The following is a 60,948-nucleotide window of genomic DNA, read 5'->3' as shown; positions in this document are numbered from 1 at the left end:
CCGACGGGGTCGGAATTTCGTCGGGAAGCTTTTCGGATTTCGGCTCCACAATTCTCCCAAACCGTCGTGAATTGGCGGAAACGGATGCCGGATTCGGGTTCAGGAGGTCAAACACAGGGGACTGGAGCCGGCCGGAAAACTAGGTACTCGCCGGAACAGTACTTTCCGGCGAGCCGCCGCGGTCATCGGCAACAGGACTTGAAATTTTGCAGACTTGTAGATCGTGAGGAGAGCAATCCAACGGGACCGGCGGTGACCAAAACGGAGGTCGGACGGCGGAGAAATCACCGTTTGAAGATTTCCGGCCCCTCGCCGGAAAATGCTCCGATCCCGGCGCGTCGGTGGTCCGATGGCCGTAATTTATGGTGGGTCGGCCGGACTTGAGGAGAGGATCAAGGGTGTACGGTGCGTGTGGCCGCAAAATGGCCAGAAGTGGGTCGATTTGCGGTGGCCGGCGGTGGAGGGGAAAAAGTCGCCGCCGATCTTCGGAGGTCCGATCCGGGCGCGTCCGGCGGCCGTTCGCCGTGAAATTTGGAGGTTTTGCCGAAAATGGGGAGGGGAAACTTTCTGGCCGGTGCGTGCACAGTAACTCGGCCGGAATAGTGGAAAATTTCCGGTGGCCGGCGGTCTCTCTTTCTCTCTTTCTCTCTCCTCTCTCTCTTTCTCTCTCTTCCCCGAGAATTTTATCAAATAAAAACCCCTGTGTGACACTTTTCATGCCACATGGACCAATCAGAAGCTGACACGTGGCATTTCACTGTTCACCGACCCAAAAACATTAAAATGTTACGGTATGTCAACTCAAAATTACATCACAAGAAAAAGTCAACTCCCGGCACCTTTTGGACTGTTTGCACTTCGACTTGTTTCACCCATAACTTTCAAACCGTAGCTCCGTTTTCAACGTGCTACCAGTCTACGAACTCGTGCCAACGTGTACTTCGTAACGGTGCCTCAGTCAACCTAGAATTCAGATCGGATCAAAAAGTCAACTTTTGACCCCTTTGGTCAACGGTCAAAGTCAAAGTCAACAGTCACCTCGGTCAACGTGCAAAAATTCCGATATGGTTCGGGACGGGGTGTTACATTTAAGCTCGAATCTGACCTCTGTTTATTCAAATTCCTTACTACTTAAGGGACCCATCAACATCAACTATAACCGAATCTTTGAGGGGGTTTTCCAACCACCGAACAGGTTTTTGGATCAATGTGAGTACACCAAGTATTCCTTATCTCATGGGCTTTTCGTTGATATAATGTTTGAAAATTTTGGATATCGTTTAATAATTTTTTCATTTTTAGGTCAATTAATTTAATATTAAATAAAATTGAACTATGTTAGGACACAATTAGATAAAATAAAATAAAAAAATTTGAAGCTCGATTAATGTAATTAGGATCCAATGGAATGTTTAACTTCATTAAATTGGTTTTCTGGATGAAAAGCTCCAATTTTAGATATCGGGTAATTAGGGCCTACAGTAAAATTAAACTGTTTGATGTCCAATTTAAAAAATTTTAAAGGTTAAAGTTATTTTAAAAAATTAGCAAACACAATATCTTTGGTTTGATTTTTGGATTCTAAAAGATGTTTTATTATTATTTTAAGCACCAAAACTAATACTGGAGTCAATTCAACAGAAGAGCTACTTTGAATTGTAATCTATAAATAAACTTTATTTTCTGAAATGATTTTAAGAATTATGTATTTAATTTTATATAATATATAAATAAAATTATTATTATTATTATTATTATTATTATTATTATTATTATTGAAATTATTTAAGTTACATAATTTATTTCACGCTATGAAAGAATTCTTTTATTTATCATATTATAATATATTAAAAGGTATTGATTTAACATAAATAAAGCTAAGGCATATGGCTATAAGAGCATATATGTATATTTATATTGGTATTTATGAGAATACTTTGATGCGATTATTATAAGTATTATTAATAAATTTTAGGGTAAATATCAACTTTGGCCCCTAGGTTTGGCAAATATCAAATTTAATCCCTTACCTTTTCGACGTTTAACTTTAGTATTTGCCATTAGTTAAAGATTGTTAAAATTAACGCTTAAAAGGTTAAAAAAAAGTAACTGTATGTCTTAAAAATTAAAATAAAAATGAAATATATATTGGAATAATGTATAAATATGATAAAATTACTAAAAAATAAGCATTCTCGACCAAAAAAAAAAAACAGTAAAAAAATTTTGTTATATTCATTTAATAAGTAATAAATGATTTCTATAATTTTTTAAAACAATGCCACTAAATCAATTTTAAAATAATATAACAAAATGGTCTTTCTATCATATATTAACCTTTAAATATAATTTAATATATATATATATATATATATTAGAAAAATTTTCGAAATTGACCCTAGGTATAAAAAATTACTGAAAACCAAATATTTTCAAAAACAAAGTTAAATATAGTAAAAATAAATAAAAAATAAAAAATTTAATAAAAAAAGCTCATGATATATTTTTTTTTTCTTCTTCCCATTTCCTACTTACTCTCTACTTTCCTTCTCTTCGTCTTCTTCCTCCAGCTCGCCCTTCAATTAAATTTGTTTACTGTCAAACCAAAACTGTAAAAATGGATACCAAAAATTTATATATATATATATATATATATCTTGAATTTTTTTCTGGAAAAATATTTTTCCAAAAATATTTTTCCAAAAATCTTTTGGTGGGATGATGATTGAGTATGACGATTGGATGGGTCGTTTGCATTCCTAGAATTAATCTAATAAAACATAAAATTAAAAAAAATTAAAAATTGTCTGTTTCTGGACAGTGATAGTGTGGTAGACTGGTAGTGCTGAAGATGAAGAAGAAAGAGTAGTTTCGTTAACGGGCTGTATAGAATCAGCAGTCTAAACTAACAAAAATAAATAACAATAATTAATTAAGCATGATTTAAAGAGTATTTATTACTTATTTTCAATTTGATTGTCGCAGAGAGAGACCAAACCCCAGCCAAACCCTCCATTTCAACTACTCCGTATCTGCATGTCCCCGATACAAGCTCAAGCTCTTCCTCTCACAAATGGCTCACACTCCATTGCCACAGCTTCTCCATTTCCTCCATTATTCTCCAGCTCCAGCTCCGGCTCCATCTCTGGCACTGGCCTCACATTCTTTACTTTTGCTTTTTTTATTTTTATTTTTATTTTTTGTGTTTAAATCCTGGTGTCGAATTGGAAAATGTAGGGTTGCAGAAAGGGAAAAAGAAGAAGAAAGGGAAAGGGAAGGGGGCGCACGCATCTGGGGAAGATAAGGGAAGGGGAAATGCAGTCACCTTTACTCTTTAATTTTATTTATGATTATTATTTTCCTTCATCCCAAAAATTATTTTAGTTATTTTATTATTATTATTTTGTTTTATCCATTTATAATATATTGTTTAGTATTTAAAAAAAAAATGGTTTAGGTAATCATAAGGGGTAAAAAGTAAATCACAATTGCTATGTAGTAGAAAAATAACCAACCTTAAACAGTGTTAAAAATAAGGGTTGTAGTTGATATATCATATAAGTCAGGTGTTAAATTTGATACTAGCGAAATCTTAGGAGCTATATTGATATTAATCCTAAATTTCATAAACATTTTAAGTTATAAGTTGGATACTAGATTGTAGATTATTCTATACCATATTATGCCATAGATATTGATTTATTGGAATACAAATATGCGTGCTTATTTGACCACCTTCTATTTAACTTTCCATCTGATCTCAAATATTATTTGATCAAATAATATTTGAGATCGGATGGAAAGTTCTAGTCTGTGACTTTTTTAGGACGTCAAGGGTTATTTTTCCCTCTGTAATTGACAACACTAGGACATTAGTTGTGTTCGTGCGATATGTTATGGTAATGGTTATGATACACAGGAATATAGTTAGTACATAACAAATACAGCATATGCTTATTTGTTTATATATATATATATATTTGATTATCGATATTTAAAAAGTGTGATTCGTAAAAGCATTAATTATTTACAAGGTAATGGATATAATTTGATTTTTAATCTCCTTATATGATTTATGAAACTGCTATATTTTAGGGATAACCATGGATTTTGTGAAAAATGTTTTTTAAAATAAGAAAACTTTCAAAAAGTGAAAGTGAGGTCTTAAGAGAAAGCATTTTTAATAATATTATTTATCTTCATAATATCTTACTTGTTCAGTGAGTTCATCTCATAATTTTGTATTTTAAATTGTTTCTCTAAGTTTCGCCTAACAATTAGTGCATATTATGTTATTGATATAGAGGGTTTCCCTATACGGGACCATTTTGAGTGCCCAAAAAAGGTCCTAAAAGTGGTCCTGTAATCGATGCTTCAAAATATAGTAACATCTATGGAAATATTTAGAAATATCGAAAATTAATAAAAATTTATAAAAAATTACAAAAATTTATTTAAATAAATGGAAATTTTTTATTAAAACTTCAATATTAGCTTATTTATAATAAAATTGCAAAAAAAAAAAAAACATATTTGATAAAAAAATTTGTTACTTAAATCATATAAAATAATTTTATAGTTACATTATAGACTTTATAAATGTTATCTCAATATCATATAAAACTTGTGGATGGTTAAAAATTATTGGTTTCTTTCCCATTCTCATTGTGAGATGTAAAATATGATAAGTAATTATTAAAATATATATCTTTTTGATAATTTTACATGTAATTATTAATATACTAATTATATGAATCTTCTATTAAATATGGTTATCATTGATGATAATCATTATATGATATTAAATATCAAAACAAATTCTTCATAATATTATATTTCTATGTTACAGTTTTATATTATTATTTTTTTATTTTTGTTTAGTCAACTTTTAATATGTAATTGCAGGGTTCTAGTGAATCCTCTTTGTACAAAATATATAACAGAGTATATACATATATATACATTTTATCGATGAATAAAACTTATTAAGGTTATTCATTCATTTAATTCTGTTAGCGTATATCACTAAATATTTGAAAGGCAATTAAAACATAAAAAAAAAAAATCAATAAAGTTAATTTGGCAAAAACAATTTCTAATCATCAATAGTATTTATAAATAATTTTGATAACAAATTAAAAAATAAATTTAATAGGTATTTTCAAATTTTCAATGGAAAATTTTTGTGGAAATTATGGATTTTTTAACCAAATTGGTAAGCATTTGATGTTAATATTTTAATAGAAATTTCCATAGACAAAATTTAGAAATATCGAAAATTTTAGTTCATATTGTAAAAAATTATACTTGTTTCCATATAGAGTCTAGATTTCCTTTCTATATGCTGAAAAACAGAAATTTTGCAAAAATATCATAGAAATTTTCTATTTTTGAAACCATGGTTACAACTCTATTGCCTTATTCAGACAAATTTCAAAAGAGGAAGAATGGTGATGCATTGTTGCACTAGTTATGGACATACGACATTTTTGGAAGTGGTTATGGTACATGGATTTTTTGAGATTTATATTTATGTATATATATACATATGGGTTTGGATGTAATTATGGATTTGGTTCTCAATGAATTTTGATAATATACTATGGCATTTAAAACTTTTCTATGATTTCTGAATGTTTTCACTGAGTTTTGAAATTCCTTATATTTTGTGGACATACTTTATGGGTTTTATGAAAATACTGTTACAAAACAGAAGAACCTTTAAAAAGAGTGAAAATAAGGCTTTGAGATAATGGATTTTTGAAAGTGTACATGTATATATATACTTTTCAATATATTGTTGTCCACACACTGATCTTGTTTGATGTTTACTTTGTTTTCAATTGTCATCCTAAGCTATTGCTATCAGGTCCTCGCCACACATCTAGGCATCTTCATCACGCCCATCCCTCTACTTTAGATGTATATATTTTTGTTTCTTTTGCTACTCTAATGGATTTGTACTTGTATATATTCCTCTTCCCATATACCCAAAATTTGTACTTTTAGAAATGCTCTGGTGGACTAATCATGATGTGTTTAACTCTAAAATCTCTTATCGTTCATTTCTTTGAGATGATCGAGTCATAGACTCATTGCTTTTGATATTCGAAAAAAAAAATATATATATATATATATTTGGAGATTGTGGTAGCCATTATGATTATTGTTGTTGTTGAATATTGTTAGAGGTTTTCTTATCCACAGGTACAATTAGAGATATGTTCATTTTTACAAAGAAGGTTCTGCCAGATTTTTGGTGGAAAGTCCGATGGAGTTGTCCCTAGGGAGGATCCCTTTAAGTGCTCGGGGAAGGGCCACGAGGGCAGTCCTGCCATCAAGGCTTTGGGTTTAGTTGGAAGAGCCATTACCAATTAAGAATCTTTTAATCTATTCATCTATTCTCTAATTTTAGTTCTTTTTTATTAAATTTTTGTATTTGGCTTGGATAATGGTCTAATTATTTGTATTTTCCTTGGTTTAATTGAAGAACATATGCATCTAGATTGAGAAATTGATTAGGTATTGCCTAAATTGAAGAATCAATGCTTGAGTATGCCTAATTTGGTAGATTGAGATGATGGAATACAAACTAAGAGCTATTATGAGATTAATAAAGCCTATTTAGGTCTTGGGCAACTTTAGACTTAGCCTTATTTAAGCTTTTATTAACCAATTTGGCTTGGGTGATTAAAAGGGGAATTAAATGCATGGTTAATTGGTAAAATTGAGAAGAAATTATAATTAGAGTGAATTTTTTTTATATATTTTTCTTACCTTGAGAAACAAAGTGAACAAATTTAAAAGCTCTTTATTGAAAATTGAATGGGAAATTAATTATTAATAGCTAAATTAAGAAATCATATGTTTAGTCTAAATGAAATTACAGTCATAAAATTTTGATTCATAGAATTTTGTTAGTGGTCAAATTTTTGTTAATTATGGACCAATAGGCCTTTTAGTTATTGTGGATAAATTTTAACTTAATTAATGAAATGAGGGTAGATCCAAGCTACTTTTGGGGCCCATGAATGGAGAATGGATTGATTGGCACAAGTCCATGTCATAGACTCATCAAATTTGTTTGCAAAAGTCTAGACCACTAAGGGGGGTTGTAAGTCCACATTATGAATAAATTGATTAAAGCCTAGTAATAGCAAAGCCCATAACATGTTTCCATTACATCTTTTACATTAGATTTAATATAGATATTGCATTGTTCAAGAAGCTTTTGTTTTCCTAGGAATTTATCATCGGTCTCATTTCACATGGCTCATGCATGCCATACCTTTGAATTCAATATATTGCCTTTGGGTTTCTTTGATTCTTTGGTTTGGTAAGTACACATGCATAAATGAAAGGATTTGTCACAAGTTTTGTTATTCTTTGTGTGATAACATTTTCTTCACATTTCAAGCAACTTTTGACTCCATGGAAGCCTGCTCGATTATACTTGGGTGTCATAAAGAATAAGTTCATCCCTGTGTCTACTTTATTTTTACAAAAGTTTGAATTATGTTCTCTGGTTAAGAGGAGAGGGGGGGGGGGGGGGGGGGAGAAAGAAATGGAAAGCATAATTTGTTTTTTTTTTTTTTTAATATATATTGAACTTTTATATTTCATCTCTAAAAGAGTTTTCTATATTCTTCAAGAAAATTTCATGGTTTTACAACTCGTCTATCAAGATCCATCCAGGATAATTTACCAAAACTTTAGATAAGCCCTGATCTTAGGAGAAACTCTACCGAACCATCTTATGAAAAATCTGGTAACATCTCACCTAAGGGTTGAACATACCCAAAAAATTCTCTGCACAAAAACACACTTCTATATCATACCACCTTATTTTTCTCATCTTACTACAAAATTTTTCACAATAGGCAGTGCTTCAATAACAAAATATAAAACTATATATACTAAAAATAATTTAATAAATAAAGAATACTTTTAAATATTCACGTCCGGCCACACTACTCACTAAGTACCGTCCTATATTTCTATATCGCTTATGAACACACCAATGCATAATGTAGATAGGAGGGTAGTAAAACGAAAATAACAATAGTAATATTAATAACAATAATAGTACTATTCGCCCGAAGGCTATCTGCATTACTTGCCCAAGAGCTATCATACAATAATAATAATAATAATAATAATAATAATAATAATAAATGTTAATAACAATAACAATAAAATAATCATAATAATAATAATAAATACAATAATAATTACAAGAAAAATAACGACAATTAATAACTACAAATAATAATAACAATAATAATAATAATAATAACAACAACAACAACAATTATGATAATAATTAACAGCAATATCAATGATAAATAATAATAATAATAATAATAGTAATAACAAAAATAATAATGATAACAATAACAATTAAATATTAATAACAATAATAATCATCACAATAATTAATGATAACCAGATAATAATTAACGATAATAGCAATGATAAATAATAGTAATAATAAAAAAATAGTGACAATAGTAATAATAATAATAATAAATCATTAACCACAAAAAAATAATAATCCGAAAAAAATAGTAACTTTAATAATAATAATAATAATAACAAATAAGGGTAAGAATAGAAAATCATAATCATGAATAGATAAGATAAAATAAAATAAAGTAAAATAAAATTTTAAAATTTATAAGTAATCTAAAAAATATGCTACTACGTAACCCCATGATATCAATTATAGCAGGTACACTACTACCAATACGGTCTAGGATGGTTATCTATAATGGCCGTCTGACCCCCTAGACTCGTAGGTAAGAAAGTTATGAAGCTAAGTCATTCATGGGCCGAATCGAATCGTTGTCCCTATATGGTGTAGTACATACAAACATATTATAATATATATATATATACATATCTATGAAAAAGATATTTAATACACCACATGATATACCAATGGTGTCAGATAATACTTAGCGTCTCGAGCACTATCTGACGTGGAGTTTAAAGAGAGAAGCATGTAATTGGTCACTTTGGCATCCTGCGGCATCGATTGCTAATAATTTATCATGGCTAAATTGTCGTCTTTTGAACGAGGGGAGGGTGGCTGATGTCACCATGCACTATACTTACCATATCTTGGACCCATAACTCCCATAGGATAGCCATAAATATATGCACAACCCGTAATGACAGTAATCCTGCAGCCAAAAGAGAGACGGCTGGTGCTCACTCTGCATTATACCTGTCTATCATTTCTCACCACAACTCACAAAGGACAACCATGAATATAATTTGCACGCTGGTCCATAACATAGTAAACAACCATCCTGCAGCCAAGGAGGGGGACGACTGATGCTCACGGTGCCAATATACTTGCCAACCCTTAGGTCCATGGCTTCCACAGGATAGCCGTAATAAACAACCATCCACCGGATGGCCATACATAATTACGCACTAATCAACAATACAATACAAAACACTAGTACTGTATGATCCATCTAAAAGCTAAAAAAAAAAAAAAAAATTATAACATTACAAATACTAAAATTTGATTAAATATAACCAAGCTTATATACTTTTACTAAACCCATAAAATTTTATATTTTATATTTTCTTTTAAACAACCATATAAATCCAACAATTTTCTAAAATTAATTATCACCAAAATAATTTCAATTCCACAATTATCCAAATGCACAAATATATTTTATACACTAAAAATTATTATTCTTCTTAAATCATTAAAATTTATTTATGCAAAGATTATACTAAATCACATAAAATTCACATGTAATTTAATTTCACATAAATACATTTTACCATATGAAATGAATACAACAATAAATAAACACAATTAATTTCTCCAAACCATATAATAAATATTATATAACAAATATATATTTAATTACATAAATATACACAAATAAGTATATATGTCAGGACCCATTCAAGATCCTTCATCTGAACCGTAGACAAACCCTAATCCTAAAGAAACACCATTGAACATTCCAATGGAAAATTCGATAGTATCTCCTCTAAGAATTGGACTTACCACAAAATTTCTGCACAGAAAACATACTTCTAACAATATCTCCGTATTCCTTCCACCATACGATAATTTATTACCACAAGTTTATAGCACTCAAAAATAAACAGGGAACCAGTACAATATTAATTAAATAGTTAACCAATATAGTACACAAAGCATTTTAAAGTTACAACTAAGTATGGAATCTAATACAACAAAAGATAAAAAGAAATATTACAAGATAGGAAATAAAGAAAGGAAGACTTCTTGGACTATCAGCAACAAATATAAGACGTCGAGCTTGCCCCGAATCAATCAATGTTTGCTAGCATGAGCCTAGAGGAACGAATTTAAAAATATGCGATGCTAATCATCTCAGTGAGTGACCCAATCTACTATATAATAATTATAATAATAATAATCATAATAATATAATAAACTTGATTAATTAATAATAAATAAGTAAATAAATAATAAGCATATGAAAATAATATTTTCTCTCAAAATCCTCACTATTCACTTAATTGAAAAGGTTCCCCTTTTAAAATATTTTCACAAAATCCAATATTTGTATATTACAAAAAATCAAGGAAATCCATAAATAACAAAATGTAAATAGAATACAAATAATGTGGAATTTAAAATTTAAGGTTGGAAATACTTTAAGAACAATTTATTAAATTTATAACAAAATATCATAAGGTAAAATAAAATCATAAATAAACTTGTACTAGAGAAATTTGGCGTAAAAACAAAAATAAACTCCATATATAAATTATAAAATTTATTAATTAAATCAATGAATAAATCAAAGAAATAGTTTAATAAATTTTAAATCTCATTTTGAAATAGATAATGAAATATGATAAAATTCATGTTAAAATCTCAAATTAAAATAAATAATACAAACATGATAAAATGCATTTAAATAATCAATATAAAATAAGTAGAATAAATCAATTAATTAATAAAAGAAATATTTAAATTGATTTAAACATCTATTTGAAATAAATAGTAAAAATATAATAAAACTTATTTTAAAACACCAAATCAATTTAAATAGTAAAATTATGGTAAAATGCATTTTTAACACATCAATTGAAATAAATGATAAAAACACCATTAAATACATTTTAGTATTAAATACTCTTTTAAAACAACATTTTAATTTTAAGTACTCTTTTTAAACATTGATATTTTGGAAATCGTATCGAGAAAATCACTTGATACACTAAACTATATACTAGTGATGCCTGACGGTACCCAGCGTTCCGAGCACCGTCCGATGGGGAGGTTAAAGAGAAAAACCGGCATATGGTCGCTTGGCGTCCCACAGCGCCGCTGCTCTCAGTCATCCTGGCCATGAAGGAGAGTGGATGATGCTTACTGTGCATTATACCCTGTCAGCCTTAGGGTCCAATAGCATCCACAGGACAACCCTATAACCTGCGCTCTAATCATATCCACATATACAGTACAGAACACCAATACTATATGGTGCATCTAAGAACCTGTAAAACCATATATTTTCTAAATCTCGAAATTTCATAGATACCACTTTTCAAATCTATCAATCTACATCACTTTTAAACCTGTAAAATTCCATATTTCTTTTTAAATCATCATCATAAATCCATCACTTAAAATCCATGAATGAAAATCTATCAATTTCACCATAGCCAGATCAAATCCATGAATAATCAAATGCATAAATATATTTTTGAAGCATAATAATTTAAAACAATATTTTTCTCAAAATCCTCAAAATCAATTTAAATCAAATATATCATTAAAACCATGTAAAATTCATACATAATTAAATTTCACAATCCATCAATATCGTAAAATAAATCCCAAAATTATTTCATTGCATAATACATTTAAATAAATATTTTCCTTCAAATCTGTAAAATCAATCCATATAAGAAATAATATAAAAACCACATGAAATTCATATATTCTTAATTTATTATGCAACATAAAATCAACATTAAACTTAATAATAATTTATTAAAAACTTTAAACCATAATTTCTTAAAAATCAAGATATGATTTTAGGCAACATATATTTTTTATTTCTCCCAAATTGGCATCATAAATTCAATAGAAGCTTTTGTTGAAAGTCCAACACATAAAACATACTTTTCCAAATAAGCAATTAACACAAAATATATATAATTTAACATCCTCAAGCACACAAATCAATCCAGATCCTCAACAGGATCGGTTCCAATATTCACATGTGCACCTAAACTATCAACGTCACACAAAACCAATTAAATTAATATTTTAATTGGAAAAATTATATACGGTTATCCGGGGAAGCTAACACAAATGTTAACCAAAATTTACGAATAATATACTGAAATGAAGCTCACGATGCGAGGATTACAAATCAAGTCTTACCTTCTGGAGATCAGATCTGTGATGGCTGGAATCTCACCAGAAAGATTCCGGACTTAATGTCCCAAATTCTCACAATCCATCAAGAATTCAGGGAAAAGAACCTTGGATATGGACTCAAGGGGGTTAAAATAGTGGGGAAAGATAGGTGGGGTGATCGGAAACTCATCGGAAAAGCTCACCGCCGATGGCCAATGGCTGTAATTTTTAGTGGGGAGGTAGATTACGGAATAGGTAACTCAACGGGACCAGCAGTATCGAAAATGGGTGGCTGGTTTGGGAGAAATTGGTGGTGGAAGGAAACGGGCAGTTACCAAAAAAAGCCCATATCTGGGCGCATTGGCGATTGGTTGGTCGTGAAATTTGGGTAGCCAGCCAGTTTTCAAGTGGGCCTTCTGAGGGCATGGTGCGTGTAAGGCTTGGGTGGCTAGAAGGTGGTCAACCGGCAATGGCCGGTTCTCCCTATCTCTCCTAATCAAAACAACACCTGTGGGTTGGTCCAGTCCTTGACACATGGCATAGTGTCATTGGACATCGTGCACACACATCAATTGAGGCCTGTAATGATATCTCAGAAAAATTGTACAGATCTATAACTTTCTAACCAAATATCCAAATTAGACGTACTGCTAGTCTATAAACTCATATCGACGAGTGCTTTAAAACCATAAATGAGTCAAAGCAAAATTTGACAAAAATAAAAAGTCAAACCTAGCACCCTCAGATAGTTCGGACCACATCTTGTTTTGCTCATATCTTTCAAACCGGACGTGCTACTAGCCTACAAACTTGTGTCGACACATACTTTGCAACGGTGCCTCGGTCAACATAAAATAATATCCAGATCAAAAAGTCAAAATGGGACCCACTTGGTCAATGGTAGTCAAACTCGATCAACGTGGAAAACTTTCAGTGTACTTCGGGACGAGATTTTACAATGTATATATGTATATAATACTTATATATTCATGAATATATATATATATATATATTCATGAATATATATATATATATATTCACACACATATATTCATATACATATACACATTCTTTCAACAGATATATAAATGTATACACATATTCATATATTCACAAAACATATATATATACTATATCAATCTAACACATATCCACACACACTTATACATATATATATATACAAAATGTATGTACGTACAAACATACACATACATATATGCACATAAACATGTATATATATACAATCTAATTCAAATTTTCAATTTTTCACATTTAATATAATAATTTATTCAAAAATGGCAACTTTTCAAATACACCACTATAATTTGCAAGTAAGGTACCAATGGAAAGTTAAAGAAATGAGGAACACGTTACTAACCTCCGTTGTGCTCAACTAGATCGGCGGTGCCGAAAAATAGATGGAAAGTTTTGACCAAACTACCCTCCATTGTATCTCCCAAAAGGTTTGGAACTTGGACAAATGGAGGCCATTTTTGAGGTCAGAGGATCAAAAGCTAGGGGGAGGGCCAAATTCAAGGTCAAAAACCAGCAAATGGGAGGTGATCGGCTGCTAGTTTTGGACAGCCGATTCCGACATGTCCGTTGGCCAAACGGCCTGAAACTCGGCCATCAGCGTCACTGTCTATGGGCTTTCACGCCAACCAATTGGTGTCACTGCCCCGTGACTGGAACACGGCCAAATGGCTGGTCAATAGAGAGATAGAGGGAGGAGAAAGAATTGGGGGGGGGGGGGGGGGAAGAAAAGAAAAAAGAAAACTATAATATAATAGAATAGAATAGTTTATTAAGGATGAGTCTTATTTAAATGTTCAAACTCATTCTAAATGAGTCTTATTTAAGCATGCCAATAGCTTTCATGCCTGAAATAGTTTCTTGAAACATATTCTTTTGGAAGTTTTTTCTATTGGATAAAGTTACATGAATGTTATTTTTTTGAGTTTTAGTCTGAATACTTATTTATGTTATGAAACTTGCTCCCTTAGTCCTACCAATTTTGGATTCTCTTTCATTTCTTTTGTTGGATTATTATAATTTGTTTGTTGTGCTATTGTTGTATTTATGACCAAGTACATTTGTACAACTTTACATGGTCTATGGCATCCTATCTCAGCACTCAAACAAAATAAATCTAGAGGGAATCCAAACCTAGGCTAAAGAAGAGATCCAAGTTCTTGTCGTATTAAGAACCATGATCAGTCTCATTTAAAAGATATCCCCTAACATTTTGTCAACTCCACTGGAAAGCTGAGGAGCAAATCCAACAATACTTTCAAAATCAAGGGATATATTTTATACTCTATATCGTTCAATGTTCATAGGGTATTTTTGCTTAAAACAATTGGGGGCGGTTTTTATTCTTGTCAACTATCTTTCTTGAACATTTTAATCTAAAAAAATTTATTTCTTTAAGCAAGTCACTTCTGGGCTGTTCACATTTTTTATCATACTCGTTATGTCAACAGTTGAAAGCGACAAATTTTATAAACAAATGACATTTTCTGTTGTTTGGAATTTACAAAGAAGGCTTTATTGATTTAAAAAAAAAAAAAAAAGTTACTATCTTCAACACATGGGGGGCAACATTATCCTTTTACCATGTTTTGTAAGTTAAGATATACATAAGTACATTTCCCATAATGTACATGCATATGCTCATATATATGTTATTTTCATTTCCCATAATGTACATGCATATGCTCATATGTTATTTACCTTATCTGCTACTTATATGTTATTAACTTTATGCACCAATCTATTATACTTATAATTGGATTGTGTTTTCTGCTGGACATTTAAGACACAAAAGGTATTTTTTTCAAAATAAATCACTGTGTCACACCATTATTAGTTGGGTTGTTACTATCATATTTCTGAGATAGTGAGTTAGAATCATGACCAATTCCCTTCAAATTAGAAAATTAGTGTAATGTTATCCCAAAACCACACAATGCGAAAAATTCTTGTGTACAATCATATTGTAATGCATTTAATAAATATAGTTTAGTTGACTTTTTGTTTTTTTGGATTTTTGTGCCACCTACTTTTTCTAGTCTTGACTTTATTAGTTTTCTGAGTTGTTAGTTTTGACGGAAGAAAGATAATATACAAATCGCAACCAATAAATTCAAAGTATAAATGCAGCCCATTTATTTGTTTGAAAAAGAAATTAAATAAAACAAAAAGCTACATTTTGCCTCCCCACGGTTCAACAAATCTTTATAATATAGCGAGGCTTTATTAAATGCTTACAAATATTAAATAGACTTGGTCTTTTGTTTTTGTTTTTATTTTTGTGGATGGATGTAGAGAGTTGATCTTGACGAAGAAAAGAAAAGCAAAATCATGAGGAGAAGTTCCAACATCAACTGTCTGAGTCTGCAGAAAGTCTCACGCTGGTTTCTATTTCTGCTGCTTTCCCACACAGCTTCTTCCCAATCAATCATAAAGAAGCTACCGGGCTTTTCTGGTGACCTTCCTTTCAATCTTGAAACTGGGTTAGCACTCATCCCTACTTATTTATTGTTATTATTTTCTTTTTTCTGTCTTGCGAGGGGATTTAAACTCGGATTCTCTATTTGGAAAATAATAATTATTGTCAATTTTTTCTTTTTTTTGGATCAATTGAGTAGAGAGATTTTAGCAACAGGTTTGACCTGCAGGGTTTCTCAAAATTGAACTTTGTCATTGGACCATTTATGAAAAGATGTAAATTTGTCTAACTAGACCATAAATTTCAACTTATGATATATAATGGGGTTTTTAATTAATCAGTTTATATGTTAAGAGAAAGTAGGACTAGAATGACTGACTGCTGGATTAATTTTCTATGCAAGGTACGTTGGGGTGGGCGATTTGGATGATTTCCAGCTCTATTATTACTTCATAGAGTCCGAAAGGAGTCCAGAAAATGATCCTCTCTTGCTTTGGCTCACTGGTGGCCCATGTTGTTCTTCGTTTTCGGGACTCGTTTATGAAATTGGTATTTTTTGAACACAATTTCCAACTATTTTTTAAAGATAATAATTTATCATAAATTTAGTGTGAACATCTATGCTCGACTTGTTTCAGAAATAATTATTAAGAATCTAAAAGAATTCTTAGTTTGATCTACGAAAGTGAATTTGATTTTCACTTCAAATATTTATGTGGGAAAGTTTGGAAAATTTTGAAGAATTAAGTGCTGTTTGGGATCATATTTGTTTTTGCTTCTTCGAAAGAGCTTCATGAGAAGCTACACTCTATTGATCATTTTGGTTTTTAATTGAGCATTAAGCCATATGCAGCAATACCTTAGAATCTATGGCGAACATGGCCTTAATCTTACAGGAAAATGTGAGATATTGTTGTTAGCCAGAACTGCTTTAACCTATAAAAGAATTCGGGTAATGAATTGTTTAGAAAATTTACTATTTTCTTTTTCCTTTTAATAACCAATAAATTTTCTATTGAAATAAACAATTATTTTATTTTATTTTTTTTGAAGCATAATAGTTCTGAAATTACTATATGTTAATATATAGGCCCACTATTTTTCAATTATGCGAATTCAACAGAGAATTCAATAACGCTGGAACTGAATCCTTATTCGTGGACAAAGGTGCGAGATTTAACTGTGCATTTGCTTTCTAGTTTATTGTAAAGCATTTATTTATATATTTAATAATTAAAATGTTTCAGCCAAGTAAAATCTAAAAAACTGATAAATAAATTGTTTTATCAGGTAGCAAACATAATATTCATAGATGCACCAGTTGGCACAGGATTCTCTTACTCTAAAAGTTCCCAAGGCTATCAGAGCAATGATATCTTATATGCATCACAAGCCTACGAGTTTCTCCAAAAGGTTAGTCTCTAGAAGTGGTTGGAAATTATTTGAATTACAATGCACATAATAAAGCTTAATAAACCTTTCCGAAATTATATGTTTAGTGGCTTATGGCTCATCCCAAGTTTATGAAAAATTCACTCTATATTGGTGGAGATTCGTATTCTGGCAAGATTGTTCCCCTTATAGTTCAAAAAGTATCTCATGGTAATTTTCTTTTCTTTGCTCTTTTTACTACATCAGTTCTCATATTGTCTCCAAAGTGAAACATTAACTTTTTCCCTTTTTATTTTTTTATTTTTTTATTTTTTTGGCTAAGAAGATGGATAATTACTAATTAGTTATGTCAACCGAAAATAGTCTTCCCCAAGTATCTCCAAATTGGTGGCGTTATTGTGACGAGATTAACGGTTTTTGTCACGCTGTGTAATTGCATTTTTCTGATTTTATCCCTTTGACCAGAAAAGTGAAATTACTTTAATAACTGAGGCCTAGAGCGTTAAAAGAACAGTTCACATCATTTACCATAGCTTAAGCTTATCAGTTGCATGTGTTATACTAAATATGAGTTTTTTACTGCTAAATACATAAACACTAGATACACATATAAGAAGAAGATGATAGAAAAACCCATTAGTCGAGGCAAGAATTTGATTTTTTAGCCTTTAAACAATTTTCATCCCACACTAGTACTCAACAGTCTAATAGATGGCGAATGTCTCTCAGGATATAATGACTACTTTATGAGAATAGTAGCATTTCAAATTCCCAAAAACAATGAATAATTTTTGTGTTTCTTTCTTTGTTTTATATGAATGAATGATGAAATAAAATAATAAATTTTTATATTTGTTCTTCTATTTCAGTCGTAGAAAATAATTATTATTATACGAAAGATTGCACCTATATAAAAAAACTCAATGCTTCAGAATATACAAAGCGTTAAAAGTTGTTTCGTTTCCCATAAAAGACACATTTTCACTCTGAAGTCACACAAACATGGTTTTTCTTATTATTTTATTTATTTATTCATTTATTTTTAAAATAAAATTCTAGCATTTTAAGTATTATGGCAACTAAATAAATAAATAATATTTATAATTTCTATTCACAAAATTCCTATGACACCCACATGAATAGAAATTAATGCAAGATGACTATGCAGACACTGGAGAGAGTTTAAGGAAAAGGAATTGCATAAGGATAGATAGCTTTCGGCTTTGAATCTTCCATAGTGAATAGTTATCGAGCTTACTAGTCGATCAATATGCATAATGCTTTGAATTGTCAACTTTTAATGTAAACTAAGACAATAACCAATACACAATTTATGTTCTGTATAAAATTTGTTCTCATTGTTGTGTTCATTTTGGCCTTGAAAACATAGTTTTCACTAGTGGTGTAGAGAATTATGCCTTTTATACTTCTCATAGAAGCGGCTCCACTTCTACACTTATATAAATGACTATCTATAAGAAATATCCTGCCATATTTCACTTGGATTTCCAAGATATAGACATCATTAAAAGCAGAGTTTATCCTAATAACACACTGTAGGCAATACTGTTTCACTTTAGAAATTGGAAGAAGTATTTTCTTCTTTAATACTTCACAATATTACATATGAATCATACATACTTATGTTGTCTCATTGAACCTAGACCCTCGGATCTCCATTCAGCCAGGTTGGGTTTCCATTTATGATGATTCATTAGATTTAGGCTTTAGTCCCATTCCCCTCAATGACTTATAAACTTGCTCTCTAGACAAACTTTTAGTAAAAGGATCCGCTAGGTTGTCTTTTGATTTTACATATTCAATAATTTATGATTCCATTAAAGAGAAGTTGTCAAACGGTATTATATCTTGGATGTATATGTCGAGATTTACCATTATACATATTATTTTGTGCCCTACCAATTGTTGATTGACTATCATAGTGAATACATATAGCAGGCACAAGCTTTGACCAATTTGGAATATCTTTTAAAAAATTTCTAAGCCATTTAGCTTCTTCTCCAGCTTTATCTAAAGCTATAAACTCAGATTACATAATTGATATTGCAATACAAGTTTGTTTTGAAGACTTCAATGATACAGCAGCACCTCCAAGTGTAAACACATATCCACTTGTAGACTTTGAATCTTTTATGTCTAATATCCAATTAACATCACAATAACCTTCTAACACATTAGGATATCTTGTATAGTGTAACACATATGTCATTGTATATCTTAAGTATTTCAGAACTCTAATTAACGCTTTCCAATGATTTTTATTTGGGTTACTAGTAAATCTACTTAACTTATCAACAGCATATGCTATAGTCATGTACAATTTGAGATATACATTAGGCTTCCTATAATCTTGGAGTATCTCAATTGATAAACAATTTGACCATGATTTTTAGCTAGGTGTAAAGTTATGTCAATAGGAGTCTTTGCTAGACCTCCATCATACTTATCAAATTTCTCATTAATGAGATTATGACAGAACTATTCCATCTGATGTCTTAGTAATTTTAATGCCTAAAATCACATCAGCTTCACTTAGATCTTTCATATCAAACTTATTAGTCAACATCTTTTTAGTAGCTTTAATAATTTCCATATTGCTACCCATTATTAGCATGTTATCTATGTATAAGCAAATCATGACCTACCCCTTTTGAGTGCTTTTATAATATACACATTTATCACACTCATTAATTTTGAAGCCATTTGTCATCATTACATTATCAAATTTCTCATGCCATTGTTTTGGTGCTTGTTTTAATCCATACAATGACTTAACTAGTTTGCACATTTTCTTTTCTTGTCCTAGAACTATAAACCCCTCTGGTTGTTCCATATAGATCTCTTCTTTTATATCTCCATTTGATATATTTCAAGATTATACAAAGCTGCTATTGCAATCAAAATTTGAATTGATGTAATTTTAGTTATTGGTGAATAAGTATCAAAATAGTTCAAGCTTTTCTTTTGCTTATGACCTTTAGCCACCAACCTAGCTTTGTATTTCTCAATGGTACCATGTGGTTTTACTTTCCTTTTAAAAATCCATTCATAATCCAACAGTTTAGTACCAGGTGGAAAATCTACCAACTCCCATGTATGATTTTGCATTATGGAATCAATTTCATTATCAATTCAATTGCTACCTTCCAAAATGGAGCTTCAGGAGTTGACATTGCTTCTTTGAAGGTTTGAGGTTCATTTTCTAACAAATAAGTCATAAAATCAAGACCAAATGACTTAAATGTTTTAGTTCTCTTACTATGTCTTGGTTCATCCTCTTTTCCTTCATTTGTGTCTCTTTAAGTTTGATTACTAGTAATCATATCCTTATGAGACATTTTTAGTGAGCTATCGATTTTTCCTATTTTGTAAGGAAAAATATCTTCAAAGAAAAAGATACAGTTCTCGATTTTATAATGGTGTTGACATGTATGTCAAGAATGTCATATTTATACATAAAAACCGATATGTACTACTATTTTGTGCATATCCAATGAAAATACAATCAATAGTTTTAGGTCCTATTTTGACCTTTTCGAAAAAAAGTACTACAATTTTAGCAAGACATCCCCACATTTTCATGTATTTATATGCAGGTTTTTGACATTTCCATAACTCATATGATGTTTTATCTAACTTTCTATGAGGTAGCTTATTTAGAATTTGATTAGAAGTCAATAAAGTTTCTCCCCACAAATTTTGTAGTAAACCAGACATAAGCAATAAGGAATTCATCATTTCTTTTAAAGTGCAATTTTTCCATTCAGCTACACCATTTTGTTATGGTGAATAAGGAGAGGTTGTTTGGTGTATAATACCATGTTCTAAATAGAATTCCTCAAAAGGTGATTTATACTCACCTCTCTATCACTCCTCAAAGTTTTTATTTTCTCCCTCAGTTGGTTTTCTACGTCATTTTTATAATGTTTAAACATTTCAGTTGCGTAATTTTCGCTTCACAATAAATAAACATAACAATATCTTGTACAATCATCTATAAAAATAATAAAATACTGTTTTTCCACCTCTAGTTTGTATATATTTTAAATCACATGTATTAGTCTGGATTAATTCTAGAGGTTCTGTACTCCTTTGTACATTTTGAAATGGGGTTCTAGTTAATTTGGCTTCTATGCATGTTTCACATTTATGATTAGAGTGAATCTCAAATTTAGGTAATAAGTCCATGTTCATTAGTTTGCATAGTGCATCATAATTTACATGTCCTACCCTACCAAGCCATAAATTAAATGATTCCACAATATAAGTACAAGAGTTAACTTTATTATTATTAATATGAGGTACAATGGGCATTAAATTCATTTTAAATAGATCATCGGTCAAATAACCATTTCCCACATACATCCCGTGTTTAATGAGTACAAATTTTTCAGCCACAAAGACTAACTTAAATCCATTTTTGCTAAGTAAAGACCCAAAAATTAGATTCTTTCTTATTTCATGTACATGAACATTGTTGAGAGTAAGTTCCTTGCCGAATGTTATCTTCAAAACTATTTTTCCTTGGCCTTCAACCTTAAATGTTGAGGAATTTCCTATATAAAGACGTTCTCCTATTTCCACACCATGATAAGTAGTAAACATGTTCCTATTGGAACATATGTGTCTAGTAGTACCTATTTCTATCCACCATTCTTTGTTATTACAAACCAAATTCACTTCAGAAATCATAACAGTAAAGTTTATTTCTTCTATGTTAATTTTTAAGTTATCTTCCTTTGTCATGTGTGCTTGAGATTTATCCTTCTTGTTGTTACTTTGTGCTTTCTGATTTCTACATTCATTTGCACGATGACCTTGCTTGTTGCACACAAAGCATTTTCTTTTCAATTTCTTTGCATTTCCTTGGCCATTATTTTGCCTAGAATACTTTTTCTTTTTCCCATTTTTCTGTCCATTCTCAATCACATTGACTTTGACTTCCAGGTAATGATTTTTAATCTTCTTTTTAGAGCTTCGATTGTATTCTTCAATTCTAAGATGAACAATTAGACCTTCAAGACTCATTCATTTACGTTTATGCTTAAAATAGTTCTTGAAATCTTTCCAAAAAGGTGGCAACTTTTCTATAATAGCAGCAACTTGAAAAGATTCCTTCAAAGTCATCTTTTTAGCATGTATTTCATGATGAATCAATTAGAGTTCTTGTACTTGCTTCATAATAGTTTTAGAATCCACCATTTGGAAATCTGGAAACCTTCCAACCATAAATTTCTTCATGCTAGCATCCTCAATTTTATACTTCTTATCCAAGCATTTCCAAAGTTTTTTGGAAGTTTTCATGGACTATACACATTATAAAGTGTGTTGTCCAAATGATTGAGGAAGTAGTTCTTGCATAGAAAATCTCCATGTTTCCATGCATCCACGGCTACTACAGTGGTCCTATCTGTTTCATTCTCATTAAGGATGGGAACCTTCTCATTCAAAATTTTTGCCAAATTTAGGGTTGTGAGATAAAAGAGCATTTTTTGTTGCCGTCTTTTAAAATCTGCACCATTGAACTTTTCAGGCTTCTCTCCATGATTCACATGAGCAGTGATAAGATTTTGGCTTGTATTCGTCCTTTGTCTATTAACAAAAGTTATAGACCAACTTACTTTAAAAAGTATACTTCAAAAATTTTGCACAAAATAAAGTATCCAAAGTATATTAAGCAAAAGTAAAGATTCAATAATCAAAATTTATATATATAATTTTGTCAAAGAAAATCAATTAATATCTAAATCTGAAACCAACAAGAAAACCATTGAGGTAATATATTTACTACACTAGTTGATGCCAAATCACACTAATATATATATATATATATATTTATAATATATATATATATATGTATATTTATGTATGCATATAAGAAAAAGAAACAGAAAATATTCAAACTATGAGGAAATTCAATGACAAAGAATCAAAGTTTACCTACACCGATAAATGTATAACAAGCAATATATATATATAATTGTTTATGGAAAGTAAATCGAATTAGATGAAATAGAAGCAAGATATTTAAGTATATATATATATATGTGTGTGTGTGTGTGTGTGCCAATTAGAAGAAAACAGAGAGTAACACGTTTCAATTGGCAATTAAAAGAAAAAGAGAGAATAAAACATAAGACTTGATTTAAAGGAAGAAAGCATAAATCCTTAAATCAGTTTATTAATCTAATTAAAACCGTATATGTAAAAGCAAATAATGCATAAGGTATGAATAATATATATATATATATATATATAACTAACGATGCATATAAAATAAAGAACCCAAATATTGAATATATGCAGAGAATTCCAAATCAACAGACGGTAAAAATGTATATATATATATATATTAAGGATAAAAACAATATATACTATAAAATTCAAGATTTACAAAGCCAAAAGAACTAAACTATAAAAGACGATCAACCAACATTCAGATATATATATATATATATATATATAGTTATAATGTGATTCCTAAACGAGTGTAAACAACATAAAGCAATGCATTAAATAAACCACAAATAATATATATATATATATATATATGGTATGAGTATGTGTGTGTGGGTGTATATATATATACATTGTCAAAGAAAACAAAAACTATGGAAGAAATATGGAAGGCGTTAACTGGTAGAAGAAGTATTAAAAAATTAATAAATAGATTGACTAACAGATTTCGAATTAATAATTACCTATGCTGCAAAGACCTTATTGGTTAGTGATACGAACCTAGGATGACCTGCTCCTAAATCCGTATTATATTAGCCCGGATCTCAATTAAGTTCAAGTTCTAATGGAATTGACCTCAACCCCTAACCAACCTGTGGTTAGAAACCTTGGTATAATGTAGACGCCACAATAGGGGATGGAAAACCTATTGATAAGTCAAGCTAAAATAACCAATTCTCTAATGGTGTTTTAGGTGTTCTCAAAGAACAAAGAGATAATTAATCTCACAAGTATTTTCTTAATCAAATCAAAGTTTTTTTCTTATTGATAACTAAGCCTTTAAATAGGCTACAAAGCCACGAAATAAAACCCTGGAACATAAAGAAAACCAGCCACCACACATAAAGAAACCTAGTTGGCTGAAACTATACTTCCTTTCCTAATCTAAGTTTGATTAATTAATTCCTTTATATTAAATCAGGAATTAATTAATTTACAATGGAAAGAATAAAATAAAAACCTTCCTAAAGTTATTTTTCCAGAAAATAAATAAAGAAAAGCCAAAAAGTAATGGTAGTTTCCTAAAAAAAAAAGTAAAAACAAATTAGGAAACTAAAAATGCTAGCCTTTTTGATCAAGTTGACTTTGATCAATCTTTGACCTCTTTGAGCTTCAAATCAGCTTCTAGATGCTTTTTAGGATGCCAAATAAGTTGAATATGAAGTCCCACACGTTGCCCATGCTTGGAAAAATAAGAAAAGGCTAAAACAGTAAAATACAGTAAAGCCAGCAAGCAATACAGCAAATTCGGCCAAATTGTTGATGCTGTCCGTACAAGCCCTTTTTGATTGCATTTGAGGCTGCTTTAACTTGATTCCATTACCTCTTAGGCATATGTATTGAACCCATAAAGCATTGGAACCATTTCATGCTTCCCGGACTCCAAAAATGTACCAAAACCGTCACCCGGGTCCGTATCGGCTTCCACCACTTGGATGCTTCGAATAGGCTTTGTATCTTCAAGTATGGACAAGCTCTGTTGAGATTGATTACCCTCTGTATAAATACTCCCAGTTTGCCCTTAAATCTCTTAATTTGAGCTCTTGTGATTGGCCTAGTCTTCATCCGTGTCGAGTCAGCACCCCAGCGGGTTATCGGTGGAGTGGGCTCGGGCGGAATCACATCATTCCCCTCCTCTTGAAAAGGATTTGTCCTCAAATCAAGATCATCACCTGCAGCAAAAGGAGTTAAATCAGCAACATTAAATGCAGCACTCATGTTATACTCACCTAGTAAATCAAGCTTGTAGGTATTCTTGTTATTGGGCTCCAAAACTTGAAAAGGTCCATCCATAGGCGGCATGAGCTTTGACTTTCTTTGATTAGGAAACCTTTCCTTTTGTAAGTGCAACCAAAACAATTCTCCTAGGTCAAATACTATTACAACAAAATCTAGAAATACATGCTCATTATGGTAAAAATTACAGTTTTTAAAGTTAGCGAACAATATTTTCCAAATTTTCAAATTGCCACTAAGTAAAGCTCTCAACAATGCAGATAAAGTTCTATGCAATAAAGACATCTTTAAATAAGTATCTTTAAAATTCATGGTCAGCAATGATTTCTTATTCATAATTACTTTATTAACATCACCAAAGCTAAGATAAAAATTTGTATTTTTCCTTTCTTGTCTTCCTTTTCCTTTCTCACTCACGGCCATCTCACCTTCCTCACTCTCGGCTTTTACACCAAAATTCTCACTCTTGGTTTTATTAAAATTTTTCCACACAACCTGAGTATTAGAAGACTTACCTTGGACAGCAAGCTCACCTTGTCCCTCTTGATTGGATGGTAGTCCACTTGGAATTTCATTTGGGAAGACATCTCCAAATTCCTTCAAAAGAGAAATCATTGAACTTCGCAATTCAAGTTCTTCAAAGTTAGTTTGATCATTAAAATAATTTTCTTTATAAATCATGACCAGCAAAGGTTTCTTACACTCAATAACCTTATTAATATCCCCTAAACTCAAATAAAAGTTGCTACTTGACCTTTCTTTTCTTTCTTTTTCTTTTTCCCCCTTGGATTAGTGCAAACCTTCGGATTTCCCTTCCTTCTCCAAGCTCTCGGGTTTGCCACTTTCTTTCCCCTCTCTTTCGGCTTTTCCTTGATCTTTCCACTCAATATGAGCCTTAGAAACCTTACCTTGACCAGCAACCTCATTCTTACCTTCTTGAAAGGATGGTGAAGCCGTTGGTGCCATACTTGCTTTTTCTTTGAGCTTTTCGGCTTCTCTCCTTTGTTGCATTTGTAATTGGTCTTTGTAAACCTCTTTAGGAGATAATGGTTCCAGCTTGACCTTCTTCCCTTTAAACCTGAAAATAATACTATTTTCTCGACCAAAATAAGTAGCATCTTTATCAAATTGCCATGGTCTACCTAATAGTATATGTCCAGCAATCATGGGTACAATATCACATAAAACTACATCCTCATATCTACCTATATTAAATTTTACTTTGGCTTGTTTGTTTACTTTCATCTCACCACTATCATTAAGCCATTGTAATCTATAAGGTTCTCGATGTTTAATTGTTTTCAAGCCTAATTTATCAACTACAAGATTACTTATCACATTAGTACAACTCCCACTATCTATAATCATGCTACAAATTTTACCTTGTATTTCGCAGCGAGTGTGGAAGATGTTTTCTCTTTGTATCTGCTCTTCATCTTTGTAGACAGTAAGTACTCTCCTTGAAACCAAGCTCAACTCGGCATTAGATGTATCTACAGGTTCGGCTTCATCTTCATTGCAATCCTCCTCTTGCTCGGTTTCAGCCCCACTTTCTTCAGTCGCAGATTCCAGCTCACCATCACCCTTTAATACCATGATTCTTCTATTTGGGCATTGGCTAGCTATGTGTCCTCTTCCTTGGCACTTAAAACAAATTATTTCTCTGGATTTTTGAGGTTTAGGATTAGATTTTATCTCACCTCTAAGTGCTTGGACAGATTCGGTCTTGACCTCCCTTCTTGGCCGGTTGGTAGTTTCTTCTCCTAATTTCGGCTTCAACTTGTTTTCATAAGTGGAATTGTTTTTCCAGCCACTTGAACTTGTCCTTCCACTGCTAGAAACTCCTCCAAACCGTGTACTAACACCCCTCCTGTTGAATTGGTTCTCAAGCTTAATGGCTACATGCAACATCTCCTCCAATTCCAAGTATTGTTGTAATTCAAGTTAGTTGGCAATGTCTCGGTTTAACCCTCCAAGAAATCTTGCCATGGTTGCCTCCCTATCCTCATTCATATTCAGCCTCATCATTAACATCTCCATCTCTTTGTAATAATCCTCCACGGACCTACTTCCTTGAGACAAAGATTGAAGCCTTTGATGCAGCAACCTATGGTAATGGGATGGCACAAACCGCTTCCTCATGGCTCCTTTCATTTGTCGCCATGTTGTAATTAAGTCATCACCAACTCTCCTTCGGGTGCTTTGCTCATTTGTCCACCATTGGAGTGCATAATGGTCAAACTTCATTGCTGCCAACTTCACCTTCTTACCTTCTGAATAGTTGTGGCAGTCAAAGATCATCTCCATTTTTTCTTCCCACTCCAAATAAGCTTCGGGATCACTTTTAACCATAAAAGGTGGGATATTAACCTTGATATTTCCCAAATCATCATCTGTATCTTCCCTCCTATATCTCCCATGGCCAGCTCTATCTTGGACAGCAAAGGTTTCGTCCATACCTTCCTCAAAGTCTCCACCGAATGGCTCCTCATCAAATTCCTCTCTCGGCCTCTCGCGACCTCCTCGTCCTCGGCCTCGTCCTCCATGGAATTCTTGCCTATTTCTTGTATTCGGCCTTCCTTGTGAGGCTTCTAGTCTTCCCACTCTTTGATTTACATGCTCAACTTGAGCACTAACCCGCTGTATTGATTCCAAAACAGCTCTCATGTCCATTTGGTCTCCACTCCCGGTAGCTCGGTCATCGCCATGGAATGCTACGGACTCTTCCTCATTGATCCTCAAAGGTGGATCCCCTCTTCTTATTCTAGAATCTTCCATGTTAGTAAAATACTGCAAAAATAAAATAAATCCTCACAATATTCACTCCCTCACGTGTTTCACTCAAACAAGGTCTCGACACTCGTGTTTGCACACTAGTTTCGGCTTTTACCCTCTTTTAAGCTCACACACTCTTGCTTTTTTTCACTCAATGAATTATCTCAAAGTTCTAATTAAAACACCCACAAAACAGAAATTAGATCACTAGTATGTGTTAATTAAACTTATCAACAAAACAGTAGCAAAAAGTAGGCAATATCGAAAGAATCCAACAAATCCTAATTTTTCGGCTTTCTAGACAAAAAAACACAAAATAATGGGAAAACGTTGGAATTTTTGAAAACTGCACCAGATGGTAGTAGATTATGAGTTCAAGAATAAAAGTCCAGAAAACGAAATTCAAATACGAACAAGAATCAAAGAGAACAAAAATATAGAAAAGTGTTGGTTGTTGTTCTTGTAATTCAAGTTTTGTATCAATTCCTTTAACTAATATTAATCCAAAAAAATTTAAACACCCAAAATCCAAATATCCAGCAGCAAAAATAATTTCCCAGCAACTCAAATATTGAATAAATAATCAAAAACCAGCAGCTCCAACAAATTTCCAGCAAACAAATCAAACTCCAACAAACCGAAATATTCTTCTGTTTTTTTTTTCTTTTTTTATTCGGATTTACCTCTTCTTTTTTTTTTTTTTTTTTTTCACTCACAGAACATAAACAACTGCAGTAGCAAGAATAATTACCAAAATTGCAATTCCAACTCCAAAACAAACACCAAACCCGTGACCTCCAAATAAACACAAATGTACAGTTTTTTTTTTTTAATGTTGCCGCAAACTCTTTTTTTTTTTTTTTGAATATAGGAATGCAAATTTCTAAGACTAAAACAGCAAAGGAAAATCAACAAAAACCAAAATTATCAAGAACAATGATAAAAGACAACCAACAAGTTAGGAAACAAAAATACGATAAAACTAGGAAACCTAATTCAACTAGGAATGAAATTTTTTTTTTTTTTTAAAGATCCAGAACGTGTATGGGATGGATGCAACCTTAACCTAATGCTAAAATTTCAGAATAACACAAAAACAAATAAAGCAAATAAAGATAGATCAAACCTGAACAAAATTTAGCTCTGATACCAAATGATACGAACCTAGGACGACCTGCTCCTAAACCCGTATTATATTAGCCCGAATCTCAATTAAGTTCAAGTTCTAATGGAATGGACCTCAACCCCTAACCAACCTGTGGTTAGAAACCTTGGTATAATGTAGACGCCACAATAGGGGATGGAAAACCTATTGATAAGTCAAGCTAAAACAACCAATTCTCTAATGGTGTTTTAGGTGTTCTCAAAGAACAAAGAGATAATTAATCTCACAAGTAGTTTCTTAATCAAATCAAAGTTTTTTTTCTTATTGATAACTAAGCCTTTAAATAGGCTACAAAGCCACGAAATAAAACCCTAGAACATAAAGAAAACCAGCCACCACACATAAAGAAACCTAGTTGGCTGAAACTATACTTCCTTTCCTAATCTAAGTTTGATTAATTAATTCATTTATATTAAATCAGGAATTAATTAATTTACAATGGAAAGAATAAAATAAAAACCTTCCTAAAGTTATTTTTCCAGAAAATAAATAAAGAAAAGCCAAAAAGTAATGGTAGTTTCCTAAAAAAAAAAAGTAAAAACAAATTAGGAAACTAAAAATGCTAGCCTTTTTGATCAAGTTGACTTTGATCAATCTTTGACCTCTTTGAGCTTCAAATCAGCTTCTAGATGCTTTTTAGGATGCCAAATAAGTTGAATATGAAGTCCCACACGTTGCCCATGCTTGGAAAAATAAGAAAAGGCTAAAACAGTAAAATACAGTAAAGCCAGCAAGCAATACAGCAAATTCGGCCAAATTGTTGATGCTGTCCGTACAAGCCCTTTTTGATTGCATTTGAGGCTGCTTTAACTTGATTCCATGACCTCTTAGGCATATGTATTGAACCCATAAAGCATTGGAACCATTTCATGCTTCCCGGACTCCAAAAATGTACCAAAACCGTCACCCGGGTCCGTATCGGCTTCCACCAGTTGGATGCTTCGAATAGGCTTTGTATCTTCAAGTATGGACAAGCTCTATTGAGATTGATTACCCTCTGTATAAATACTCCCAGGTTGCCCTTAAATCTCTTAATTTGAGCTCTTGTGATTGGCCTAGTCTTCATCCGTGTCGAGTCAGCACCCCAGCGGGTTATCGGTGGAGCGGGCTCGGGCGGAATCACATCACTTAGTGTAATCAATTAAACAATTGAAAAGACCTGACTATTATATAAACTAAGCAATATACGTGAAAAAGCGTTTGTGTATACGAAAACAGAGTACAAAAAGCAAGAAACCATCAATGGCCAAAACTAGGGTACAAAAAACTAGAAACCATCAATGGCCAATTTAATTAATACATATACTAGATGCTAGTATTAACGCAATTCAATTTATGATGGTAATCAATTATATCAGTAAAACTGCAACAATGAATGCACATACAATTTAATCAAATAGAGTAAAACTGCAACAATGAATACACATACAATTTAATCAAATAGAGCAATAATTTCAAAAAATAGTATACATGAAAATTACTAGTAGAATAATAACGAAATAAATATAAAACTAATTAGATAGATTTCAAACACGTAAATTAATAGTAGAATATATGTGAAATTGTCTTAAGATTGTTATACTAAATATGAGTTTTCTACTGTTAAATACATAAACACCATATATACATATAAGAAGAAGATGATAGAAAAACTTGTTAGTCGAGGTAAGAATTTGATTCTTTGGCCTTAAGACAACTTTTGCCCTGCATTGGTGCTTAATAGTCTAATAGATGGCAAATGTCTTCCAGGATATAATGACTACTTTCTAAGAATAGTAGCACTCCAAATTCCCAGAAACAACGAACAATTTTTGTGTTTTTCTCTCTCTATTTTATATGAATGAATGATGAAATAAAATAATGAATATTTCTTTTTGTTCTTCTGTTTCATTCGTAGAAAATAATTTTTATTATAGGAAAGATTGCATGCTTTAGAATATATGAAGCATTAAAAGTTACTTCGTTTCCAATAAAAGGTACTTTTCCACTCTGAAGTCGTATTCTTTCACTAGAACACTATTTTTTTTTTTAAATAAAAATTTTAGTATTTTAACTATTATGGCAACTAAATAAATAAATAATATTTATAATTTCTATTCACAAAATTCCCACAGCATGACTATCAGAAAACCCTTTTCCCTAATATCTTTCATTCCTTGTCATGATCATCATAAATAGCATTTTTGGGAGAGCTACCTGAAACCTATTGAGGTAATTGATCATTCGAGTAATGAAATTTGGAATACATTTTATAGTAAAAAATAAGTGGTCATTAACTTAGGGAAATGGTATCGGCTTCTGCATTGACAATACTTGTATGAAATTGAGTCGGAGTATTTTTGAGAGAAAATTTGCCAAAGGCATCGGCAGCTTTTGTCCAAAAGGTTGCTTTCATATTTGCAGTGGCAAGGACTATTGAAGGTGCAGCGATATCCCTTGGATTAATTAAATTTGCAAAGTTAGCAATTAAGTAGCAATCAACTGTCGAAGATTCAAGGGAATGTTGAGATGATTAGTCCCTCGCATGTAAGTAATTGAATGCAATATCCATCTGGAGAACTTTCATCTTTAAATGGGTATTATAGAAGTTCTTTATTCTGTTAATGGTTTGTTCTGAAAGATAGCATGCTACGAATATTATCCAAGTGTTGATGCAAAATTTCACCCGTGACCAAAACTTCATCATCAACAGCTAAGAGCATGTGAATATAATAGAATCAGACCCTGAAACCCTATAGTACTCTGCTGATAAAGTCAGTAGTTGTATTTAGAGTTTAATCTTAGGGATAATAAAAAATATTTTTTACCATACTAGTGGTATTGTGTTGTAGAGTAATTATAGGGAGTGACTATCTGCCATCGATTGGATCTTCATATCATAGTCTATCCCTACGAGTAGATCATGAAATTTATTAGATATCCATAGATATTGTGTAATATATAACTTATCCTACAGGAGATCATATAAATATCTTGTAATTTAATTTGTAGATTGTCAATTTCATGTAGATCAATTATGGTATCACTTGAATAATATTAAGTTTGAAGGTATCGACAAAATGATATCCCAAACTAATATTTGATCATTAACCAAATATTAGTTTAAAAGCTTCTAGTTATCTCCTCTATATGTTGTTGAACTTATCCTTTTACTTTAATTATGCTATTGCTAGAAGTAAAATCCACATAAATAATGCCATGTGTTCTTGAGTTAATATTACCCTCGATATCAAGATTACCCAAATGTTAAAGCTCTTTATCTATCAAATAATCATTTGATTACCAAAATATATGGTTAGATTGTCAAAATCATCACTCCATGAAGGCTTAAATTAAGTAGAATTGTCTTTTTCCTCCCTCAATCTCTGATTTTTTTCTTTAAAATTTGAAAATGATTAAAAATGCAATTTTAACATGGCAAAAACCAATCACCCCATGGCAATAACACCACCCTCAAACCATTTGCATTTACACTTTAAATTATAAATATACATGCAGAGTCAAACTTACATCAGGTCAACCTCATAGTTTTATCACGAGGACATCCATTACAAGTCATTGGATAACTTCAATGGTAAAAATTTAAAAAGAAAAAAATTAATCTAACATAAAATTTAATGACATACTAAAAGGATCCAAGAGAGTGAACTATAGATGAAATTTTAAATCTTAGTCATTAGAAGGATCCAATTATTTACTACTAAGGACCTAATGATAAAACTATTAGATCAAGCTAATAGGAGCTTTGTAGTGTATATATATATATATATATTAATTAGTTTAGTTTTCAACCTAGCATTTTGATAAGATGCCTTTAATAAAATTATTTTATACACAGCACAAGATGTAACATTAATTAGAAACTATTTATCCCACAAACTAATTTTATGAATTTCATTATAGAAAATTGTAAAATTAAACTGAATTGAGAAGGAAATAATAACTCTATGTTATTTATAATTTGAAGAATAAATTGCAAAACGTGTGATATACTATTAAGAAAGACAAAGTGTTGTTTATCCTAATTAGAACAATGTGTTATGTTTGATTAAGAGAACACAAACATAATAATAATCCAACTTCTAATAGTTTAAGTTTTTGGAAGAATGGTAATTAAGTCTATGTCAACAATCCATGAGATTTTTTGTAACACATCTACCCTATAAAATGCCCTAAATTTGAATTTTTGACTAAGGTTAATTAGGGTTGACCAAATGGATCCCATGGTTGACTTTTACTGCAAGAGAAATTTTTCATTGATCATAGTATTATGGCGAAGTACTCATAGACATGAGCTTGTAGAGTAGTAGTACATAAGAATTGGAGCTGAGATTAAAAAGTTATAGAGTAGACATGACTTTCCCTCCCTCTCTTTTTCTCTCCCCCTCCCTCTCTCTCTCTCTCTCTCTCTCTCTCTCTTAGGGCTCTGCTGGATTTTGGCTTTTTGGCCTTCCATGCATCGCACATGCCGGACAAGGGTGGAGCCTATGAGGTTTTTGACTGGTAGCCAAAAAAGCACCGCGAGCCATCGCTAAATGCTTCCCGATAGAGCGTCCATTGCCGGCCATGGAAAAGCCAATTTTTTGATGATCCGGCCACATTCCAGCCAAATCAATTCTCCCTCTTATCATTTTTGGACCTCCTAAGCTCGATTTTGAGCTCCATTCAGCTTAATTCCCTATCGTCTTGGAGATATAACAAGTTAAAATTTGTCTGAATTTTCACGGCCATTTTCTGACCACGACCAACGGTATCAAGACCAATTTAGGTTAGTGGCATATTCTTCATCTCTTTAGCTTTCCATTAGCATCTTATTTGTGAGTTATGGTAGTGTGTTTGAAAATTTACCATTTTTAAGTAAATTTTATATTTAATGTAATAATTGCGTTAAATTGCATATATATGTACATGTTCATGTATATATATGTGTATGTATGTTTGCACATGCATATTTTTGTATATATATATATATATATAAGTATATGCATGTACTCCTTTGGCATGTATGTAGATGCATATATATATTGAGTATATGAATATAGAGTAATTTTAAGGTGTGGACAGCACCAAAAGTCGATACTTTTTGGAAAAAAGCGTCGGCTTTGCTGTGTACAATGTGTGCACATACACAGCCAAGCTGACGCTTTATTCCAAAAAGTATCGGCTTTTAGTGCAGTCCACATGTGGACCACCCACATCATAGAATATCACTATGAATATATATATATATATGCTTGTTAAAAAAATTGTATATATATGAATATACATATGTGTGTGAACATATGTGATTATATATATGAGTGGGTACAAATATATATATATATATATATATATATATATATATATATATATATATTTGTATAAATGTGTATATGAGTACGTATATACTTCTTAAGAAGATTGTGTTATGTATATACATGAACATATATACTTGTGTACATATAGATGTGTATATACACGTATTTTTTATGTTATTTAAAATTTTGAAAAATATTGTGTATGTTTTAAAATTTAGGAAAAATGCTATTTAATTTTATTGTGTAAAATTTATGTGATTTAAATATATTTATTATATAAAATTTATATTTATGATATTAAATAAATTATTGTGGTAATAATTAATTTTATAAAATTGTTGAATTTATGTGGTTATTTAAGATGAAATATGGAATTTTATGAGTTTACTAAAAGTGTAATAAACCTGATCGTATTTTATTCAGTTTTAGTATTTATGATATTATAAATTTTTATAGTTTTTAGATGCATCATATAATATTGGTATTCATGATTAGTGCGCAAGTATATATGGTCATCCTGTGGGAGCTATGGCCTGAGGGTTGACAAGTATTTTATATAATGAGCATTAGCCGTTCCCCTTGGCCGCAGGATTACTAGTTATTATATTATGGTTTAGCACGTAGGATATATATATATATATATATATATATGTGGTCATCCTTTGTGAATTGTGGTAAGAAACAGTAGGCAAGTATTTGATGGTAACAGCATCAGCCACCCTCCTCTCGACCAAAGAATGACTAGTTTAGCCATGACAAGTTATTAGAATTGGTGCCTCAGGATGCTAAGGTGACCAATTGCATATTTTTCTCTGTAACCTCCCCATTAGATTAGTGGTTAGGATACTGAACACTATTTGACACCACTATGGTGCATCAAATGTTTTTTTTTTTTTTCATATATACGTAATACACATATATATATATATATATATATATATATTATGTTATGTCCACATGTACCATACCGTATGGGGGCAACGTTCTTATTTTGGCACATAGATAGTTTAGTCTCATAATTTTACTGCCCATGAGACCAATGCGTAAGACAGCCATTATTGGCAACCACCCTAGATCATATTGGTAACAACATACTTATTACAACTAATATCATAAGACCATGCATTAGTATATTATACGATATATTAGATTTACCTCCACTATAAGTGTGCGAGTTATGTAGTATATTTATAAATGTCAAATTTTTTTCTTTTTATCTATTCATGATCATGATTTTCTATTATTGTCAGTATATGTTGTTGTAATTATTATTATTATTATTATTATTATTATTAATTGTTATTGGTATTATTATTATTATAATGATAATAATAATTATTGTTATTATTATTACTTGCAAATTGTTTATTGTTAGTATTATCATCATCACTACTATTGTTATTGTTACTAACAATATTAATATTAGTATTTGTTATTGTTATTATTATCATCATTAGTGTCAACTGCATACTAACCATATTCATAATAATAATTATTATTAATTTGTTATTATTATTACTTGCAAATTGTTTATTGTTAGTATTATCATCATCACTGTTATTGTTATTTTTACTAACAATATTAATATTATTATTTGTTGTTATTATTATTATCATCATTAGTGTCAACTGCACACTAACCATATTCGTCCAAATGGGTAACTATTGCAGCTTTCGGGCAAGTATAGTAACCTCTAGGCAAGTATCATAATCTCTGAATAAGTATTATAGCCTTCGTGCAGGTTTCCCAAACTCTTTAAAGGCTTTATCATTACTATTATTGTTGTTGTTATTATTATTATTGTTATTGTTTTTATTATATTCTATTTGTATCTACGAATATGTAATATTCATGAAATATTATGATGACATATAATTGTAATAAGTGGGTAGTGTGGGTGGATACAAGTCATAAAGATATTTATGTTTTATTAAATTATTTATTGCATCTATATCCCTATGCTATTGTTATTGAAGTTTTGCAAATTTATGGAGATTTCTCATAATAAGGTGGGAGGAATAAGGTAGTTTATTATTGAAGTGTGTTATCTGTATAGGAAATTTTAGGACAAATCCAATCCTTATGGGAGATACTACTTGATTTTATGTAGGAATATCCGATAGGGTTTTTCCAATCGGGACTCGTTTAGGATTCTCATAAAGAATCTTGGATGGCTCTTGACATTTTTAGTTCAAAGCTTGTTAACACTTCTACAAAAAAACACATGTAAAAACCTGTAAATGAGCCCATAAATGATCATACCTACATAAGTAAATGGTAACTCTGTTTGGTTTTTAGATTGAAAACTTGGCAAACTCCCACAAAGAATAATGTAGGGATAAGATTAAAAAAAATAAAAAATGAAGGAGCCCAAATTATGGTTGGGCATGTGTTATAATAATGACTTATCTCCTAACAATTTAAGCTTTTCGAAAGAATAGTAATTCAACTAAACATATAAAATTGTTAATAACATAGTTAAGCTAATTAATCCATTCCTAATTAAGGTTATATATTTACATGTTCTAGTAATTGTCATTTTTGTTATTTTGTAGGAAGTGAAGCCGGAAGTCAGCCAGTACTGAACCTCAAAGTATATCAAACGTTGATGCCAGCTTAATATAATGTATTAATACATAGAGAATTGAAATTTTTTTTATTGATATTAATTAATGTTTTTTTTTTTTTTTTTGATAATTGAATCAGGGATACGTTCTTGGTAATCCCTTGACATACTTAAAACAAGACTTTAACTATAGAGTTGAATACGCTAATCGAATGGCACTTTTATCGGATACAATTTACAAGGTATGATGCTGATCCTGAATAAATATATAATTGTTCTCGTAAAAAAACTATCTTCCAGTTTTATGGAGAAAAGTAAAAATAAAAAATAAAAAAATGATTATCTCATTGGTGTAACTTTTTTTTTTTTTTTTTTCAAAGAAGTGGTAATTCAATTTAACATCAACATAAAAAAATTCAAAACTTTAACAATTCCATTCAAAATTAAAAACACATCTAAAATCAAGCCTACATAGATTAGAATATTAGTGAACAATATAAATAAAATGATAACTCAATTACCATTGGCTTAAACTTTTTTAAAAAAGTGGTATTTAGCTTTATTTATAATAGATGGAGGTGCATAAATATATAATATATACATACATATGACTTTTATTTATTTATTTTTCCAAAATTAAGCACTTGAATAGGTTATAACTTGTTTAAGAGAATTGAGATTAGATCTTTAATTTCAAACCTTTTGTTGACAAGATTTTATATGCATTATTGTTTATACATTTTTAAACTAACACTTGCCTTAATGTTTTAAAGTCAGCAAAAAGGAATTGCAAGGGTAATTACGTTGACGTAGATCCAAACAATCAATTATGCCTCAACGCTCTCAAAATTGTGGACAAGGTGCTGCCCCGCCTCCAACACACACACACACACACACACACATATATATATATATGTATATATATGTGTGGGATTATTGTTTTTAACTTTCTTTATATATATATGGGATAATTGTTTATAATTTTCTTTGATTCTTTTAATTTTTAGTTATTTGCATTCCATTTAAAAATATAATTTTTATTATGATTTTTTAGCTATATATTTGAAATGCTTTACCGTTTTCTTTTAGGTATAGTACAGAAAGATATGTTGTTTTTTGCCCCCCAAAAAAATATATATATATTTGTTGTTTTAGATTTTTTCTTCCCTCTTTTAAAAATTTCAAACTTCAAAAGTAGAATATCAATATTCAGTCTTAATTTATCTGTTAAATACACATATTCACGCAGTGCGTTGGGAAGGTAAGCTTAGAGCATATACTTCTACCTAACTGCCATGGAACGGATTTAAATTCTTTTGTTGAAGACAGTGTCACAGATTTTGCCGCTCCTTATGAGCAACAGAAGTGCAAGGTATGTCCCCTCAGGCATATGTCATATATATATAGAATTAGAACTGTATATCACATTTGTTTTAATATAAGAGTTTCTTATATTAACTTTTAAATTGTTTCAAGAGCTTCAACATAAAAATGATCTGGATCCACATGATTCAATAGAACTTAAAATAGGGATTAACTTTTCAGTAAACCCATATAAGGATATTAATCCTCTTTCAAAAATAATAATAAAAAAAAACATTAGATCATTAATTCAACTTTTTTTTTTTAATTTCAATCCTTTTGAAGCAATTAAAAAATTTATGTTAAAATTTATTAGGTTGATTTAATATAAATCTGACTCTATATATATTTATTTATAATATTTGATTTTTTTAAAATTTATTTATTTAATTTCCAGAATGATAGGCGCAAGTTCTCAAATATTTGGATGAATTATATAGATGTTCAGAAAGCTCTGAAAATTCGAGAGGTATATATAATTTTTAAAAAAATATTAATAGCTTGATTGAGATACAATTGAATTAACGAGGTTAAAATTGTAACATAAATTATTTGAAATTAGTAGGGAACAAAAACTGCATGGGCAAGATGCAATCGTACCTTACCTTACATTTACGGTTATGAAAGCAGTATTGGTCTTCACCGAAATTTCACCCACAAATTCCTTCGTGCTCTGATTTACAGGTAATCTATATATTCGTCATCATTCCTTATATATAATTTTGTTAAGTGGTGCAGAAGATATAACCAACGTCATCGTTTGGATTAGTGAGGAAAGTAACCATTTGCCGTTTGTCGTGGTTCTCGTTTTAAAATCGATTGGTTAATGTGGTTTCGTTTTGTTAATTAGATAGTTACCAGTGTCGAAAACACTGCGTTTTGAATTCCCTTATAAAGCTTCATTTAGTGTAAGAAACCTCATATGGTTTTCTTCTTCTTTTCAGAGAATCCCACTTTCATGTACTTTAAAAAATTAATTATTATATCAATATAAGATTTTCTTTTTCTTTTTCTTTTATTTTTCTTATTTAATGCAGTGGAGATCATGACATGACTATTCCTTATTTGAGCACTCACGCATGGATAAAATCCCTGCATTTGGGAATTGAAGATGACTGGAGACCATGGTTTTCTGATGATGATCAAGTTGCAGGGTTAGTGTCATATTATCTCTTCTGTTTTACTTATTCCTCATTATTATTATTGTTATTATTTTCCTTTTGAAGTAAAGGAAATTTCATGCATCAAAAGAGAGTAAAACGTGCTGTTGGATAAGATTAATAAGCCATGAAGTCCCTCCCAAAAACTAAGGCTCTTAGGAAATAAGGTTATTATGTAGCCATCTCAACATTCCCCTCCATTTGCTGGTTAGGGTGATCCTTACAAATGTTAATGGCTGGTAGTAGTGTGAGTTGAACACAGTTGTTTATAGTTTTAGACTTTGATACCATATTAAATTAACATTGTTCCTTCAAACTTAAATGGATAGAAAATAAATTTAAAATGCATATCTAGTTATGTTAATTACATTTCCATTCTCCAACCAAAATAGTACAGTTTTTTGTTTTGTTTTGTTTTGTTTTTTTTTTTTTTTGTTTTTTGTTTTTTGTTTTTTGTTTTTTGTTTTTTGTTTTTTTGTTTTTTTGTTTTTTTGTTTTTTTCCCCTTCTTCTCTTTCTTTTATATATTGGAGGTGGAAGGATTGAACTTGGGTCATTGTCCGCTAAAACAAAAGTAAAGCATGTTTTGTTATATTATCGGCAACTATGTTAGTTTTCCTATGGATATAAAATTAATAATGAATACTTGGAAATAGTCTTATTTTTTTCCCAGTTTTAGAATATTTTTTTCTCAATAAGTTAAATTTTACATACTATGATATTAATTTTATTCTTATTTTCCTTTTTCATTTTTGAAATATAGGTACACAATCAGATATGCAAATGAAAAGTACCATTTGACATTTGCAACTATAAAGGTAAGGGAAAGAAGATTAACATTGGACTTGACTTCGAGTATATTTTCCTGTGAAATATATTATAATTGATGGTAATAATATAGAAAAACTTCGTATAGCTTTGTGCATATTATGCAGGGAGGTGCGCACACCGCTCCGGAGTTCAATCCTCAAGAGTGTTTTGCAATGATCAGTAGGTGGTTTGCCTCTTTTATTCTTTAGGCTTTACTACTACGAGTGTTGGTTGTTTTTCATTTATATATATATATATATATATATTTTAATTTGGTGAAAACTGAAAAGTGCCTATCAATAAATACACACTTGATGACTTTATGTATCATGTTGCCATGATCAACCCCTAAAACATGTACCCTCTATTTTTTTCAGGCTACTTGGTGTTATATATATATATATATATATGCATGTACATATAGAAAAGAGAGTAACGAGGTTTCGTAACATATGTTGAAAATGTGTTGATGTGTTAAATGCTAAAAGCATCATGTCATTAATAATTCAAACCTAAAACTTTAACGGGTAAGTAGCAATTATTAGCAATTGTGATGTCAATTTATCTCAAACATAAGGCGATACTATTTTTCAAACATATCAAGCTATATATACATGTATAGTGATTCTCTTATCCATAAAATCCCAAACATTTGGAGGCCTCTATTTACATATAATTACATGCTGAATTAGATGTAATTTTAGGACGCGGAATTCCCAAATGAAATAAAAATTATATATATATATGTATTCTAATTTTAGCAGGCCGATCCGTCCTTTTCAATTATTCCCTTTATCTTGAAATGATTTAGAGAAATATATGAAGAAATAACAAAAATAATAGGAACTGGAAGACTATCTCTATATTAACAATTGTAGTATAATTATAATATTGTATGTCTATCGAATGGCCTTGATAAACCATATATTGGGCTAGCTAGATACCAGTGATTTATCATAAATAAAAAGATTTTACATATCATAAGCGTTATCTCTTAGTTACAGTAGCTCCTAGACTGATCTTTAGTAACATCGCACTTTATCCAAACATCCTCTTTCAAGTTAATGGGGATTCCTTCAAACTAAGTTTGGAGCATAAATGAATAAAACATGTACTTGGCAAACAACAAGACCACTTTTGGGTCTTTCTCGAACATCCAAAATGATCCCATCTAATGAAGTCCTATCAAATTTTCTATCGTAAATCCAGTAAAACCTCCTCATAATTGAATGAGTCAACAATATAGATAAGATAGCATGAACGTTTTTTATGGAATTCTCACAAAATCATTAATAAAAAAATATAGAAGTTATACATATTAGGTAATCCACCAGAATGATATAAGGAGTACAATGAAACAATGCAAAATATTGAAAGTGCTCGATATAATGTTTATATCAAAATTAAGTGTAAGAAAAAATATTTACTATTATAAGAGTCAAAAGAAAATACATCAACAATGAAATATTATACAAATTACGAAGATGGTTGAACGTGATGGACATAAATTGTCAATTGAGGCCTAAAGGAATAGTTTAAAAATGCAAAACTATGAGATGAGCTCAGTGAATGGAATAAAATAATAATATGGCAATAGTCATTAAATTTCAAAACCTTTTTCTCAAGTCCTCACTTTCACTTTTTTGAAAAGTTCCCTTTTTTTTAAAACCATTTCACGAAACCAAATTTGTACCTCAAATCAATATCATAAAATAAGAATTTCAAAATTAAGAAATTCAAAATACTAATAATCAACTAAAACATAAATTTAATGTCGCACAATAAACAATATAATTATAATCGTAGAAGCCACAAATAAACAATATAATCATAATCATAGAAGCGACAATAAAAACATAGTAAAACCATAAATATATTTATATCAGGTAGAAAATCATACAATGTACCATACGATATATTTAGTGCTAACAATGGGCGTAAGACATCCCAAAATTCGATTAGACAGTAAAGAGATACAAAGAAACCAAAATCATGAGGAGTGTTACACAACTCATTATCACTCCAAAAAAATGGCACACGACTCAATTATCATTCTCTTATATCATGGCAACTTATCATCCTATGGTCACAAGGAAATAGCACACAATTTATCATCACTTTAAAAGAATGGCATACAACTCTTCATCATTCTCTCATATCATGACTACACATAAGATGACTAAGCATGCGTATGACTGATACGATATAATAAAACCACTGGAACTATATGATATACTCTTTATAAACAACGATACAACACTCATAAAATAATTCATTACAAGTTCATATTTTCCCTTTTTCCTAAACAAATGCAATACCAAAATCAGAATTTAATGTTCAAACCCCAACCATTTATTTAAATATTTCATATCATCATTTCATGCCAAAATATAGTACCAACAGTAAAAAATATAACACCATAAAACACTTTATATATAAATATATATCTTAAAATATAAAATTCCAAATTTCTTCCTTAAAACCAAATATTTTTCAAAAGTATAAAACATCAATTCAAATACTATGATATTTAAATACCAAGATTTCCAAGTTTATCATGAATTAATTAGAATTTAAAATCATTTAAAAACTTGCCAAAAGTTATATAAAATAATAACAAATATATATAAAAGCATATATTTATAAAAGTATGCTACGGTGTAGATGGTTTGCATGCGGACCGTGAGTATTAACGATGGCTTTTGTTTTTTTTTTTTCAAAAATCCTCGTTAATACCCATGGTCCCGCATCTGGACCATCCACACCATAGCCTTGTGCTATATTTATATATGTATAAGATAAGCATTTAAACAAAGCCATACATATATAAACTATTCAAACCATATATATTTCATACTAGTATGACCACAATTATTTAAAAACACAAACCAGTTAAATATGCCACGGGTCCCCATTCTTACATCTCCACTGGTCACCTCCAGTCTTAGTGCAAATGCCTATAATATAATAAAATGTCTCCTAAGCTCTAGAAATCAAACTTAAGACATTGACGCATACCAAATATCTTAAAATAATTTATATAAATATTAGATCATATAAATTGGACACCAAAATGTCCAATTACAATGTGATCCTTTAGGAACCGATATCAAAATTGTGATGTTTCACCTGGAGGCTAATTTATAAAATTAAACCTTCCATTGTGTCCCATAAACACCTAATTACAATAATCCAAATTCAATTTTGTCCAATTTGTCCAATTGTGTCCAAACTCAATCCAATTTTATCCAGTATTAAACTAATTGATCCAAAATTGGAAATATACTTAAACAAAGTCCAAAATTCACAAATTATATATCAATAGAAAGCTTGTAAAATGGGTAACAGGATCTAAGCTCATCTTGGTTCAAAAACATTGTTGGTGGCCGAAAAACACATAAAAGAATTTGGCCAAAATAAATGTTGATGGATTTCTTACATTATGAAGAATTTAAAAAAATGGAGGTCAAATTCGGGCTTAAAGGGTTGAAAATAAGGGGGTAAAGGGTATGTGTGTGCATGAAATGGCCAAAATTTTGGCAAAACACAAGGTAGGGGGAAAGCCATGCCTTGTTAGAAAATGTCTTGATCTAAGCACATTCGGTGGTTTTCCTACAAAATATTTGGTGGAAGGCTTAGTAAGGTAATGAGTAATCTAGTGCTGGTGGTTGTGAAGATTTAATTGGTTGGTATTTGGTGGAATCTGAGATGAAACATTTGGTTTCATAATGAATGAGCAGTTTCTAATGGCCATCAAAAAATACATCGCATTGCCAACCCTTTGGCCATGAGATTTTGTGGGTTTAGTGAAAATTTCATGGGCAATATATTAGGCTAGCATGTGTAGATTAATTTTGTTGATAAATGGATCGATTTAATGATTCTCTAATTAGTGGTGGTGGTTGTACAAAAATTCATTGAGGAATAGGGTTTGATTGAGTTTAGGGTGATTTGGCAATATTTTGGATATTTTAGAATTTGTTTTATTCCGTGGCACATTTAGCAAGGTATAAATAAGTTTTGGATCACTAATAGACAAAAATTTGAGATTAGTTTGGACATAGATAAACTTCTAATACTCAAAGTTTTTAGAACCATAATGATTTAACTGTAGCTCAAAATTAAACATGCTGCTAGTCTAAAAACTTATATTAATGAGCCCTACGTAATGATATAAGAGTTAAAAAAAAAAAAAAAAAGTCCATCTCCAAAGAAAAGTCAAACTTGATCCACTTAAAAGTTAAATTTGATCAACTTTGGTCAAATTGCAAAAAATTGCAAGTTCTAAATGTTTTCTCGAGATGGGTCATTACAACAAAACCTTTCTTAATGTAACACCCCAACACGAAAAAATGCCCCAAGTTTGAGTTTTAATCAAGTTGACCAATATTGATCGAGATTGACCAAGTGATCCCATGGTTAACTTTTTATTGTCGGTAGAATTTTATGTCGACCAAGGTACCATTTGGCTCATAGACTAGTAGTGTGCTAAAATCGGAGCTAAGAGTAGAAAGTTACGGTTAAAACAAAATGCGATCGGGATTGGTCAACATGTTTGAAGTTGACTTTTTATTTACATAGATTTGGGGTTTGACCCATGCATAATATGAAATTGCTCATCGATACGAGTTTGTAGACTAGTGGCACGCTTAATTTGGACCCGTTGAAATAGAATTCGTGGGTTCATTGTATGAAATGACAATTTATTATTATACAATTCTATTTGTTTATATATTTAATTTTCTTTTAGATATGAATGACTAGATATTTTTTTATTTAAGGTCATGATGTAGTTTAGATTGTTAGCAGGAGGACTTAATTCATTTATTTTAATGGTTTTTTTTTTCAATTATTTGTGTTACCTTAATCTTTATGGTAAATGAACACTTAATTAGATGAGAATTTAATTAGGTGTTGGTCAGATTCAAAGATTATGACTTTGAAAAAGGACATTGATGAATTTAGTGCTAGATAAAAACAACTGAAGAACCAGATAAGCTTGAGGGAGCCTATTACGTGTTGGGTAATTTAAGCTAGATTTGAGTTCGAAAGAACCAATTTTGGTTTGATTTATTAATAGGTAGCTTAATTAAGTTGGTAATTAATAAAATTAGGAAGAAGTTTCATTTTCCTGTATATTTGTTATAATCTAGCTTAAACTTTGAAAAAGGTGTTAATGAATTTAGGAACCCATTGGTTAAAAATTGAAAAGAATGAAGTTAAAATTATCAATTTAGGCATTACAAGAAATCTAAGTGAAGTCTTGGTCTGATATTTCTAATTTATTTAACATCAAATACAATTGATATTGTTGGTTTTAAATTTTGTTTATATTGATTTAATTTTGCATTTGTTTTACTAGAATTTATGTTTTTTTATTAAATTTTCACTTAAATCGAATTTCCAAAATAAAATAAAATTGTAAAAAAGTTATAATACAATTTACTTCACAACAACCAATCACTATGGGAACAATACGCTACTCCCTTTCTTTATTACTTAAGCAATTTATGCACTTGTAGGGATAAAAACAACTAAGTTTTTGGCTATTTTGCTGAAGACTTATACATTATTTTACCAAGAATTTGGGTTGTTGCAATTATTCAATCAGCATGTTTTCATCAGTTACTCAATTTGGGTATTATATATCTACTAAACAATTTATCTATGTTTTTATTAATATTAAATCAATCTATCTTTAAACTCTCATTTTCAATAAAAATCTATCTCCAAAGACTCTAATTATTACCAAATATCTTCATCAAAATTATTAATTTATTATGGGAGCTACTACCGTGCGCATATTGTATCCATACGCAACCATCTCAGCCATTCAAAGCATAAAAAATTGAATTGAAAATTTTGGACCATTGAAAGTATTTTACATGCTACTAGCTGAATAGGTTAATATTGGCAATTGCAAAGTTGTCATAATGGTTACTACAATAAGATGTGATCAACATATAAAAGTACAGAAAATATAAATTGACTTAAATACAAAAAATGATCTAAAGTAATTTGCAATTTGAGATCAACATACTAAATAGTAAAAATACATAATAGTAAAGGAAAAGCAAAGTGATTCCAAAAAGTAATATGTGATTGAATCTAATATGCTGCTATGATCAACACATAAAACTACTGATTGCATAATTTATAATGTGAACATATACATATCGTATTCATATATGTGTAATAAAGGCCACATACATGTAATGACGGCCACATAGAGGTAACCTAATCACATGTGTAACAATAGTCATAGATACATAACAATAACCACATACAAAAAACAAATGATTGTGATGACTAGTGTGGGCAGGTACAGGACACTAGCAATCTATTTGATGTCCAATCCCACATCGTGTACGTTTAGATTAGTGGATGATTCAAATGTAATAATAGTCATTCCCATAATACCGAGGCCTTTTCAAAGTGGTTGGCTTTATGATTCGAAAGAACTTTGAACTTAAGTGTGCTTAGGCGAGAGCAATTCTAGAATGAGTGACCTTTTGGGAAGCTCTGAATAAAAAACATCATACCAAGTGCGGTGGCTAAATTGAAGACAATATCGATATAGAGTGATAGACTGGCTAGTGGAAGTAAAGTATTACAAATGGTATCAGAGCCTATTGGGAAGCTCTGAACAAAAAACATCATATCAAATGCGGTGGCTAAATTGAGGATAACATCAGCACAGAATGACAGATTGACCAGTGGAGGCGATGTGTTACATATGGTATCCGAGCCTGTACCTGGCCAGAAGTATTCCATCAAAGACACTAGGCTTAAGGGGGGTGGATTATGACGACTTGTGTGGGTGGGTATGGGGTACTGGTAAGCGACCTAGTGTTCAATCCCACGTTGCCTGAATATAGATAAGGGGATGATTCAAAATGCAATAATAGTCACTTTCATAACTCATAGGCCTTTTCAAAGCAGTTGAATGCATAGTTTGAAAGAACTTTGATGCTAAGTGTGCTTAGGTGAAAACAATCTTAGGATGAATGACCTTCTAGGAAGTTTTGAAAATAAAACCTCATATCGAGTGCAATGGTTAAATTGCGAATAATATCAGCAGAGAGGGACAAGTCTACCAGTGGAGATGGGTTCTTACATGATCACATATGTATACCATAGTCACAAATGCATGACAACGGTCATATTAGTGTATCATGGTCATTTATGTGTAACAAATAGGTGCATATGTGTAAGGCTACATAAAGTGTAATAATGACCACAAAGAGGCAATATGACAACATATACGTAACAAATGGTTATATTTGTGTAACATGGTCACAAATGCATAACAACAGTCATATAAAAGTATCATAATCAGTGACGAAAATATTGGTATTGATGGAAATGTCAAAGGTATGATTTTATAGAATTATCGATGGAAATGTTGATAAAATTACCGAAAGTGTAAATATTTAATTTAGAATACATATTTTTACATATGAGATAATTAATATAATAAAATTAAACTAATATAAAAAATATATAATAATGAGAATGCATTGATAATAAAATAATCTATAAATATTTTAATTTTAATATTCATCAAATTTATAATTTTAATTTATTGATGCTTGAATTATTAAAATATTAATCAAGTTTATTTTATTTATCTGATAAATATTTATTATTGGTGCATATCGAACCACTATAAAAAAATTTTTATTTGTATTGATTTTAGGATATTATTATTATTATTGAAAAATAGTTATGAAAAAAATCATTAACAAGTAGCTCAAAGGTTATAATAATAAGATGACAAAGACTTTAGAAAGCCTAAAAATTAAGCTAATTACAAAAAGAACATTCGTATAAAGAGGAATCGGTGCATTTTGGTTGAGTGAAACTAATACTAATGACGACATTTAAAGTGTGCACCTCGTTAAGCAAAATTACAATATTTATAGGCTCCACTAAAAGTGAAGCAGAGAGAAGAGTCTAGAGACAAAGAGAGAGAGAGAGAGATGAGCGCATTGTTGATAGAAGGAGAAGGTTAGGATCCTGTACTACCGAGCCCTCAAAGACACTCTCAACTGGGTCATCCATCGCCACCTTTTTTATCAAGATGTACTCTCCCTCACTCTTTTTTTCTTTTCCCCTGATCCCATTCAATTTCACAATCCTTTTTTTTTTTTCTTTTCTTTCATAGTTTTCATTTTCACATTTCTAATCCTCTTATTTTCTGGCTCCCAAATTGCGCGAGAAGTTCAAAGCGAACAAGCACATGGTTCGCCCTTCTCAACTCCTTAGCGTTCTTTACTTTTTTTTTTTTTAACTGTTTCTTTTTATGCCATTTTAGTTTTATAATTGGTAGATTTTTGGATCATTTTTCTGATTGCCCTCTACCATCATCTGAAATTGTGGAAACCAAAACGACAACCATAAAACAAGCAATAATAATAGAAGTAGGAAGGAGACAAAGGTATTTAATAGATCAATTGTGAAATTTGGTTTGCTGAAGCGTTTAAGATGGGTTTGGGAAAGAGAGAGACCAAGAGAGATGAGAACAAGAGAAAGCTGAGATTTTCATCAAATTTCTACCATCGACTATTGAAATTTCCATTGGATTTCCACAAATATCCATAGAAAATCTGAAATTTCCATCGATTTTAGTCAACAACATCGACATTTTATGGCAATGATGATATTTCGGCTACACCTTAGACAAATATTTTTTTCCTCCTCTATTGGTGTCAATGCTGGTCGATATCCAATAATAGCATTGAAATTTTGATCATATCACCGATTTTTTCTTCCTTGATCATGACCACATATGTGTAACAATTATCACAAAAGTGCAACAATGATCACATATGAGTAATTAATAATCATATATATATATATAACATGGTTACATATGTATAACAATGGCCATACATTTATACCAATAGTCCCATAGAGGTAAAATGGCTACGTATGTGTAATAATAGTTACATAGTAACAACAATCATAGATGCATAACAACAATCACATATGCATAACAAATGGTCATATATGTGTAACATTTTGACACATATGTGTAATGATGGCTAGATGTACATAACAATAGTCATATAAAGGTAATATAACCACATATATGTAATGATGGTCATATAAACATAACAAAGGTTACAAATATGTAACAACAGTCACATATACATAACAAATGGCTACATTTGTGTAACATAATCACATATGTGTAACAAATGGGCATATATGTGCAACAATGGTCATGTATACATAACAAAGATCAAAAAGAGGTAACATAGCTACATTTGTGTAACAATGATCATGTATGAGTAACAACAATCACAGATACATGACAATAGCTACAAATGCATAACTATAGTCACCTATGCATAGTCACATTTATGTAACATGACCATATATGTGTAAGAATAGTCAATTATATATAACAATAATCACAAATGCATAACAATGGCTATAGATGCATAACAACAGTCACATATACTTAATGAATGGTCAAATTTGTGTAATGTGATCACATATATATAACAAATGGTACATATGTTTAATAATGGTCACATGCACATAACAATGGTCATATAGAGGTAATACAGTAACATATATGTATCAATGGTCAAATATGTATAATAACAGTCATAGATGCATAACAAACATCACATATGCATCACAAATAGTTATATTTGTGTAATAGGATTACATATGTATAACAAATGGGTACATATATACAATAACAACTACATGTGCGTAACAATAGTCACATAGAGGTAATATGGAAACATATGTGTAAGAATAGTTACATTTGCATAGTAATGGTAATAGATGTGTAATAACGGTCACATATACATAACAAATGGTCAAACATGTATAATATGGTCACATATATGTAACAAATTGATATATATATGTAATAATTATTATATATGCTCAATATCTATCACATATGTATAACAATGGCTACATATGAGGAACAAATAGTCACTAATATATAACAAATGGGCACATAAGTGTAATAATGACCATATACGCATAATAACTGCCACATAGAAAAAAAATATATTATCATATATATGTAACAATGGTCACATATGCATAATAACAGTCATATAAACATAATAATGATCATATAGAGATTGTAATGGTTATACAAAGGTAACATGGTTATATAAGTGTAACAATAGTCACATGTGTATTAGAACGGTCACATATTTGCAACAATTGGCAAATATATTTAACTTAAGGTTAATATCAATTCCAACCTTTGATGTTTGGCTCGTATCAAATTTAACCCTTTGACTTTTTCCAACAATTCAACCGTAGCCCCTATCGTTCATCTACTGTTTATAACTTATTACTCTCTCCCCTACTTGGCAACTAAAATCACTTCCATAGCTTTGACAATTGCTGTATTTTTTGTTTTTCAACTTTCTGTTTTTTTGAAAACAAAAATATAATTAATTTGAAAACTATTAATTAATGTTACCTAAACTATATGTTAGTTTTATTTTATTTATTTTTTTGGCCAAATGTTAATTTTAATTAGATAAGCTAAAAAATAAACAATTTTTTTTTTTTTTGATAAGATAGCTTTGGGATAACCATTATTTTTTTTTTGTTTTAGTTGTTAATAAACAAAATTTTAATTGGATAATTTTAACTGAAAAATAATTTTTTGAAAGGACAAGAAAAGATCGAATAATAATTATAAAAAATTGCTCATTCTTTCTTTAAAAAATAAATAAATAAAACATAGAAAAACATAAAACAATTTTTTTGTTGGTAAATAACGTAAAACTTACATATATCCATATTTTTCTCAAACATATGTATAAATATATACACATATACACATCCTAGCTAACAATATGATAACCATTAGTTTAAAAAAATGATAAATATCAAAATATTATATACATATATGTATATGATAACTATCAGAACACATACCTTCTTGATACAAACCTAGGACGACCTGCACCTAAACTCGTATTATATTAGCCAGATCTAATTATATTCAAGTTCTAATGGTCACCTTGACTCCTAACCAACCTGTGATTAGAAATCTTGGTATATAATAAGGACGCCACAATAGGTGATGGAAATCCAATTGATAAGTCAAACCAAAACACTCATTCAATAATGGTGTTTTAGGTGTTCAAAAGAATAAAGAGAAATTCAATCTCACAAAATAAATTCTGAATATTATTAACGGTGTGTTCTTCCTAAAAAATAAGCCCTTTTATAGGCTAAGAGAAAACAAAATAAACCCTAATTACAATAGGTAAAACTGGCCATGCAACGAAAATTCCTAATATGGCTGAAAGTCTCATTCTTTCCTAATCTAATTTGGATTATTTAATTCCTTTATTTTGAATTAGGAGTTAATTAATTACAATGAAAATAATAAAATAATAACTTTTCTAAACTTATTTTTCCAGTAAATAAATAAATAAAAACCAAAAAGTAAAGTTAATTTCCTAAAACAAAAAGTAGAAACCAAATTAAGAAACTGAAATACTATCTTTTTGACTAAGTTGACTGGTCAACCAATCTTTGACCAATTTAGGCTCCAAATCAGCTTTCATATGCTTTGTAGGATGCCAAATAGGATTATTATGGAGTCCCACATGTTGCCCTTGCTTGTAGGAAAGAGAAAAAGCCAACTCAGCAAAATACAGTAAAGCCAGCAAATAATACAACAAAAATCAGCCAAGCTTCCTCTTATGATCACACCACCTATTTGATTGCTTTTGAAGCTTCCTTGACTTGATTCCATGACCTCTTAGAGACATGTATTGGCTCCATAAAGTTTTGGAACCATTTCATGCTGTCCGAACTCCATAAATGCACCAAAACCACTACCCGAGTCTATATCGGCTTCCACCTCTTGTATGTCCAAAACAGGTCTTGGATCTTTGGGTATGGATAAGCGCTCTTGAGAATGAATTATCCCCTGGATAAAGGGAGCAAGGTTTTCCCTAAACCTCTTAGCTTGAGCCCTAGTGATCGGCTCGGTCTTCATCCATATTGGGTCAGCACCCCAGTGGGTTGTTGGTTGTGTGGGTTTGGGCAGATTCGCATCACTTCTAAATATATATATATATATATAGAAAACTTCTATGGTGCAGACAGTCTGGTGTGATCCACACCGTAGACCTACTCTATATATATATATATATATATCAAAGCTCATATCATAAGCTAATCGAATCAACCCAAAAAATTTTAAAAAAAAAAAATCCATTTCCTTATTCTTCAACCTTTTTTTCTTCTCCATCTAGAATTTCTCTTCATTCTCCATGATCAAGAATAATTACAACAAATAACAATAAAAAAGTAATAATAATAATAACAGATGTCACAAGATAGAAGACGTTGCAGGATTCCCACCTTGATCAAGGATTAAAAATCACAAACTTTCCTTATCAATAGATTCCTCTCTTTTCTCTCCACAAGCAAAACCGCCCCATTCCTCTTCTCCTCCACCACCACCATAACAACACTTCCACTCCCACCACCGATGCAGCATTTCAATTTTGAAAACCCATTTCCCCGATTCTGCCTCGACAGCCGCCGTCTTAAATTTGTAGTCATGGCTTGAGTGGTAAAAGAGTGGGGATTTGATTTGATTTTGGCATTGAGGGGTTTGACTTTCCTTTTTCTTTTTCTTTTTTTCCTCTTGTTAATTGTTGAACGGCTTTGATAAAAATCATTATAATTAGGGTGTTAGCGAAGAGAGAAACAGAGATCAATAGCATTAAGGGTTAGTATGAAGGCCAAGGGGAAGACGAGCAAGGGCGCCAAGGGCTCTAACTCTGAGTAACGATTTCTCGCTTAGTTCGTGAAGGTTGGTTTTTTTATTTTACTTTTAGGCTATTTGTGGCTAATGAGAGGGAAAGGGAGAGGGAGAGCGAGAGCGAAAAGGAGATGGGGAAGAAAAAGAAGGAAAGGGATAAAAAAATTTAATAATTTTTTAATTTTTTTAGTTATTATAATTCTTTTTATTTTATTATACTATTTTTAAATATAGTTTAATTTTTATTTTATGTAATTACTTTTATACCTATCATAAGTTAATTTTAAGGGAATACATTTGAAGGCAAGGGCTTCAATTGAATTGTTGAAAAAGTTAGGGGCTAAATTAATATTAACCAAACCTCAAAGGCTGCAGTTAATATTAAAGATAAAGTGTGATTATTGGAAACATAGTATTTAATTGACATTGTTAAATGTGATATTTACATATGTTATTGTTTATCCAAATGTTATATTATATTAAGTTTGTATATTTTTTTTATATTAGTTAGTTTTTTTTTAGGTGTATTACTAGATTTTAATCATTTACAAGTGATTATTCATCCAAGTATCAAAAAATATTCAGTATAGCAATTTTAACACTACCAATTTATTAAATAAATTGATACACTACACTTATAAATAATTGTGGTGGGCTCGATGCAGGTCGATTTGATTTCTTGGACTTTTTGGAAATAAACCGACCTACTCGGTTTAGATTGGATATCCAAACTAAACCAACTTAGAGAATAAGCTCATCATCATTGGCAATTTGGTGGCTCTATGTTTTGAAACTCAATTGTCAATTGTGTCGGTGGTGGTGAGACAAAGCTCTATCATCAATTGTAATGGTGGTGGCTGGCAGTAATTGGTTCTTCGATTGGCTGGCTAGGGTTCATGGTTCTAATACACTCCAACCTTTTAAGTTGAGCATAATTGAAGTAACTATCATTTACTTACATATGAAAAATGGAAAATTTTAAAACATCTTATAAATAAATTAAAAATGTTATTCAAGTCTCATATCTTGAATGCAAAACAATATTTTAAAAATGAAAAACAATATAAACAAGTGATTCATATAAAACTTTACTCCTAAACATAAAACTTATTAAGTAGTCCTCAAATGTTGCCAAGATGCTTCCTATAATCCACCAAAATCAACAAACAAGGCTTACTTATTGTCATTACTTATAAAACAAAAAAAGAAAAAGAAAAGTGCAACAATTGAAAGAGTGAATTTAAAAGTAAACTTAGTAACTTTCTAGGCTATAAAGAACACATATACATGTGCCTACCATGCAAACAAATATAAAGCAAGCGATATAGTTCTTACAATATGATGCATTTATCACTAAATCAACAAACATTAACCAAAGAAGACTTACAACTTGATTCATAAAAATAAATGCAATACCATATGCATAAGACATACTAAAACATATAATGTCTATATTGTTTATAACATATATCTTATTCATTAGATCATAACATAACTACATATTAGATCATTCAGTTCATAACTTTTCCTATATCATATATAAAATAACATATGCATAATTTCTACAAAAATATGTAAAGTTCATAATGCATTTAATATATATTCCATAGTATGTACATAAAAACTTATCTATATTAACATATAATTTATTAAATAAATCATAACATATTTAATATTATTAGATGTCATATCGTTGAGTATAAAAAACATAAAGTTTGATTTGTCATAAGGTGTAAAACATTCACTTATTATATCATATCATAAAGTGTAAAACACCCACTTGTCATATCATATTCTTATCATTGTGCATGCAATTTTTCATACTTAGATGCAAAGTGCTACAAAAGTTCATAACCAACTTATACAATGACATCGAAACTTTGTCTCCTGTGCTCAGTTCGTTTTAACATATTAATATATCATAATAACATATCATACACCTACAAATGATAACAATAGATAATGCAATCAACCATGCATAATTCTTATCGTTACAATATCACATTTCATGCATATTCATTTAAACTTTCCTACAATCATAGTTTATAATAAAATAAAGTTACTAGACAGAACATAATATTATTTAATGAAACTTTCCGTAATTGAAATAAAAATAATAAAGGATCTGTAGATAAATTATTAGATTAAGAAAAATGCATAAACATACTCAACTTAATTTTTCAAAACATAAGTTAGAATTTAGAAATAAGTTTTTAGCATAAAAGATACTTCAATCAAAATTAAGTTACTTTATAAAAAAACAAATGGCGCAACCTTGAAAATTTGGCACAAACTAATAGATATAAATTTTAAAGTTCATTTGATCCACTAACCAAAATTTGAAAATGCGTAATGCTACATGGTACATATATGATGGATATGGAGCAAGTAGATCAACTGCAATTGAGTGAAAAATAAAGTTTAGCAAGAAGGAAAATAAAAATTAAAAAAAAATTAAAAAAAGATAAAAAAAAAATGATATCTTGCAATCAAATTAAGCAAACTAAATAATCTGAACCATACAAATTAGGATTTATTTGGGACAAAGATATGATTTTTATCACTTCATTTTGTGCAACAAGGTTTGTCCCTGATTTTTAATTTTTTTTCTTAAAAAAAAAAAGAAGAAAAAGAAAAAGAAAGTGTGGGTCTACATAAAAGGAATTCTCTATGCTAATTAAAATGTTTCACTTTTACAGTTATTTTATCTTATTGGTTATAATTTTTTTAAATCTGAAGCTGAAGCAGTCATTAAGATTTTTATTTTTATTTTTGAAAAGAAAATTTATTAACTAAGGAATAGGAAGAGAGTCAGCATCATTCTCCAATATATCAAATAGTCATTCAGGACACTTCCATCTAAAACTCATATAAGAATGTATAAAGCATACGTAGCAACTTTATGAGTAACTCTTATTAGTATCACCATAATCGAAAGAACACTTAAAGAAATCATAAGAACATAATAAATGTTTAATATCCTCTAACAAAGAGACAATTAAAACCTAGAAATCCTGTCCATCTTGAAGAATTGATATTGTTGTCTTCGAATCACTCACAATGCTTCCTCCTATAAACCAGCTTGAAAACAAGACAACATAGCTTCCTTAATGGCTGATAATTCCAGTATCAAAGGATTGCAATGTTGATGAAAAGATTTTGCAAGAGCACCCATTAGATTGCCCCCACCGTCCTAAACGGTAGAAGTGCAATTTTACACCATCATACTCCAACCATCCTGACTCAAATCTCTGTAAAATGATGAAGACATGAAGATCTTCAAACCAAACACTTTGATGGTCAAGTTAAATTGTATTCTTTGAATGCCTAAGGCTGATAACTGTAATAGGTGTAAAAAATATGTGCCTTGGATGTTGATCACTTATGTTTATATAGGCATCATGATACCTTAGTGTTTAAAGAATCTAGGGTCACCAAGTCCTAATGGATTTGGACCATAGAGTTCTAGTTAACTAGGATTTTTCTCAAATTGCTTATAATATTCTCAAGTTGATTTTGTGGAATGTATAAGCTAACTTTCTATAATGAATGATTTAGTAGATCCTTGAATAATTTTGTTGGCTAGAATGAGCTGAATTTATGTTAATTAAACACCTCTTTTACACTAACTCATATTACCCTGAGCTTGATAAGACTCATTCATCCCGAGTCAGATTAAGCTGATTACTACCTAGTCTGTTCTAGTAATCATGTAGATCAGTCACACTAAACTCATTAGCTTCAAAACTATGAACTTGTCATATCAGAACCCTTCTTGATATTCTCTACAGGAGCCTTAGGATGACCCTAACCAAGGGAAACCTTATTAGAATTGTTACAAAAAATCTGACAATATCCCTCCTATAAAGTAACGTTTCTCATATTTGACATTGCATAGAAAACACATTTCTATATATTCGTAGCCGCTCATACCTCACACTTACCATAATTCCATAAATTATAACACTCAACAAATATTTATTAGCATATAAATATAAATATAAATATGAAAATGATACGCATTATCCCATATTATTAGCAAAAATGAATACAACCATAATAATAATAATAATAAAAGGCAACCCCAAACCCCAACCTAAACAAACTACATCTTAAATTCCAAAAATAAATCAGAGTATTTCTAGAAAATATATAGGTATAAATTTATGCCATTAGGAATCAATAAATTGTAAGATATCATTAAATAAAATAAAATAAAATAAACATATAAAAATAATACTTTGAATTAAATAGTTAAAGTCATTACATTTATTCTGATAAAATGATAATTGTCCAAAAACAATGTAAATACATATTTTTACATAAATATTAATATGCATATAATCCTTTGAAAGTATGAATAACCTGCCTGTAGGTTGAAATATCTGTCTGAAGGCTTAATAACTTACCTATGGGCTGCAATATCTGCTTGAAGACTAACCGGATCTCTATCACTATTACTTATACAAGCTTTTTCACTACTTAACCACGTTTCACATGCACTTTCAAATTCAGAAAATAATTAGTTAAAATAAAAACAAGAATCATGCAAATAATAATAATAATAAATTAATTATGATAAATATAATAAAATAATTAAACTCTAATGTTTAAAATTATTTTAAAAAGTTTATTAAAAATATGTGTAAATACATAAATACCAAGCAAAATTAACCGTATAAAATCCATGTAAAGATCTATCCAATAAGATTAAAAATTACTTAGTGTACTATACAATATACCAGTGTATATCCCATAATATCAGTCACTCACAGGTATACTAATACCAATACGGTTAGAGGTAGTTGCATGTAATGCCATCCAATTTGCTGATCTATAGGTAATAAAAATATAGTACGATATACCAGTGTTGCCAAATAATTCTAAGCATCCCTAATACCACTTGATATAAGGAGGGAGAAGATAATCTACATGTGACCCCTTTCAGTGTATTACCATTCTATGGCTAAAGGAAGGGTGGCTAATACCATCACTATTAGATATCTGCCTACTCTCACTCTCATCCTTGGCCATGGGAGGGTGATTAATACTATCACTGCAAAATACCTGTTTACCTACACTTACCATAACTCATAAAGAATGACTAAATATAATATGCGAGCTGAAATCAATCACATATATATTGAGAATACTGGTATTTTATGGTACATCTAAAGCCAAATAATCACAAATAATTATGCTGACACAAAAATGTGAATTTTCCATTATGCCATTTTAAAACCATACATAAATAAATAATGAAAGAAAATCATTTTGAAAATGGGATAACTTATATAAAGAATCGTCATAAGAGATTTAATTTCCTACATTTATATATACATATACACATTAAAACAAATAAATATATAAAATAAATATAATTAAACATAAATAATTAATTTTGTGAAATTACAAAAATATGTACACACACATATATATATATACACGTATATACACCTAATCTAAAAATGCACACATACTCTGTTGATCACCAAATCTAATAGTAGATACTTTGTAAACCCCAAATCATAATTTAGGAAATGACATACTGCTTGCACATAGATATCATATATTTACCAATATATATATATATATAAAAATATAGGTCAGTATGAACATATATATATATATATATATGCGTACCTATGACTAAACATAACCTAGCACTATGTATATCTATATATACTACATTAGATCTAAAATGGATAATAAGCATTTTAAAACATCCTTACAAGTGGTACATTTAAAATCGAAACCACCAAGAACAAAATAAATAAATAAAGAAATTTGTAAATAGATTGATAGATAAATAGATAAATAAATAAATAAATAAATAATTCAACTAAGTAAATAAATAAACAACTAAACCAATAATAAAGCAAAATATTATTATTTCCTCTATTTTACTTATATATCAAGATTGGTTTTTATTAAGCGGGCACATATTTTGCAATACCATAAACTACTTCGTGCTATTTTAGTACAACTTCACGAAAACAACCCATGGTCATTCACAATTTACAAACCATCTTTCATTATAAGCAAAAGCATGATCCTATAACATCTTAAACGTTTAATGATCCGATAATTATCAACCTCCTTTGTCCTTACTTTGTACACTTGTTTTATCTACTTGGTTGCCCTGAATCTAGGCTTCACTGAATAATTTTCTAAGTATCACATCCATCAATCAAAGCCTGCATCTATCTATATCCTTTTACTATATATAACTTTGCCAATATCATATAAAGAGTAAGATACATATAAGATATACATGAATCCACACATATACACACAAACAAACACACAGTTGATTAGTTATTATGCATTTTTGTATATTGAGTACCCAATCCCAAACCACAATGCAACTTTTGCAAAGCATACCATAAACTAAAACTAACAAACAACAAGCACCATCTCCAAAAACTCAAGGTTGGTTGCTTAACGGGCAAGAACAACAGTAAATCACAAAGTAAACTAACCATACTTAACCAAACCACGATTAAAGTCGATCAAATGGGAAGCTTACTTGAAAATTTGGCTTAACCTAAAATTTGATCTAAGCACCATTGAATTCTAAGGGAAGTCATGTTTTTGAGCTTCAAAATTCAAGATTGGCAGAATCATAAATATCCAACAATAGTAGCCAAATAATATACCAAAAGAAAGCTTAAGGAGCAAGGATTAAAATACTTAGCCCAATTTTACATAACTTGTCGCTAGTGATTGAGATCTTGCTGGAAAGTTGCTGCCAAGCTTGTCTTTTTTGTACACCACAAATGAGCTTAAATTGGGCTAAATGGAGGTCACATAAGCTTAAGAAGTCCAAATTAGGGGGCAAGGATCAAGAACTTGGCCAAAAAAGGCCAAACCTCGATGATACGGCTGTGTGTTCGCCATTGGCGTTCATGATAGTTTTTTGGGCATTGATGACTCATTCGGCAATTGGAACGCATCACGATGTAATTGGTATGGTGGGCTGTTGGATAGCAAAGGCAGTGACGGTGGTTGGGTTTGCTGAAATTGCAACAACTTCCCTTTGGAAGTGGCTATTGCACAAACGAGGGGAGAGGGGAGAGAGAGAGAGAGAGAGAGAGAGAGAGAGCTTCCCGTTCCTGGGGAAGAAAAACAAAAAGAAAAGAAAAAGAAAAGAAAAGAAAGAGGATTTGACAAATGGCCTTGTTAATTTGTGACACGTTGCATTTGTCAGAGATGTTTTTATATATCCCTTACACATGTTTTTCTAAAAAATATAGCTAAAAGACCCATACAAATAAAACAATTATAAAACTTTATAGAACTATAACTTTCTAACTGTAGCTCCAAACTAAGCATGCTATAGTTTATGGACTTGTATTAACAAGCACTATGCAATGGTAAGAAGGTAAATACTGAACCTTGACTAAAGAAAATGTTAACCTTAGGCCCCATTTGGTTAAATTGGATCAAACATTGTTCTAACCATAACTTCTTGATCCTAACTCCAAATCGGACGTAGTACTAGTCTATAAACTCATGTTGACAAACCCTTCACAACCGAACAAGGATCAAATTCAAAACTTATACCAGTAAAAAGTCAACTCCAAACTCACACTTGGTCAATATTAGAAAATTTGGTCGAAAATTCAAATTCTGAACATTTTTTAAGGTCGGGATGTTACAATCTACCCCTTAAAAAAATTTTCATCCTCGAAATTTAGCATGTTCAATTAGCAGTATGCTAGTAAAGACTTGCACTTATCACTTATACTATCCGATAACATCACTTTTTGATCATTTATGGTAATTACGTACCATATTC

At 30.5% G+C, this 60,948-nt stretch overlaps 1 protein-coding gene across 1 annotated transcript; it reads left to right on the top strand.

The window, feature by feature from the left end:
* Positions 1-15,607: 15,607 nt before the first annotated feature.
* LOC112492871 (serine carboxypeptidase-like 8) lies at positions 15,608-40,657 on the top strand. The gene is made up of 14 exons (XM_025077464.3): positions 15,608-15,912; positions 16,252-16,397; positions 16,939-17,015; positions 17,139-17,261; positions 17,348-17,450; positions 37,028-37,065; positions 37,179-37,280; positions 37,812-37,898; positions 38,288-38,410; positions 38,798-38,869; positions 38,966-39,084; positions 39,438-39,554; positions 40,323-40,377; positions 40,495-40,657. Exons 1-14 carry the CDS (start codon positions 15,761-15,763, stop codon positions 40,576-40,578), a joined length of 1,398 nt encoding a protein of 465 aa, XP_024933232.3. The 5' UTR covers positions 15,608-15,760; the 3' UTR covers positions 40,579-40,657.
* Positions 40,658-60,948: the final 20,291 nt, after the last annotated feature.

The sequence above is a fragment of the Ziziphus jujuba genome, chromosome 9 (genome assembly GCF_031755915.1).
Source record: "Ziziphus jujuba cultivar Dongzao chromosome 9, ASM3175591v1".
In the NCBI taxonomy this organism is placed as follows: Eukaryota; Viridiplantae; Streptophyta; class Magnoliopsida; order Rosales; family Rhamnaceae; genus Ziziphus; species Ziziphus jujuba.
The sequence above is the reverse complement of the archived record's forward strand: the minus strand, read 5'-3'. Positions and strand labels throughout refer to the sequence as shown.

Bases quoted from the DNA above. Each gene is read 5' to 3' on its own strand.
- LOC112492871 (XM_025077464.3), top strand. From the start codon at position 15,761: ATGAGGAGAAGTTCCAACATCAACTGTCTGAGTCTGCAGAAAGTCTCA. The intron at 15,913-16,251 runs GTTAGCACTCAT...TTTCTATGCAAG, and splicing joins CCTTTCAATCTTGAAACTGG to GTACGTTGGGGTGGGCGATT. The intron at 37,066-37,178 runs GTATATCAAACG...TAATTGAATCAG, and splicing joins AGCCAGTACTGAACCTCAAA to GGATACGTTCTTGGTAATCC.